This window comes from Mesoplodon mirus (assembly GCF_964341445.2).
Source record: "Mesoplodon mirus genome assembly, chromosome: 8".
Taxonomy (NCBI): domain Eukaryota; kingdom Metazoa; phylum Chordata; class Mammalia; order Artiodactyla; family Ziphiidae; genus Mesoplodon; species Mesoplodon mirus.
In genome coordinates this window covers 40,295,103-40,367,191 of record NC_138984.1, presented here as the reverse complement: position 1 = coordinate 40,367,191, position 72,089 = coordinate 40,295,103, and positions in this window count along the sequence as shown.

Here is a 72,089-nt window from a genome sequence, read left to right as displayed (position 1 = left end):
AGAGAAAAAGGCACACTCACCTAATGTTGAGCAAATTGACACCAAGGAACTTTTATTATGAATTAGATGAGAGCTTTCTCAATTCTTTACTTACATTTGTAAAAACAACAAAAATGAATTAAATGTTCTATTGATTCAGAAGTAGGTTGACATAGTAAAGATGTCCATTCTCCCCATATTCATCTATAGTTGTAATTCCTAACAAATTCCCAACGGAATTTTTGTTGATATGGACAAGCTTAACCTAAAATTTATACTGAAAGGCACAGAAATCAGAACAGCTGAGACAATTTTGCAAAAGAAGAGTAAAGTGGAAGGAATCACTCCACCCCATGTTGACTTACTATATAGCTATGGTAATCAAGACCATGTGGTGTTAGTGGAGGAACAGAGGCAAAAATCAAGGGAACAGAACAGAGAATGGATAAATAGACCCACGTGAACGTGTCTGACAGATTTTTGTCAAATATGCAAAGCAATTTGATAGAGGAAAGATGTTCTTTCAACTAATGGTGCTGAAGGTAATAGACATCCATAGGCCAAGAAAAAAAAAAAAAGAACATCACCCTAAACCTTCCATCTTATACAAGAATTAACTCAAAAGGATCATAGACTTAAATGTAAAATGTAAAAAATGAAAAAACATAAACCTTTTAAACAAAAACATAGGAGAAAATCTTCAGGACCAATAACTAGATTTGACACTTAAAAACACAATCTGTTAAAAGGAAAAAGGTGATAAATTTGACCCCATCAAAATTAAAAATATTTGGTTGGCAGAAGAACCTGTGCAGAATATGAAAAGAGAAACAGCAGAGGATTTTCAGACCACATATCTGGCAAGGGACTTGCAGAGAACCTCAAAACTCAACATTACTATGTTCCATTCCCAGAATTATGGCTTGAGGGGCTCTGCAGACCTATTCTCCAGAGAAACTGTCATAACTGATAAAGTTACTCCCAAAAAAAGTCTCTGGAAGAAACATTTATTCCAGAAAATCTACTAAACTCAGTAAGAACAGCAAGAGTCTGTGGCATGAACCACATCCCACTTCCTAGTTGCCCCTCCCAGCTCAGCATGACAGAATTTCCACTCTGGGTGGGTGCAGCCAAGAACACAGCAATTCCTGGAGAGGGTGTGGAGAAAAGGGAACCCTTCTACACTGTTGGTAGGAATGTAAGTTGGTGCAGCCACTGTGGAAAACAGTATAGGTTCCTCAGAAAACTAAAAATAGAATTACCATATGATCCAGTAATCCCACTACTGGGCATATATCCGGACAAAACTATAATTCAAAAAGATACATGCGGGAACAGATGTATATGTATAACTGATTCACTTTGTTATAAAGCAGAAACTAATACACCATTGTGAAGCAATTATACTCCAATAAAGTTGTAAAAAAAAAAAAGATACATGCACCCCTATGTTCACAGCAGCATTATTTACAATAGTCAAGACATGGAAACAACCTAAATGTCCACCGACAGATGAATGGATAAAGAAGATGTGATATATATACAATGAAATACTACCCAGCCATAAAAAAAGAACAAAATAATGCCATTTGCAGCAACGTGGAAAAAACTAGAGATTATCACATTAAGTGAAGTAAGTCAGAAAGAGAAAGACAAATACCATATGATATCACTTATATGTGGAATCTAAAATATGACACAAATGAACCTACCTATGAAACAGAAACAGAATCATGGACATAGAGAACAGACTGGTGGTTGCCAAGGGGGAAGGGGTTGGGGGAGGGATGGACTGGGAGATTGGGGTTAGCAGACGTAAGTTTTTTTATATAGAATGGATAAAGAACAAGGTCCTACTGCATAGCACAGAGAATTTTATTCAATATCCTATGATAAACCATAATGGCAAAGAATATTTTTAAAAATGAATATATATATATATATATGTATAACTGAATCATTTTGCTGTATAGCAGTAATTAACACAATATTGTAAATCAACTATACCTCAATTTTTTTTTTTTTTTTTTTTTTTTTGCGGTACGCGGGCCTCTCACTGTTGTGGCCTCTCCCATTGTGGAGCACAGGCTCCGGACGCGCAGGCTCAGTCGCCATGGCTCACGGGCCCAGCCGCTCCGCAGCACGCGGGATCCTCCCAGACCGGGGCACGAACCCGTGTCCCCTGCATCGGCAGGCAGACTCCCAACCACTGCGCCACCAGGGAAGCCCTATACCTCAATTAAAAAAAAAAAAATATATATATATATATATATATATATATATATATATAAAAACTTTAAAAAAAAAGCACAGCAATTCCTCACCCTCCAGCTCACAGTCCAGGGCTATGGCATCTTCCCCCGGGAGGGTCAGACCATGCAGCCTGGAGGTCAGAGCTCCTGCCTCCATCCAGACCCCTCTGCAGAGTAGAGACTCCACTGCAGGCTGAGCACTCGATGCTGTCAGAATGCTGAGAAACTGGATCACTCATGCATTGCTGATGAGAATGAAAAATGGTACAGTCACTTTGGAGAAGAGTGTGGTGGTTTCTTACAAAACTAAACGTGTGCTTACCATACAACCCAGCAATTGCACTCTTGGGCATTTATCACAAGAAAGTAAAAGTTTATGTTCACACAAAAACTTGTACATGAATGTTCATAACAGCTTTACTTATAATAGACAAAAGCTGAAAACAACCCAAATGTCTTTCTGTAGGTGAGTGGTTAAACAAATTGTGGTACATCATAAAATGGAATACTACTCAGCAATGAAAAGGAATTGACCAAACTTAGATGGATCTCAAGGAAATTATACGAAGTGTGGCGGGGGGGGAAGCCCATCTCAAAAGGTTACATACTGTATGATTCCACTTGTATAACATTCTTGACCTAAACTGATAGAGATGAAGAACAGATTAGTGGTAGTCAAGGATTAGATGTATGTGGTTATGGCTATGAAAAGGTAGCACAAAGATCCTGATGAGGTAACTGTTCTGTATATGACTGTGGTTGTGGTCACATTAATGTACCCATGTGATAAAATTGCATAGGACAAAATACATACACACACAAATGAGTGCTTGTAAAACTGGTAAAATCTGAATAAAATTGATGGATTGCACCAATGTCAATTTCCTGTTTGTGGTATTGTACTATAGTGTAGGGGAGCAGAATTTGCTACCCCAAAATATGTCTTTGGCATATTAATTATTTTAAGCGTGTTATCTTCTAAGAAACAGTAGCCATGGGAAAACTCTGAAAACCAAGGAGGAGTTACCCCTTTGTAAGAAACATTTACATTTATAAGGGAAATCTCCACTTTTAAGGGTGTCTCCCTGAATGTACCAGGAAGAAGAGAATGGCCAAATTTATAGAAACTGTCATCAATAGAGAAGGCATAGAGTTAAATCTACGTAACAACCTTATCCTTGTTTATTGTGCTTTTCCTAGTAAATTCCCATAACTGAGTCTGCCCACCCTCAGCATCCTCTTTTATCTTCAGCAGAGGATGGATTTTTTTGTTTGTTTTTTTTATGTTTTTTTTTGCGGTATGCGGGCCTCTCACTGTTGTGGCCTCTCCCGTTGCGGAGCACAGGCTCCAGACGCGCAGGCTCAGCGGCCATGGCTCATGGGCCCAGCCGCTCCGCAGCATGTAGGATCTTCCCAGACCGGGGCACGAACCCGCGTTCCCTGCATCGGCAGGCGGACTCTCAACCACTGCACCACCAGGGAAGCCAGAGGATGGTTTGTAAGATGAGGCTTCTGGCCATTTTTGTGAGTTACTCAGTTTTCCTGGGTCTCTCCCGCGTACACGTTATTATACTTTTGTTTGATTTTTCTACTGTCAATCTGTCTCATGCCAGTTTACCTCTTAGACCAGCCAGAAGAACCTAAAAGGGTAGAGGAAACTGTCTTCCTCCCCAGTAATAGTAATGCAGAAGTTACTATGGGGGAAACTGGGGGAAGGGTATATGGGATTTCTCTGTATTATTTCTTACAACTACATGTGAATCTACACTTATCTCAAAGTAAAACGTTTTTTGATAAAAGTGAATTGAATGTCACACAAAGTTGAATGATTTTTAAGATAAGCTGAGCTGAGATAGTCACATCATCATCACTGCTAACCACTTGAACCAGATAATTTCCTTTATTTCACCTTATTTTGGCCCTTTATGACATAAAAGACACAAAAAAATAGTGTTAGAGGGCTGTTTTCTCCTGCTGTGCTCCCCCACATAGCTAACAGATTGAGAAATTTATTTTGGTTAATCCCAGGAGTGCTGCAGAAAAAAGCTGCCATGCAAAGCACATGTCCGTGGTGTCCTGGGCATGGGATCAAATCCTGGCTTTGTGTCCTGCAAGATCTGTGACCTTGAATATGTTATTTACTTTTTCTCAAAGTCAGGTCTATAAAATGGTGTAAGAATAATAACTTCTTACAGAATTTTGTGAAAATTAAATGTGATAATATATGTAAATAAATGGCTTTATTAAAGGATTAAACAATTATTGTTATTAAACAGAAATAAAGTCATAATTGTACTTCTCAGCTCACCTAATCAAGTTCCTGAGCTATATAAGAAATCCGAGGCCAGGAAAGGTGACTGTCAAAGACTAGACAGAAAGTAGCCTATCAGGTGAGCAGCAGGGCATGGTTTTTGGAAGGCCAGTCCCATTTTTTATAAGAGAAAGATTTTAAGCATTTGAAGGAAATCACCTCTTATTCTACTACATTTTATTTATTTATTTATTTATTTATTTATTTATTTATTTTGCGGTACGCGGGCCTCTCACTGCTGTGGCCTCTCCCGTTGCGGAGCACAGGCTCCAGACATGCAGGCTCAGAGGCCATGGCTCACGGGCCCAGCCACTCTGCGGCATGTAGGATCTTCCCGGACCAGGGTACGAACCCATGTCCCCTGCATCAGCAGGCGGACTCTCAACCACTGCGCCACCAGGGAAGCCCATCTACTACTTTTTAATCTCCCACTGCACCCAGGTGATACTATACAGAGTAGGGTTGTTTCATAAATGAGGACAGATTCAATTACCAAAGAAAATTGCTTAGGCAAATTCAAACAATATGCATTTATTTCAGATACAACTTTTTGTCATATTGCTAGTCCCAGTTTGAAAACCAACACCACTTTCTTCCCTCTATCTCAGCAGAAATACAGCAAAATTCAGTATTTGTAGACATTTCTTTGTTTCTAAATTTTCTCAAGTGGTGAAACAGTCTAGCACCTCAGCCAATTTTTATTTCATTAAAATCCAAATTGTGTCAGTATAGTCATAGTCTTTACCTGTGGAAAGTGAGCTTTTTGGTCTTTACCCTTAATGGAAACTGACTCAATGTTAACACTAGCAGGTTTTTCTTGGGAAACATCTGGACATTTTACTTTCTCGTTCATTCTAAGTAAAAGCTTTAGTACACCTGAAACTAATACAGTGTTCTATGTCAATTATATCTCAACTAAAAAAGCAAAAATCGCCATGGGTGTAAGCTATGTTTGATGACTGATCGGTGGACATTCTTCAGTCTTAGGGACCAAAAGGAGAAGAGAGTATCCGAGCAATGCGTCATGTCAAGAGCCACAGATCTTTAGAAAAATGCTGATGGTGATGCCAAAGGGAAGGCCAGTCAAAGGTAGATCAGAGATGAACAGATTTACTTGGTGGAGAAGATGTGCCCTCAACCTGTGGCCAGAAGATCTTTTGTTGGGGGTGGGGTGGTGAGGAGAGAAGGTATACAGTTCTCATAAGAAATCCGAAACCATAAGTGTAACATTGTGTGTGTCTCATGCATCCATACTATTTCCAAGTGTGCAAAAATTCTGTTGAAATTAATAAAAAGAAAAATTTATTAAAAAAACAACATAGGGATTAAGGGTTCATCTATTTAAAAAAAAAAAAAACTTAGAATTTTGTTCTGTAGCAGTTTTAGTTCTCCGAGTCTACCTGTGTTAAGGCTTTTTGCACAGTTTTATAGACCTGAATTTTCAAGTTCTTACCTGAGCCAGTAATAAGAAGTATATTTAACAGGATCCCTTTTTCTGAGCTCCTGAACCAGGAATATATTCCTCTGTACTTACTCATGTTCTGATAACCTTCTATAACTTTATATGTCGTATTCTTTGACAAGTTTCATAAAGTAGACCAGCTCCCTACAGGGTTGACTTACTATAATATCAGCTTTCCTGAACTTGATTGTGTCGCCATAGTTCCCCAGGGCTTTAAATTTCTCAAAGCACATTAGCCCATATAATTTTATCCTCTGACTCTTTATAGAGGGTTTTGTCATGTAGGGGTTTTTTTGTTGTTGCTTTTGGGGGCGATTTGGTGGGGGGAGTTTGGGGGGTTGGTTCTGTTTAAAGGTTAGGATGAAAACAGGCAAAGAGACTGCCTGTGTTTTCAGAGATGGACCTCGGACCAAGGTGCCGGAATCCTTCTGACTCTGGCTCAGCTCCTTCCCTGACTGGTACAGCACACACAACCACTTGCCCTAGGCTTTCCAGAAGGCTGAATCAGTCACTTCAGAACAGATTCCACATGGACAGTCTTCCAAGGTCAAATGTCACATCTCAGGAGACCATGTGCTCACTGCTTCTGGGGATGTTCAAACATAAACTGAATGACCAATTAAAGTGGATTCAATCAAATGGTGGGTTAGACAAGAAGACTCTGAAGCTCATTTCTAACTGAAATTCTGTGATTATAACAAAATACTTTCTTCAGTCTAAAGTACAATTGTTTTTTACTAAATCACTTTCTCCTCTTTCTTTTTCCTGACAGACTACGATTGTTTAAAATATGTTGTGTAAAAAAGTATTATAGAGGGACTTCCCTGGCTATCCAGTGGTTAAGACTTCATGCTTCCACTGCTGGGGGCACAGGTTCAAGCCCCAGTTGGGGAACTAAGATCCCGCATGCTGCATGGCATGGCCAAACCAAAAAAAAAATTATTATGGAGTATAAGTTTTTACCTCGTTTTTTGAGTCAATACCTTACTACACTAATAAATTCTTAGTTGTTTTTCCTGCTACCAGTTTTTCCTCTCCCCAATTCATCCTCTGTATATGTGCTGCCAACTAGAAGGTCCTGCATTATGGAAATGTACCTTATCTATGCTGTCCAGTATGGCAGCCACATGTAGCTATTAAGCTTTTAAGCACATGGAATGTGGCTACAGTAATCAAGTAACTCAAATGTTAATTTTATTAATTTTAATTAATTTTAAGTAACCACATGTGGCTAGTGGCCACAATATTTTACAACACAGCCTATGTGACTATCAAAGTAATAATTCTAAAAACAACTCTGCTCCCTTGCTTAGAAACCCATAAATTTGTCCACACCCGTAGAATGTACAGCACAAAGAGTGAAGCCTAATGTAAACTATGGACTCTGGGTGATAATATTGTGTCAGTGTATTTTCATCAGTTGTAACAAACACACCACTCTGGTGGGGATGTTGATGATGCGGAGGCTGTGCATGTGTGGGGCAGGGAGTCTATGGGAGCTCTCTGTACCTCCTGCTCAATTTTGCTGTGAACCTAAAACTGCTGTAAAAAATAAAGTCTATTTTTTCTTTAATTCTCCTGGGTCCCATTTGTCCGCATCAATATTTCTGAAGTTTCTCCAGCAAAATACTACTAACAGTAGAGTCTGGAGAGCCACTTCTAAGGAGTCTGGGGGTTTAACTTAAGACTAGACAAGTTGAAAATTAATTCAAAGTGTCCTTTTTATCTTTAAAATATGTAGGATTTTTGCCATCCTCTACAGGATACAGTCAAATTTCTATTAACATATAAAGGTTTAAAATGTCTTGCCATCAGCTAAAACAACAAAAGCTCCCTACCTCCTTCATTGATTAATGGGTGAGAAGCTAGTGCATTAATGAAATCACCAATGAAATTAACTACTAACAATTTGAGAAAATCTGGCTGAATGAAAGATTACTACCGCTGCTGCTGCACATTTCAGATTTGAGATCCAATCAATTTCTCTTCTGGGTATGAGTGTCATAATATTTGAGAACTGGGATTCACATAAGTATGTGGATACAAATGGCAACAGTTTTTTGTAATTGTTTTATGAGCTGTGTCAGAATAATCATTGCCAGAATGTTGCCAAAAGTGTGGTGGGTGAAAAATAATCTTAAGTACTTGGTGGATATTTTTACAACTGTATCAGTTTGCTGATAAATAGAATCTCTGGTGTCATATGATCGATGATACAACATCTTTTATTTTCAAAGGAAAGATTTGTTAAATCACTTTTCTAGTGTATAAAGATGGTGGATGCTATTCTTTATTTCATTATAAATATTGTCATTTTCATCACATAAAAAATATAAGCTAAATATTTAAACTCACTTGGATAATTACTCTTTCAACACATTTGTCATAATACATTTGTCACCTGAAAAATAAATATTACACACAGAAGAGTAAATAATAAGGTACTGGTCTTAATTTCTTTAATTGAATTAAACCACCTTATGAGACCCCATCTCACTGATGGGGGGAGCGAAATGTACATTTAAGTTTCCCAATTAAAGCCAATTCACATATTCTTACTTCAGACTTATTTCTTTCTTCTTATTTCTCTCAAGTAAATATTGAGTCAATTCAAGGTATACCTTCCTATAAAAGCATTTCTCCCTCCTCCTCCTTTTTCCTACAATGGCTCTGCTTTCAAGAGAAGACTTTCAAAGCTTCATAGCAATAAGGAAGGGGCCTTAGTTTATCTAACCTTAAAGGGACCATCAAGCAAGCCTTCATTTGCTTGGGGATTACGATTTTCATTACATAACTTCTAGCTATGATGTCTCTATTTAGCTTGTGATTTTTCCTTCAAATTGTGTGTTTTTTTTAAAAAAAATGTCATTGCAATGATAATGGCTACAAGAAACACTGTGTTTTAGACTCATTTGCATCTCCTCAATGACAAGCATCATATTTTAAATAAACATCTAAGTATATCTTTCTCTCTTACTGTCTCTTTTCATTTGGTTTCTCCATGCATTTTCCTCACTGTGGTGGGAGTGGTGCTCTCAACTTCTTTGCTGCCAGTGCCAGTGCAAACGGTCTCAGGGACAAAACATGCCTCCTTGGTCTCATGTTGTTCTAAACTTTCTTCATTACCCTGAACATTGTCACTGATTTCAAACATCCTATTTTTGTCCACTGATCCATCTTCCTAGTTGTCTTTATAATTTTAAGTTGTTACACATTTAAAATGTAAATTGACAGTAAGAAAAAATTGTCTAAAACTTCCCACAATTTCAATATTTCTTAGTTATCAGAGAACACACTGCAGGAAGTGGAACTAATATTTCTTCGACTGTAGTGATAGATGAACTTTGATCAGATTTGTGAACCAATTATGTTTGTGTATGTGCACAACAGAGCTTTAAGAAAAATAATAACACTGATGCATGAACTGTTATTTAAACATGTTTCTCAAAAACACTAACTCTGGCTGAGTCTCCTGGGACTCAAGAAGGAAGCTCATGTTGTCCTGCTAGCCTGTCTCACAGACCAGAACCAGGCATGTCGACCTGTGACATTAACATACGTGGTGGACACTGTGATGCCCCCCCTCCAGGGACTCTTGGACCCAGCTGCTGGGCGTGCTGTCAGCAGGCAGTTTTCAGCTGTCACCTCTTTCAGAGTCAGCTTCCACTGCAGAGAGCCACACCCTTCCCAGGGAGAGCCACATCCAATGACTGATCCTGGCAGGCCTGGTCGTTCCAATCCAATACAGGACAACGCTGAGAGCATTTTAGTTCCAGGTCTCTCCGTGAGGTCTGCAGAGGTCATCGTGGGGCTGCTTTGCAGCTCCACTTCTCACTCAGCTCAATCCTGCATCCTTTCCTTTCCTTCACAGTAAACACCCTGCACACCAACCTGTCTCAGCATCTGCTCCCTTGAGAACTCAACCTGCTGTAACATAGTCTTATCTTCCTGAAATATGAGAGTCTTGTTTCTTACAGTGCTGATGCCACCATCACACAAAATAGCCCAGTTTTCCAGTCACTCACTATACATAAAATGTTATAACATCTGACCCAGTGGTTCTCAATGACTTGGAGAGATTTTGTTGTAATGCTAGTATTCGGACCAATTAACTCTGGGGGTGGACTCTAGGAATCAGTATTTTTTCAAAAGCTCTCCATGGGATTCCAAAGTGCAACCAATCCTGGTTGAGAACATTCTAGGCTTTCAGGAAAAATACACAATTACAATTAAGCAAGGTGGAAGAAAAGGATTCTGCTGCATATGCTTGTGCTTACATGTGCTAACACACCTTTAGTGGAGCTTTAACAGCTCCACCAAAGTGGCCAGCCATCCTGCACACACACACATCACCTCTGCTTTTGCTCATGTTGTGGCTACTGTCCCAGTTCTTTGCTTCTTCAATTTTATGTGTTTTCTCCATTTCCTCACCTTCCATTCTCTCTTGAACCTACTTTAGTCAGGCTTTTATCTCAACCCTCCAACCAAAGCTGCTCTTATCATGGTTATGGTGACATCCACATTACCAGGTTCAGGGGTTAATTCTGTCTTCGTATTACCAAACCCATCAGGAGCCTTTGACTCAAGCCATCTCTCGCTCCTCATAACTCTGTCTTCACTTGGAGTCCTAGAGAGCACACCATCTCGAGATTCCCTTCCTACCCTAATGGTCCCTCCTTCTCAGTCTTCTTTGCTGATTCCTCTTCATCTTCCAGCCCCTACACATCATTTTGCTGAAGAGTTCATTGCTCCACTTTGCCATCTGTAATTGCTCATTAGGGAATTATCCCAGTTTTATGGCTTTAAATATCATGTATATGCTTGAAGTTCCCAAACATAAGTGTTTGATGCCGACTGTTCCCCTGAATTCCAAGCTTATTTATCCCAACTACCTATATCGAATTGTCACATCACACTTATCATGTCCAAAACCAAAGTCGTTTCTTCCCCAAACCTACTTCTTCAGCTTTCCCAATCTCAGTAAACAGCAACCTAGATGTTTTCACCAAAATCTTTGAAGTGATTCTTAACTGTTCTCTTTTTATTTCGTTTCACAAGTTGTTAGTTCTACCTTTAAAATATATCCAGGTAAGATCACTTCCCATTACCACTCTGCTTCCACCCTAACTAAGCAACCGTCATCTCTCAAAATAAATTCCAATGTCTTAGGGGTTTATAGGCACGCTCTCCTTGTCCCAGGCCACCGGTCCAGGTGCGTTCTTCAGCTCTTCTGCATGAATAGCCATGTCATAGAATGCAGGGCACCCTTGTGCTTTGTAATGTCAATCTCTCCCACCAGACTATCAGCAGTTCTTAGTTGTTTCTCTATCCCCATTCAGAGTGCAGTGGCTGAGCACAAATTTAAGGTTTCAGTAAATGGTCAGTGAAGGAATAATGAATGAATGATCCAGTAATGCTACAATATTGACTGTAATGAATAAAGAGATATATTGATCTGCATGACAGAAAATTCAAGAAGTTATTATTAGCTACATTCACTGTGCATGCCAACTGGAAAGAATTTCACACTTGCTCTGATGCATTCATTTTTCTCTTTGTCTCAGTCAGTAGAATTGAACTGTCTTTCTTCTTTTGCAGAGGCTGATTAAACCAAAGGGCATGTGTGGTGACCTCAAAGCATACTAAGTTAGTTGATGCCAGTAATCCAGTATGTACAAAGAAAGCCTGTTGAAACAAGACAAGAGCTAACTAAGCCAACAAAATCAGTCCTAAAATTTTGAAGACCCCTAATAATCTATATATTTTCATTTATCTCGAAATTGTTTATTAAAAGATTAGGTGGCTGTTACATATTCCTGGAAAACTCAAGTTAGCAGAATATAACCTTTTTATTAAAGTTTTGACCAGTTTTAATTTAGATCTACTTGATATTAGTTCAGAGAGGCTTACACCTGTCCAAAATTTAAATTAATGTGCATTTCCCTAATGAGGCTGACTTCATGATTTGCATTCACATTAATTCTCGACAGGGTTGCTTAAAATTGTTTTGAATTGGAGTTTCATAATCAGAATTTAACATTTAAATCATCTTCAGGAGACTGTGCATATGGTTAAACAGACTGCCAGAATAAATTATGAACTAACAAAATAGTCATCTATTACTTTAAGGCATTTGGTAAGTCATACTGTAGTTATCCTTTTACATCTTCTTACAAAAATATTCTCTTAGGTTTCTTAACAACAGTTCACCCCCCTCTTTTGACCTGAGACAATTTTTCACAGTGATGTCACCTTCCTCCTCAGAGCTTCAAACCTTAGTGGTGTCCTATGGACATTGACATGAGGAAGAAATTATGCCTTTGCTTATGTTCTTTCCAACCTGAGTTCTGCTCTCTTTTCCCCAAGTATAGCTTAGCCTCCAATAATGGTTTTCTCAACTTACAATATCACCTTCCCAACATTCTATTTAGAAACCGGCAAAATACACAAGATTAAGTGCATACACATTTGCTTTTGAAATTTGAGCATAATTTTATGGGTTACCTGGCCTTCTAACGTTTCCATCTTCCATTCCTCTCCAATTTTATTGTATCCTAGCTTGATCACCTTGCCTCCGTGCAAGGTTTCACAGCCTCAGCACCATTGACACTTGGGGTCAGAAGATTCTTTGTTGGGGAGGCTGGCCTGTGCCCTGTAGGATGTTTAACAGAATTCCTGGCCTCTACTCACCACAGGCAGGAAGTGAGTCCCCCCACCCTGTTGGTAACAATCAAAACTGTTTTCAGACATTATCAAATGTTTTCTAAGGAGGTAGAGGGAGGGACAAATTGCCCCCAGTTAAGAACCACTGCTCTATGATAATTGAAGCTAAAGATCTTTCCAAATGACATAGCTGCTAAGGATCACTGGGATTCAAATCCACATCATCTTAATTGACAATGTATTCTTCCCCCTAGAATGAGAAAGCTTGCACTAGTGGGGCATAAAGAGACCCCAATTCAGGGCTTCCCTGGTGGCGCAGTGGTAGAGAGTCCGCCTGCCAATGCAGGGGACATGGGTTCGTGCCCCGGTCCGGGGAGATCCCACATGCCACGGAGCGGCTGGGCCCGTGAGCCACGGCTGCTGAGCCTGCGCATCCGGAGCCTGTGCTCCACAGCGGGAGAGGCCACAACGGTGAGAGGCCCGTGTACTGCAAAAAAAAAAAAAAAAAAGACCCCAATTTAGACAGAGTGTATTCCTGAAAATCATGAGTACAATGACATGTGATGGTTAATTTTATGTATCAACTTGGAGGGTATTTTCCCATGAGATTAACATTTAAATCAGTGAAATCTGATTAAATCAGATTGCCCTCCATAATGTGGGTGGGCCTCATGCAATCAGCTGAATGCCTAAATAGAACAAAAGGCAAGGCTCCCGAAGTGAGAGGAGCAGCAATGTAGAAGACTATTGCTGGCAGTCCAGCCGACTGCCTTGGAACCAAAATGCACCATCAGCTCTCCTGGATCTCAAGACCACCAGCCCACCCTGCAGATTTTGGACTTGCCAAGCTCCATAACTCTGTGAGCCAATTCCTTATCATTAATAAATAAATAAATCCCCAGAGAACCCTCGTACATGACATAATCAAAATAACAATACTGCTTTTCTTCCCCTCCACACACACACTCTCCCCCCAAGTCAACAGAGCCATCCACGTTTCTACCTGCCTTGAGAAGGATAAGCTATGTTTATTTTTTGACTTCTGAATGTTGTCAGTGAATCAAAAGAGAAAGTTTAAAGAAGTAGGACCCAGCACTTCTACGATAACAGAAGAATTATAGAGAAAGTAGAGAGTGAGAAGGGTGGGGCAAAACTTTGTAGAGCACATTGAAAGGAGCAGAGCTAACACTGAAAGTCCAAAGCGTTCTGTGGTGGAATGGCCAGTGCTTGAGAGCCAACCCATGGCCTGGAGGAGACCACGTGAGGGAGGAACTCACATCACCTGGATGGAGAACCACATTAACTGCATCTTGTGACAAAAATGTGTGCATGTATGTGTTCACAATAACTGCCTATACATTGCCTATGAACTATTCTCTTAGACTTTTCAGAAACCATTCAAACTGCCCAATGTAAAAGCAACCTCTCTTTTTCAATGGTCCAGAGCACTTATAAACCTCTTTCCAAAACAGAGGGTTGGGTTCCTGGGCACTCTGAGATAAGGAAGGGAAAGTCGCTGCATTGGTGAAATCATGAACGTTCATGTTGTGCTTCCTCATGCTGAGAACAAATGTCACAAGATGAGAAGTATGGGTCTTTACTGAGTAAATCAGAAGATGCTGCAAAGCAAAATACAATACAGACGGAAGTAAAACTTCCTTCAGTATGTTTTTCTAAGTTTTGAGAAATCAAACTTTCCTGTATCTACCTTGTTTTCAATCATAGATAGCTCTTCTGATTCAGTGCACCTTTTTAAAAAATAGAGCTCTTCTTACATGCAGACAACATACCTATGTTATGATACCTGTGGGTTATTTGTAAAAATAAAAGTATTTCTATCAGTAATCCATCACATGAAAATGGCTAGACACAATTCACCAATTTTGAAGTATGTGTTTGGTATAGCCTGACTTAAAACACAGGTTGATCTACCCTATGACCCAGAAATTTCACTTATAGCTATGCACCCAAGAAAAATGAGTACATGTATCCACCAAAAGACATGTGCAAGAAGGTTTATGGCAACTTTATTACAATAGCTCAAAACTGGGAACAACCCAAATACCCATCACAGGAGACTGGACAAACATATGCATACAGCAGAATACTCTACAGTACTGAAAAAGAATGAACTATATGTTGATACTACAGCAATACTAATGAACCTCAAAAACATGCTGATTGAGGGCTTCCCTGGTGGCGCAGTGTTTGAGAGTCCGCCTGCCGATGCAGGGGACACGAGTTTGTGCCCCGGTCCGGGAAGATCCCACATGCCGCGGAGTGGCTGGGCCCGTGAGCCATGGCCACTGAGCCTGCGCGTCCGGAGCCAGTGCTCTGCAACGGGAGAGGCCACAACAGTGAGAGGCCCGCATACCGAAAAAAAAAAAAAAGTACTGATTGAAAGAAGCCAGACATAAAAATGCATACTGTATGATTCCATTTACCTGAATTTCAACAGGGACAACTAATAGATGATATGTCATAATAGAGGAGGACTCTGGGTGGGGAAAGAACTGACTCAAAAAGGCCTAAGGGATGCAGTGAAGTGATGGAAACATCATTATATCTCAATCCTGGGTAGTGGTTCTCAAGTGTTTACATATGAAAACTTCATTAAGCTATACACTTAATAATAGTAAATTTTACTGAATGTATGTTATATCCCAAATTTTGAAAGTTCTATATATGGAGAAGGAGCTATGTACAAAATTCACCGTGCGGGGCCTCAGGGGTGGGTAACTAAAAGATGAAAGATGCTATGCTCTGGTACAGAGCATCTAAAACTAAGGTACTTGCTGGTTTAAAGAGTCATGTGCCACATGTTCATATGCTGTGATCATCTCATTCAGGTTACTGGCAGAATTCAGTTCCTTGTGGTTGTGGGTCCCTATTTCTCTGTTGGCTGTCAACTAGGGACCACCATCAGCTATTTTTTAAATAAATTTACTTATTTGTTTGTTTTTAATTTTGGCTGTGTTAGGTCTTTGTTGCTGTGCGTGGGCTTTCTCTAATTGTGGCGAACGAGGGCTACTCTTCGTTGCGGTGCACAGGCTTCTCATTGTCCTGGCTTCTCTTGTTGCGGAGCACAGGCTCTAGGCATGTGGGCTCCGTAGTTGTGGCTTGCGAGCTCTAGAGCGCAGGCTCAGTAGTTGTGGCGCACAGGCTTAGTTGCTCCGCAGCATGTGGGATCTTCCTGGGCCAGGGCTCGAACCTGTGTCCCCTGCATTGGCAGGCAGATGCTTAACCACTGCTCCAACAGGGAAACCCCCACCATCAGCTCTTAAAGACCCGTATCTATTCCCTGCTGATGGCCCCTTGCATCTCAGAGCCAGAAATGACATGTGAAATCCTTCTCACACTTATCACCTCTCTGAGTTCTCTTCCTGCATGTCTCTTTTGCCTCCAACTGGAGGGAGTTCTCTGCTTTTAAGGGCTCATGTGATTAGACTGGGCCCACATGGGTGATGCAGGATAACTCTCTGTCCTAATTAAATTTGCAAAGTCTATTTTGCCATGTGGCATAGCATCTTCACAGCTTCTAGGAATTAAGATGTGGACTCTTTAGGGTCCATTATTCTGCCTACTGCACATGGACAGCTCTGGTGCACATGGCTGTATGGTAGCAGGCATTTATTCATTTATCAGTGCTTAATGGCCTTCTTGAACACAAAAAAGAACAACTAACACATTTGCAGCTTGATCATGATGGTTTTTTAGTTTGAAGTTGTTAGGGCATTCTTGGAAATAAAACATCATTCCATTTTGCTACATTACTTTTACCAATTTTAGTCTTAGGTTGACCTTAAAGAAGGCTGTCCCTAAAGAATTACTGCTTCACACAAACCTAAATAATTCCGTCCTATTAAAGACTCAGGTTCTGGGCAAAGATAAACCTGTATGGCGAAGCATGAATTGTGCTCCAGTAGCTATCCTCTCTCATCTTTCCTAGCATGGCCTGGCCTGGAGAAGGGAAGCAAAGAGAAAAGAAAACTGGCTTACTTTGACTCAATGATATACAGAAGGCAACATATGCATCCTGACCAACTTAATTGTCAGAATTCTGAGTGTGATTATAAAGTGGCACGAGGATCCACCTTTGCTGTGACATGGGTAGACCTTGCCTTGGCCACATTTCTTTTCTGCTTTGGTCTTTACTTTACATAGAACTTCATAGTTTGCAAATCTTTTGTCACACATATACTCTCACTTGAGGCTCCAAATGATCCTGCTAGGTACACCAAGCAAGTGTGATCACCCTGTATTTCATGTGTGATAGCTGAGGCTCGGAAGAATGAAATGACTCCAAGTTTACAGAGCTAGAGAGTGGCAGCCCCAACTATGCATTCAGCAGTCTTTCCACCATCACCATGGCAATAACAGCAGCACCAGTTGCCAGAGCTCTCTTGCTTTAATCTCTACCACTGATCAAAACCCAGCCTCTGACAAAGGATCTGAATAGACATTTTTCCAAAGAAGACATACAGATGGCCAACAGGCACATGAAAAGATACTCGGCAACACCAACGATCAGGGAAATGCAAATCAAAACCACAATGAGCTACCACCTCCCACCTATCAGAATGGCTATTATACAAAAGATAACAAATAACAAGTGTTGGCAGGGATGTGGAGAAAAGGGAACCCTTGTGCACTATTGGTGGGAGTGTAAATTGATGCAGCCACTATGGGAAACACTATGGAGATTCCTCAAAAAATAGAACTACGATACAATCCAGCAATTCCACTCCTGGGTATTTATCCAAAGAAAATGAAAACACTAATTAGAAAAGATATATGCACCACCATGTTCATTGCAGCATTATTTACAATAGCCAAGACATGGAAGCAACCTAAGTGTCCATCAACAGATGAATGGATAAAGAAGATACAGTATATATACACAAGAGAATACTACTCAGCCATAACAAAGAATGAAATCTTGCCATTTGTGACAACATGGATGGATCTAGAGAGTGTTACAATAAGTGAGATAAGTCAGATAGCAAAAGACAAATACTGTACGATTTCACTTATATGTGGAATCTAAAGAACAAGACAAATGAACAAACATAACAGAAGAGAAATAGAGTCATAGATACAGAGAACAAACAGGTGGTTGCCAGAAGGTGGGGTGGGAAGAGGAGAAAGATGGGTGAGGGAGACTGAAGTACGAACTTCCAGTTGCAAAATAAATGAGCCATGAGTATGAAATGTACAGAGTGGGCAATATAGTTAATAATTAAGTAATATCTTTATATGGTGACAGATCACCAGACTTATCATGGTGATCATTTTGAAATGTATAGAAATATTGAATCACTGTTATATAACAGGAACTAACATGTTATTTGTTATAGGTCAATTACATTTCAAAAACAAACTCACAGAAAAAGAGATTATGTTTGTGGTTACCAGAGCAGGGGAGTGGAGGGAGGTAGATTGGATGAAATTGTTGGTCAAAAGGTATAAAATTCCAGTTACAAGATAGATAAGTTCTAGGAATGTAATGTACAAATGTAATTAACAGTGCTGTATGTTATGTATGAAAGCTGTTAAGAAAATAAATCCTAAGTCTCTCATCATAAGGAAAATTTTTTTCTCCATTTCTTTAATTTTATATCTATATGAGATGATGGATGTTCACTAAACCTATTGTGATAATCATTTTATGATGTATGTAAGTAAAATTATTATGCTGTGCACCTTAAATTGACATGCTATAAGTCACTTATATTTCAATAAAACTGAAAGAAAACAAACCTCAACCCCTGAGCCTCATTCACAATAAAGTGTGAGTGACTGGCTCTTCCCAGGAGTGTCTGTACTTTAATACAAAAGGAAGCAAATTCATAGGATAAACTTTCAGATATTAGCAATCAAGTCAGGGAGAAATGGGTTGGGATGGGAGGGGGCACAAGAGGAATAAGGTCTTCCCAACACTCTATAATGACATCCAAAAGGTTCTTCCAAAAGTATCTAAACATTAAATTCAGTGCCAGACTCTTACAAAAGTTAAAAGATAAAGTTAAAGCTGTTTCAGACAAATCTCATTTTATTCCAGAAATGAAGTCAACACATAAATGAGGGAAGGTGGGAAGTTTAAAAAGAATTAAAGCATGGAAGTTATGAAGAGAGAATGATAGGTGCCAAAAGAGGAAAATTATATCGATATCTAAAATTTTCAAGTGTTAATGTTAAATCAGATGTATAATATTCCATCAAAAAATGAACAAATTGAAACTCTGGCCTTCTCTCCCAAATGATTGAATAATAGCAATTTTTATGCTTTATTCTTTCTTGTTCATCAGAATAAATTGCCCTGTATTGCACTCAGAAGGACCTCTGAAACCCCTATTAGAGAAATGTAATCAGCTTTGAAAGATGACATATAATCATCTTTGGAACCACAGTATTCACTGAAAATAGCATGTAAGTTCCTACCCATCTTTTTCTTTTTCCCTACAGTGCCTTCCCATTTATTTATTGTCCTCCTGTTATCTCCTGATCTGTTTTATATTACAACTTCTCAAATGTCATTTAATGACATATAGAAAATTATCCACTTAATGTTTCCCTTTGTGAAACCTCAGGCTACCAGAAAAATTAAAGTAACTGAGTCTCATAAAATTAGACGAAAACCTTCTTTGAAGCAGTGCTGGTATTTTGCTTTCTTTCTTGTTTAAAATCAGAAAGTAACAACATCTTTTTTAGGTGAAAGGGACCTTGACAATTTATCTAGTTCGTTACATGAATCTAGGAGATACTGCATAAAAACCATCAAACAACAGTGCATACCCCTCTTCTTGCTTACTTATTTTCAAACTTTAGTGAAGATAACTTCATAGAATAGTTGGTCTCTTTACAAATGAAAAAATAATGGCAATCATGGTTAAGATATATGGGTGGGCATCTAGTTATAAAATATGGGTTTTTTTCCTCTTTCAATACATACAGATGTCCTGTTTCATGTGTTAAGCACATCTACCCATAAACCATTACTATGAATTGCTCTGTTTGTTTAAGAGGAAATAACATGTGTAAAGAATTGAGATTAACCCTCTTGAAAAAATTAGGCAGGAACTATACCAAGCACGGAAAGTACAGATCAGCGGTTATGGTCACACCCAACAACCACATAGAAAGACGGTTCAAGATACTAGAGTGGGTTTAATTAGAATTCTCAAGAGAAGAGCTGCCTGTGTAGTCTCAACTCCTCTCTCTAAGGAGATAAAACCTCTGAATGACCCAATTAATGGTGCCAAGATGATAATAAGGCTCAGTGAAGTAAAATAGGACACTAAGGTGAGATCTCCTTCTACCAAACTTCATTGACCTGGAGGAGGAATAAGGATGTGCTAGAGGATGAGGTGGGGGTGAGGAAGGGGAGGAAACAAAGCAGGAATTTTATCTCTATTTTATGTAAGCCAGACTCCCCATTTTGTCCTTGGTCTTGGCCAGCCTCTCGAGATGGAGCTCTCAAGAAGGAATAAAGTGAAAGTAGGGCATTGTCTCCTACTCATTACGGAGGACGACAGCTGATTACATGGGGAATATTTGATAGAGTTTGATTTGGAGCCAGTGATTTGACACTTCATAGAGGTGTATCACTTGGCTTAAGATTGATAGCAGGGCTCAAGTAGCAGTACCACCTTATCACAAAACACTTTTGAGAATTATTATTCTCCTCTCCATTGTAATGAAAGAACCTAAATAGGTCAGGTTCTTTTTATTTATAATTGGAGTATGCTAGTCTAGAAAAGAAAGTAGTTAAAAGTTATTGATACTGACACTTATACAACCTTACTTCAATTATCTGATTATGTTTTTTAAATCCTTAGATAATTATATGCTAGATATTTTCAAACAATAGGTAGGCAACTAATGACTGTGGTTTAAAATGAAATTGATACTCCAACTCCAAGATTCCTCTGGTCCTTGTAGTATCAATTGCAAATCTATTGTTCATGAAATCTCAGCAGTGATGACAGAATAGAAATGACTTTATAATTTATTAAGTATCATATGAAAATATATTAATGATTTTATTATTAACAAAACAAACAGTGGCCTATAATGAGTCTCTGAGCTCTGCTCCAGGGTCCTCCCTTCAACTTCCTTTCATCTGGTGGGAAGAAGTAGCTTCATTCCCTGCCATAGAGCTGCAGGGATCATATACGGTAGAAGCATAAACAAAAGTCCAAATTGCTATTAGCTTTCGAAATGGTCAGAAGCACTCTCATTTGTTTTTCATCTTGAGCAAAAGGAAGACAGTGAAATAAAAGGATCATCATTATCAACTAAAAGAAAACTACTCCAAATGTGTAAAAATGGTAAAACCAAAAACTTAGCTTAAATTAATTTTAAATTTGGTTATGTCTGAAGAAAGCTAAGTACTATTTCTGAGTCATCATTTCTCTTCTATAATAGTTATGCTTTCTGTCCCCTCATAATTTTTCAAATAAGTTTCATGATTTTGACAACAAAAAGGTTGACATTCTAGTTGGCTAATAAAACAGTATGAGAGCAGGAGAGTCTGTGTGGGGGGGAGGGTTTTGACAATAAATGGAAATACATCCCAGGAATCTGCCTATTACTGTTGAGCAGAAGCAAGTTTTCATCTTACTGGAGAGGTTGTCTCAACCAGATCTGTTAGAAGGCAAGTTTTTTGTTTAGGTCCATGGGCTTACAGATTCTGTTCAGATTGTTGTTTTTTTTTATCATCAAAGAGAAGCAATTAACAACATAGTGCTTGAATCAACAAAGAGTATTTTAGGTTTCATTTGCCTCACAAATTCTCTTTCATTAAGACCGATTTCCTTTTTAAAGCAAAACTCACATATCTAACTTACTTTTATTCTTCAAAGAAGGAATTTATATTATTCTGCTTCCACAACTCTATAATTCATATTCTTTCAAACTACACTTTCTAAGCCATATTTCTAGGCTCACAAAATATAGAGAATCTAAAGGGTTCACATACATGCTGATCTTCTCACTATCACCCTTTCCTATCTTCAAATTCTCACTTCTGACCTATGCTAAATATGTATCCTCACACAGGTACACATTTTCACATGCCCTCATGATGATAAACACAAATGTAGTAGATAACCAAAACCCAAAGCAGAATTTCCAACATACAAATTCATTCGTTGCCTATTTTGTTCCTATTTCTATCAAGAGAATTGCTAGTTCACTTAAATAATGCCTGCTATTAGTTCACGAAATCAGACTTGCTTACACAAAAAGAGAATTTATTAGAAATATCTACAGTAGTTCACATAATTGATGGGCATGCTGAACAATCAGATCCCAGGGAGTACCAGGAGTCACCAGAGCACCCTCTCTTAAAACAAATTTGTTCAAACCAATTTCAGCGTTCTCTGTAACTAAGGTTTCATATTAATTGAAAAATATCTGATTAGTATACCTAGAATCATATATAGCCCCTCCCATTTTTCAAAACAGAAAGAGGCTATTACTGAAAAAAGAAAAATGAATTGACAGTGATGGGATCATGATGGGACTTTGATGGCAATTTTCGGGATAACAGAAAAGTTCTATGTCTTGATTGTGGTGGTGGCTATATGAGTGTATAAATTTGTCAAAACTCAACAAACTGTATGCTTAAAGTTGTATTTTATTGTAGAATGAATAATATTTCAATAAACTTTACTTTTTAGAAAGATGACACAAAATAAAAATAAATAAAATTATTGTTAGCTAAAAGATTCTGACCCTAATTTTAAAATCAATGAGGGGTTTCCCTGGTGGCGCAGTGGTTAGGAATCTGCCTGCCAATGCAGGGGGCACGGGTTCGAGCCCTGGTCCAGGAAGATCCCACATGCTGCGGAGTAACTAAGCCCATGCGCCACAACTACTAAGCCTGCACTCTAGAGTCCACGAGCCACAGCTACTGATGCCTGCACGCCTAGAGCCCGTGCTCGGCAGCAAGAGAAGCCACAGCCATGAGAAGCCCACGCACCGCAACGGAGAGTAGCCCCAGTTCGCTGCAACTAGAGAAAGCCACGCGTAGCAACAAAGACCCACGGCAGCCAAAAATAAATAAATAAATAAATAATTTAATTTAATTAAAAAATAATAATAATAAATAAAATAAAACCAATGAAAACAAAGGAGGAATTTAAAAATAAGTCATTATGCCAAACAGACTATAAAAGTTAAATATAGAGATTGGTTTTAACAAATATATCTGCGCACCATTAATAAAGGGAGAGCAAAGTGGCAACACTATTTGCTCAGGGCACAATCTGACCAGTTTAAGGTTGATATCATGTGCACAGATGTCATATTCTCCTAGATGATTCTGTTTGGTAGTTTGCTTTGTACCCCTTGAGCTAACAGTCTAAGTTCTTTCAGGAGAATGATATAGCAACAAATTTCATTGTTCTGTATATTCATATCAGTCAGATAAAAGTTGCTGCAATCAGTATAGCAGTTTCATTCGAGAATGGATTTTTTAACACTATCAACACATCTCATACCTTAATTGTTATGCCTTACACAGACATCTGAAAAATGTGCTGATAATGAAGCAATATGAAAAAGATTTATTTTCTAGGATGCCCTCTTAAATAACTAACACATTGGGAAAATCCAAACAAGAGTAAGTGTTTTTGTGGACATTGAAATAGCACATGCCCAGATTTATTTTACCACCAACAAACATAATTATTTCCAAGGCAGAATATCAGTACATTGGTCCTACATGTCATCCAAGAATCATAAATAATGTGACGATTTACTTGAATCTGAGGGCAGTACCCTGTGCTTATGTAACCACTACCAGGTTGTCTTTTAAGACCTATAACTCTAAACAGATGAAAAATATCAAGGATGCTTAAATGTGTGTTTCTGTGTGTGTTTGTGTGTGTCTGTGTGTGTCTGTGTGTGTGTATGTGCTGTGAAGGGAGAGGGTTTTTGCTGAGCCTACTCTACTTTCAAGCCCTTTGACTATCTTTCTAAATAACCTGCTTTGCGTAGGGATAATAGCGATTATGAAGAAGAGTTTTTCTTCAAGGGGAACCAGGAGGCAAAGATGGGTGAAATGAAGAGGGTTATTTCCTCTGCTGCTCAGCACAGTCCCTAGACTTAAGCAATTTTGAGGGTCCCTAAAGGCAGAAGCATACAGAGGAAGCTGTAGCAAACATCTTTCATGCCAGGATGCCCTACAGAAATAAACAAGACTCCAACAGGCATGCAGTGTCCCACAGCTCCCCTGGAAAGCAAATTTGTTTATAAGTCATGTGACACACCTCTGAGGACTTCCAAAAGTCACAGGCGAAAGGAATTTTTATAAGGGATTAAAGGGCCAGACCCATCAGTGGGCATACTGAGCTAGCAAAAACTGAGCACTAATGTCAACTGCACGTCATTTCTCAGGGTAAGTGATGAAATCTGGTGAAATTTGGATTCCTCAAGCCAGTTCTGATCTCTTTACTGCCTGTGTCATGACCTCTCTCTAAAATGTAAAAAAAAAAAAAATTCTAGATAATCAGCAGCCTCTTTGCCAACACCAATTATATGAAGAAATAAAATAATTTCCCTGATCCTTGCCAGTCTTTTTGTCCTAACTATTGCCTCCTGCTGAAAGAAATGGTAGGCAATACCAATAACGATATTTATTGAGTCAGCATGTGTTAGGTGATTTAATGCATTATCACTTTTATCATTCAAAACAGACATTTGAAGTACTCTTATTATTCCTATACCACAAATGAGGAAACTAAGTTTTTGAGGGATTAAGTAGCTTGCTCAGGGTCACATGACAAGTAAGCACTGGAGCCAAAAAGTGAAGAGAATGGCAAGGAGTTTTCCTCTAACCCACTCCTATATCAATTGCTGGCTGTCAAAACGGATTTCTTGCCAACAATCTTGAGCCCCTTAGAGGCCCAAGTCTCCTCAAGAGAAAAGATGTACAGCTATAGCCCTTTGTTTCCTTTTTCACCCAATGGAATTAATAAAAGCTACTCAAGCAGCAACAACAACCAATTCCACACATTACTACTAATTCTTGCCAATTGTCCAATGTACAGATGACAGAGGCCACTGAGCAGTAGAAATAACAGTAACAATAGAGTTGAAGCAATTTAAATCAGTCTTATGCCCCATGCCAGCTAATGCCAAAAACCTTACATTAAAAAAAAAAAAAATTCGGGCTTTCGTGGTGGCGCAGTGGTTGAGAATCTGCCTGCCAGTGCAGGGGACACGGGTTCGAGCCCTGGTCTCAGAAGATCCTACAGGCCGCGGAGCAACTAAGCCCGTGAGCCACAACTACTGAGCCTGCGCGTCTGGAGCCTGTGCTCCGCAACGGGAGAGGCCATGACAGTGAGAGGCCCGCGCACGGCGATGAAGAGTGGCCCCCGCTCTCCACAACTGGAGAAAGCCCTCGCACAGAAACGAAGACCCAACACAGCCAAAAATAAATTAATTAAAAAAAAATTCAAAAGAGTTTAAGACAAAAAAGAGGAGAAGGGAAGGTAGAGGTATTCTTCTCCATAAAACACCATTCGTACCTTGAGGAGTTCCACTTAGGACACAGAGGAAATGGCAGCCTTGTGTTTTTCAGGAGACGATGCCCTTCCTACGTATTACCCGGCAGGGGGAGCCTTAACAGAATGAAAAAAATGTCATCACATGGTAGTTGAACAGACTTTTATTTCTCTCTCTCTCTCTCTCTCACACACACACACATGCACGCACGCACACGCACACATGCACGTCCTGTAATTTTGGGTGCCATAGCATATATTCAGTATAGAATAGAATAAAACTTAGAAGACTAAAAGTGCTAGTGTTGACCCTGCCCTGTTACTCCAAGTAAGTTAATTAACACTCTGTGGGCTTCAGCTTCCTGCTCTCTTAAAAGAGGCAATTGGACCAGAGAATATTTTAAAATCTTCACAGCTCTAACCACCTCTATGGTTCAAAGAGCTATCCTATACACTCTTTGCCAAGGAAACTGTAACATTTTTCTTAAAAGAACTCTGAATCTAACCTACAAAAAAAAAAAGTCAGAAGCATATTTCAATCTGTGAATGCTCTAAATTAATGTTTAAGATTTTTTTTTTTTTTAAAGAAAGTGCTTCTTTTCCTTCAGGCTAAAGAAACTCCTTGTCCTCATCTGTTGGCTGGCCCTCTTCAGGGCACAACGTATCCCTAACTTCTAACCTTGACGTGGCACTTCTTTCCCTTTTCCTATTGTAAGGGCTCTCTAAAGTCTTGTTTGCAGAATAATGACGAAAACACTGCTGTCTGCAAGACTGCTTGTCACCTCTGAATATACTCCATCAACATGCTGCCACTTCATCTTGTTTAGACTCATCGACTGCTTTGTAGAAGGACACCAATGTCCACATCTATCTCCTTGAGACAGGCAGAGAGTTGAATTCTTCTTCCTGTCTCAAAAAAGAGCTGACAAGCTTTTAGTAGTGTTTATCTTCACTGAAGGGTAATAACCTTGAAAATGAAAGTTAAAAGAGACTGATACAATTAGGTACATAGTCTTCTCCATTCCATATTACAGTTGGTTTTCTTTTATAGTTGAACATGTCAAAGGTTTCTATTGTCCACACTGCTTTTTTAAATTAAATTTAAAGTTAATTTTTATTGACAGAATGCAAGTGCATCATGTTGTGACTCTTGCAAAAATGTAATCCCTCTGTGAAGCCTAAAATGGGTTAAAAATATAATTCCTTTGATATTTCCATCCTATCAACTACTCTTCCCATATTATCTATGTCATTTTTTCTTTTCCTTTGCATTTTTTCACCCCATGTTATGTCATATTCAGAGTCTTGAGATTTCTTAAAATAATTTTCCCTGATTACAGGCAAAATCTTAGAATTCTAATTATTTACATTGTGTTGACTCAGGGACAATAACAGGTGGATTTGACACTTTCATTAATAACTTGCTGCTATAGACTAAATATTTGTGTCCCCCCCCAATCCATATGTTGAAATTCTAACCCCCAATGTGATGGTATTAGGAGGCGGGGCCTTTGGGAGATGATTAGGTCATGAGGGTGGAGCCCTCATAAATAGGATTAGTATCTTGATAAAAGAGACCCTAGAGAGTTCCATTGCCCCTTCCACCATGTGAGGATACTGACAGAAGATGGCCACCTACAAACCAGAAATGGGCCCTCCCCAAAATCTGCCTGTGCCTTGAATTGGACTTTCCAACCTCCAGAACTCTGAGAAATAAATGTCTGTTTCTTATGAGGCACCCAGTCTATGGTATTCTGCTATAGCAGCCCAAATGGACTCAGACACATGTGCATGATGGTCCCCTTGTGATCTAGATTGTACCCACTACTAGGGTTCGTTCACACAGACATGGATATGTCTGACAAGCTGGTAGCCGGGCCCTCCAGAGACCCTTTTGCATGAGGCAGTCGAAGTCCCTTAGGAAGGGGCTCATCCCTAACAGAATAGGAAGGCAGGCACAAAGCTTTGGCCATCAGAGAAAAGCAGCATTTCTGAGTCCAGTATTATGCCTGTTGCTCTGCTTTGTCTCAGGGCTGACCCCCAAGGTGTCCTGTCTGAGGCGTAGGGAGAGAAGTGTCCATGAGCAAAAACAAAGTGTAACTCAAAACGGAATAATAACATTTTTTCCCGTCATGCCGCAAAGTAAGGTGCAGCTGTGGCCGTTGCAGTCTCCTGATTCAGCTACAATGGAGCTGGTGGTTCCTGGTGAATGACTGGCAGCAGATTTTCCTGGGAGGGGCGGCAGCCAGCAGGCATACCCTGGTCCAAGCATACCTGAATCCCTCCCTGGGGACTCACAGACACACTGAAGGGTCATTCTAGGGGAACTGAAGTTCTGCAAAAGCAGGACAGACATGCTCTACAGCAGCTCTGCTACTCTCCCCTCCCTGCCACTGCCACGGGCCATTCTCACATGCTTGTTTCTATGGGTGAGTTTGACCAGTCTAGGATCTGTGGTAGGCAGGACTGAATCATCAAGTCCTGGAGGATACTAGTAAGAGGGGTCTTGGAGGCCAAGTTCACATCAGCCTCTCCTGTCTCTCTGCAGCTGCTTGGCACTGGCAGGGCTCTGAGCACCTGCCCAGTCGGTGAGTCAGCATCCACCCACAGCTGAATGCTGTTGCTTTTTCTCAGTGGGAGCAAGTGCGGGCTAAACATCTTTGTGGGCTTAATCTGGCCTGCAGGATGTATTTAGCCACCCCTGCTCCAGCCCTAAATTACTTCATAGTGATACAAGGATGTCTAAAAGTACAGTATCAGGTTTTGGCTCAGAACTTGACATTACACCCTAAATGTGTTATCTTAAAATACACACCATCTCATGTTCTTTTCCATACCATTTATGAAGAGCCAATGATCTTGTACATGGAGGTCTTTCTTTGGCATGAATTGTTTTTATTTTTTTCTATCTCCCACCTCCACAAAATAATTATTAAGTCTAGTAGATATGCCAGGCAGTACCTTTGAACAACCTAAATTATAACTTTCCCTAAAATAGCACAATCTAAAACATAAAGATATTGAAACTCCATAACAAGGTTTTAAGATGCTTAGAACTATAGCACAGGGCCGGACATTGAGTAACATCTCAATAAATAATTATTGAGTTGCATTTTGATGAATTGAATAAAATATCTGTTTGTTTGTTGGTTTGTTTGTTAAGAGCAGGGTAGTATCGTACACTCAAAGAGAAGGAGGTTGGAAGGAGCTTCTTTGAAGAAGTCACAGGTTCAAATCCTAACCCCCTTACATAGTATATAACCTTGGGAAAAATCATAAAACAGAGATAATATACTATATCTCTCTAGGATGTTGTAGTGATAAATGAGATAAGTATGTAAGTCATCTAATATGTTTGGTTCAATGGAAGTTAACTATTTTTTTTTAGTCTTAAAGAATAGCTTTATGGCTATATCAGTGAGGATCGAAAGGTCAGCATCTGCACTTCTCAGCTCTTTTCTAAGAGCAGATAATTGCTACTTTCAGGGGTCTCTATAAAAGCTCTCTCCTATTTGGAAACAATGACAGCTGTAGTGTAAAGATCAAGTTCTTGATGGTGCCTAAGCCTTGGATGCTATAGAAACCCTCAGAAATATCACACAGTTCCATTTTACTATCAAAGAAAACTTTAGGCAGATAGCATTTGACTTGAAATGCCTGGAAGGAAGGCAGCAGGGAGACTACCCCATATTCCAAGGTCAAGTTTGGCCCACTGAACAAGTCATAAGCTCTATCCACCTTTAGCAGCTCATTATGGAGACAGCACTGGCCTGACTTAGGGATCTAAAACTATGAGATGTAGGACTGGTTTACCCCCTTCCTAGCTGTGTGGCCTGAGACAAGCTACTTAAGTTCATTGGAACTCAGTTTCCTCATCTGTGATACGAAACAACAATTCCTGTTCTTCCTATACTATTAAGTTATTGATTGTTATCATCCCCTGCTCTTCCCTGGTTCCACCTATATTTCTTGGGCTTAATGAATGTCTCCTCAGCCCTATGTCAGGCACTGAAGGTACTCTCTTGTATTATCTCGTGTACTAGTTACACCAACCTAATGAAGTGATTCCCATTTTACAGATGAGAAAACTGAAACTCTGAGAGGTTAATCAACTTGCATACCTAATTAGTGGCAGAGCAGGAATCCAACTTCAAAGACCACATGCTGAGCCATCATTCTAAGCTGCCTATCAGAAACTAAGGTGGGTTTGCAGTGTCTGGCACTCGTTCAACAGGCATGTATTAAGGACTAGTTCCTGCCTCAAGGAGTTTATATCCAAAAATATAGTTCAAAGATACACAGGGTTGGGCTTCCCTGGTGACGCAGTGGTTGAGAGTCCGCCTGCCAATGCAGGGGATATGGGTTTGTGCCCCGGTCCGGGAAGATCCCACATGCCGCGGAGCAGCTGGGCCCGTGAGCCATGGCCGCTGAGCCTGTGCATCCGGAGCCTGTGCTCCACAACGGGAGAGGCCACAACAGTGAGAGGCCCATGTACCGCAAAAAAAAAAAAAAAAAAAAAAGATACACAGGGTCAAATTGCCATTTGCATCCACCCCAGAAGAGTTAACTGATCCCTGGGTCTGCAGCCAGTAGGGTAATTTCCTGACAGGATATGGAACCAAAAGAGACATACCCATAACCCAAGTCACCCACAGTCAGGTGGGGCTACAGATAGTCAGTCTGTTTCTCCAAAAGGTACAACTTCTTCTCTGGTCTGTAGGCACCTTCCCTTCTATTTCCATTAAAATAACATTAAAAGAAAAAGATATGTATTTACTTTACTTTTTTTTAGTCAAAAGTAAAATTGTATTTTGCTTGGTCTAGGCAAATTTAATGCTACACTGCAAAAAATAAAACCTTTCTTAAGTTACAAAAATGATATTAAATCTTTTTTGGGCTGTCCTACTGATAGGCATAGCACTACAGTATTTAATTGTTTCCACAGTTGTTAGAGCCTAGAATTTTAAAACTTCAAAGTAATTGTTTAATGCCATTTTACGTAAAAGGACTAAACTGAAAGCTGGGTCTCCTCACTCCCAGTCCTATGCTCTTACCACTATAAGAATGTCCTTCTTTAACTCTGCTGGATTTAATTCCCTGCCTGAAGGAGAAGAATCTTATCCTTCTGTCTTCCTCTCTGCCAAATTCCTATTGATTGGTTGGTGACAAGCTAGTAAAAGCTTGATGAGAATGCCATCTAGGCCTTCAGTGTCAAGATCAAGGGAAGCTTATAAAGAGATGCTTTTCATCTTTTCCTAAAGTCAGTGCCTTAGGTAATCACTTCTTGTCCAAAAGCAATGAGTCCCCCAGATGAGGTGTCGTGACTCAAGGAACTCTGGCCCCAGCTTTGTCAGCTCATTAAGGATACTGCCTACCACAAAGTGACTTTTGAACACACTAAATAGGAGGAATCAAGTGGTTTCTGCAATGACAGAGTCAGCTGGACCAGAGCCTGAGCCTTGAAATAAATCAGATATTGCAGAAGTAAACAACAAAAGAAGCTGAAGACAGGCTGAATACAGACATGGTTCTTTTATCTGTCATCCAGCAAGCCGCAAATAGAAATAGTGTTTCTGTAGTGCCATCTTACTGCATTGTGGGTTACTAGCCCACCTCGCTTGCTCGTCTGTGAGCTCTTAGAGAGCAAGGACTCTGCCATGCATATTTTTATTCCAGAGTTTACAGTACATTTATATGGTGGATGTTTGATGTATGAAGAAATAAATAAGAAAGGAACAAAAACTCTCTGTCTCATACCTTAAAGAAATTTATAATGAAAGCTTTTGCTATTCTTCCAGACTATTTAAAACCATGATAGAAAGAAATAATTGTTCAATTATTTTGTAGACAAAAATGAGGAGAACGGGGCCTCCCTGGTGGCGCAGTGGTTGAGAGTCCGCCTGCCGATGCAGGGGATACGGGTTCGTGCCCCGGTCTGGGAGGATCCCATATGCCGCGGAGCGGCTGGGCCCGTGAGCCATGGCCGCTGGGCCTGCGCATCCGGAGCCTGTGCTCCGCAACGGGAGAGGCCACAACAGTGAGAGGCCCGCATACCGCAAAAAGAAAAAAAAAAAAAAAAAAAAAAAAAATGAGGAGAACGAGGAATAAGAGAGATGAATAAAGAAAGGAATAAACATTTGTTTAGGGGCTACCTTGTGCCACACACTGTGGCAGGTAATTTGTATATATTATCACATCTAATCCTTACAATACAACCATGAGTCAGATAGTCATATTTCTCCTTTTTCATACATTGATAAAGAAACCAGGGCTCAGGAGGACTAAGTAACTCATTCAAAGTCATGCAGCTGGTAAATGACAGAGCTGGAATTCAACTCACTAACTGTAAAGCCATATTCTTTTTATTTTATCAAGCTGGTTACTATAGGCAAAAATACCATTCCAGAACCATAATTAATAGAATTCTAGCAACAAGCATTTCTAGTATTCTAGTACAACCAGTACTTACCACCTTTTCTTCTCTTCATGACATACTTTTTCTTTAAGACACTAATTTAGAACTTCTGCTTCCAACAGAGATGGAATCACAGGGAACAAATTTACACTCTTAGCTGTAACAAGCAAAAAAACCCCAAAAACCACACAAAACATATATAAATATATTAAACAACAGTTTCAAAACATTGAGCCTCAGGCAATGAAGCATGGTGACACCTGAATTATGGGAAGTAAATGATGTGAGCCCTACAAGTGCTCTGACTTACTACATTGAGAAAATTTCCAACACATATCATAAAATGGGTGTATCCAGGCACAACCCAATGAATGAACCAAATTGAGGAGATAGAACTGAGAGTCCAAAAGAAGACCCAAGGCAGGTAGAGTCTGCAAGACAGTGTGTCAGAGAGGAGACAGATGCACAAAACGAGAACAGCAGAGATTCGCAGAGAGTCCCTCTGAGTATTTAGCAGAGTATTGATCAGTGTAGGCATGTGAGGAAATTATTCCTGGCAGGGAAAGAACCACTAGAGGATTAAAGAGAAAAGCATCCAAAACTTACACAAGACCAGGACAAGTCTATACTTCTAACCTGAATGGATAAACCTTATAATTTGTGGGGTTTGAGGTAGATTACTCACTGGTTAGTCTTACCTCAATAGTGGGGAATAATTAGACCTAAACTAAATGCTGTACTGATTCCACTAACAAATCTTAAAAACAAGATCCAGAGGGGAAAAACTGTTTTCAAGTAATTTAACTGTATTCTAGAACAAATTTCAACAATATTTACAGGAATACAAAGATATTCAGAACCAACATGGTACAATTCACAGTGTCCACCAACCAGTCATCCAAAGAAACAAGTAAACAGGAAGAAAATATTTCTTTCCAGGGCAAAGGCAGGCATACTTTTTTTTCCACTATAAAATATTCAGGTTCCCTGAATCGAGGTTTTCTCTGTTGTAGAACAACTCACTGTGGGTGTAGTTCTGGAGGCCAGAAATCCAAAATCAAGGCGTCACCAGGGATTTTCTTCCTCCAAAGGCTCTTGAAGGAAGATCTTTCCTTGCCTCTCCCAGCATCTGGTGGTTCCAGGTATATGGAGAGGAGATTGGCTTCAGATGGCGGACCAGAAGGATGTACGCTCACTCTTTCTTGCGAGAATATTGGAATCACAACTAACTGCTGAACAGTCATGGAGAGGAAGACATTGGAACTCACCAAAAAAGATACCCCACATCCAAAGACAAAGGAGAAGCCACAATGAGACGGTACGAGGGATGCAATCACAATAAAATCAAATCCCATAACCGCTGGGTGGGTGACTCATAAACTAGAGAACAATTATACCGCAGAAGCCCACGCACTGCAGTGAAGGTTCTGAGCCCAACATCAGGATTCCCAAACTGGGGGTGAGGTAATGGGAGGAGGAATTCCCAGAGATTCAGAATTTGAAGGCTAGTGGGATTTGATTGCAGGACTTCCACAGGACTGGGAGAAACAGACCCCACTCTTGGAGGGTATACACAGAGTAGTGTGCACATCAGGACCCGGGGGAAGGAGCAGTGACCCCAAAGAGGACTGAACCGGACCTACCTGCTAGTGTTGGAAGGTCTCCTGAAGAGGCAGGGGGTCTGTGGCTCACCATGGGGACAAGGACACTGGCAGCAGACATTCTGGAAAGTACTCCTTGGCATGAGCCCTCCGGGAGTCTGCCATTAGCCCCACCAAAGAGACGGTGACCTCCAGTGCTGGATTGCCTCAGGCCAAGCAACCAACAGGGAGGGAACTCAGCCCCACCCAACATTAGACAAGCAGATTAAAGTGTTACTGAGCTCTGCTCACCAGAGCAACACCCAGCTCGACCCACCATCAGTCCCTCCCAAAAGAAAGCTTGCACAAGGTCCTTAGATAGCCTCATCCAACAGAGGCAGACAGTAGAAACAAGAAGAATTATAATCCTGCCACCTGTGGAAAGAAAACCACATTCACAGAAAGATAGACAAAAAGAAAAGGCAAGGACTATGTACCACATGAAGGAACATGATAAAACCCCAGAAAAACAACTAAATGAAGTGGAGATAGGCAACCTTCCAGAAAAAGAATTCAGAATAATGATAGTGAAGGTGATCCAGGACCTTGGAAAATGAATGGGGGCAAAGAATGAGAGGATGCAAGAAATGTTTAACAAAGACCTACAAGAATTAAAGAAAAAACACCTAGAAGGATTAAAGAACAAACATACAGAGATGAACAATACAATAACTAAAATAAAAAATACACTAGAAGGAATCAATAGCAGAATAACTGAGGCAGAAGAACAGATAAATGACCTGGAGGACAGAATAGTGGAATTCACTGCCATGGAACAGAATAACGAAAAAAAAAAAAGAAAAGAAATGAAGACACCCTAAGAGACTTCTAGGACAACATTAAACACATGAACATTCACATTATAGGGGTACCAGAAGGAGAAGAGAGAAAGGACCTGAGAAAATATTTGAAGAGATTATAGTCAAAAACTTCCCTCACATGGGAAAGGAAATAGCCACCCAAGTCCAGGAAGCGCACAGAGTCCCGGCAGGATAAACCCAAGGAGAAACACGCCAAGACACATAGGTATCAAATTGATAAAAATTAAATACAAAGAAAAAGTATTAAAAGCAACAAGGGAAAAACGACAAATAACATACAAAGGAACTCCCATAAGGTTAACAGGTGATTTCTCAGCAGAAACACTACAAGACAGAAGGGAGTAGCACGATATATTTAAAGTGATGAAATGGAAGAACCTACAACCAAGATTACTCTACCCAGCAAGGCTCTCATTCAGATTCAACAGAGAAATCAAAAACTTTACAGACAAGCAAAAGCTAAGAGAATTCAGCACCACAAAACCAGCTCTACAAAAAATGTTAAAGGAATTTCTCTACATGAGAAACACAAGAGAAGAAAAGAAGCTACAAAAAGAAACTCAAAACAATTAAGAAAATGGTAATAGGAACATACATATTGATATTACCTTAAATGTGAATGGATTAAATGCTCCAACCAAAAGACACAAGCTCACTGAATGTATCCAAAAACAAAACCCATATATATGCTGTCTACAAGAGACCCACTTCAGACCTAGGGACACATACAGACTGAAAGTGAGGGGATGGAAAAAGATATTCCATGCAAATGGAAATCAAAAGAAAGCTGGAGTAACAATACTCATATCAGGTAAAATAGACTTTAAAACAAAGACTAGGGGCTTCCCTCGTGGCACAGTGGTTGAGAATCTGCCTGCTAATTCAGGGGACACGGGTTTGAGCCCTGGTCTGGGAGGATCTCAAATGCCGCGGAGCAACTAGGCCCGTGAGCCACAACTACTGAGCCTGCGCATCTGGAGCCTGTGCTCTGCAACAAGAGAGGCCGCGATAGTGAGAGGTCTGGGCACCGCGATGAAGAGTGGCCCCCACTTGCCACAACTAGAGAAAGCCCTCGCACAGAAACTCAGACCCAACACAGCAAAAATAAAGAAATAATTAAAACAAAGACTATTACAAGAGACAAATAAGGACACTACATAATGATCAAGGGATAAATCCAAGAAGAAGATATAACAATTGTAAATATTTATGCACCCAATGTAAGAGCATCTCAATACAAACAAATACAAACAGCCATAAAAGGGGAAATTGACAGTAGCACAGTAATAGTAGGGGACTTTAACACCCCACTTTCACCAATGGACAGATCATCCAAAATAAAAATAAAAAAGGAAACACAAGCTTTAAATGATACATTAAACAAGATGGACTTAATTGATATTTATAGGACATTCCATCCAAAAAAAACAGAATACACTTTCTTCTCAACTGCTCATGGAACATTCTCCAGGATAGATCATATCTTGGGCCACAAATCAAGCCTTGGTAAATTTAAGAAAATTGAAGTTGTATCAAGTATCTTTTCCTGCCACAACGCTATGAGACTAGGTATCAATTACAGGAAAAAATCTGTAAAAAATACAGACATATGAATGTTAAACAATACACTACTTAATAACCAAGAGATCACTGAAGAAATCAAAGAGGAAATCAAAAAATACCTAGAAAAATGACAATGAAAACACAACAACCCAAAACCTATGGGGTGCAGCAAAAACAGTTCTAAGAGGGAAGTTTATAGCAATACAATCCTACCTTAAGAAACAAGAAATATCTCAAATAAACAGCCTAATGTTACACCTAAAGCAATTAGAGAAAGAAGAACAAAAAACCCCCAAAGTTAGCAGAAGGAAAGAAATCATAAATATCAGATCGGAAATAAGAGAAAAAGAAATGAAGGAAACGATAGGAAAGATCAATAAAACTAAAAGCTGGTTCTTAGAGAAGATAAACAAAACTGATAAACCATTAGCCAGACTCATCAAGAAAAAAAGGGAGAAGACTCAAATCAATAGAATTAGAAATGAAAAAGGAGAAGTAACAACTGACACAGCAGAACTACAAAGGATCATGAAAGATTACTACAAGCAACTCTATGCCAATAAAATGGACAACCTGGAAGAATGGACAAATTCTTAGAAATGCACAACCTTCCGAGATTGAACCAGGAAGAAATAGAAAATATGAACAGACCAATCACAAACACTGAAATTGAAACTGTGATTCAAATCTTCCAACAAACAAAAGCCCAGGACCAGATGGCTTCACAGGTGAATTCTATCAGATGTTTAGAGAAGAGCTAATACCTGTCCTTCTCAAACTCTTCCAAAATATAACAAAGGGAGGAACACTCCCAAACTCTTTCTACCAGGTCACCATCACCATGATACCAAAACCAGACAAAGATGTCACACAAAAAGAAAACTACAGGCCAATATCACTGATGAACATAGATGCAAGAATCCTCAACAAAATACTAGCAAACAGAATCCAACAACACATTAAAAGGATCACCATGATGAATTGCGGTTCATCCCAGGAATGCAAGGAGTCTTCAATATACGCAAATCAATCAATGTGATGAAACATTAACAAATTGAAGGAGAAAAACCATATGATCATCTCAACAGATACAGAGAAAGGTTTCAACAAAATTCAACACCCATTTATGATAAAAACCCTCCAAAAGTAGGCATAGAGGGAACTTACCTCAACATGATAAAGGCCATATATGACAAACCCACAGCCAACATCATCCTCAATGGTGAAAAACTGAAACCATTTCCACTAAGATCAGGAAGAACACAAGGTCACCCACTCTCACCACTCTTATTCAACATAGTTTTGGAAGTTTTAGCCACAGCAATCAGAGAAGAAAAAGAAATAAAAGGAATCCATATCGGAAAAAGAAGAAGTAAGGCTGTCACTGTTTGCAGATGACATGATACTATACATAGAGAATCCTAAAGATGCTACCAGAAAACTACTAGAGCTAATCAATGAATTTGGTAAAGTAGCAGGATACAAAATTAATGCACAGAAATCTCTTGCACACCTATACACTAGTGATGAAAAATCTGAAAGTGAAATTAAGAAAACACTTCCATTTACCATTGCAACAAAAAGAATGAAATACCTAGGAATAAACCTATCTAAGGAGACAAAAGACCTGTATGCAGAAAATTATAAGACACTGATGAAAGAAATTAAAGATGATACAAACAGATGGAGAGATATACCATGTTCTTGGATTGGAAGAATCAACATTGTGAAAATGACTCTACTACCCAAAGCAATCTACAGATTCAATGCAATCCCTTTCAAACTACCACTGGCATTTTTCACAGAACTAGAACACAAAATTTCACAATTTGTATGGAAACACAAAAGACCCCGAATAGCCAAAGCAATCTTGAGAAAGAAAAATGGAGCTGGAGGAATCAGGCTCCCTGACTTCACACTATACTACAAAGCCACAGTGATCAAGGCAGTATGGTACTGGCACAAAAACAGAAATATAGATCAATGGAACAGGATAGAAAGTCCAGAGATAAACCCACACACATATGGTCACCTTATCTTTGATAAAGGAGGCAAGAATATACAGTGGAGAAAAGAGAGCCTCTTCAATAAGTGGTGCTGGGATAACTGGACAGCTACATTTAAAAGAATGAAATTAGAACACTCCCTAACACCATACACAAAAATAAGCTCAAAATGAATTTAAGACCTAAATGTAAGGCCAGACACTATCACACTATCACACTCTTAGAGGAAAACATAGGCAGAACACTCTATGACATAAATCACAGCAAGATCCTTTTTGACCCACCTCCTATAGAAATGGAAATAAAAGCAAAAATAAACAAATGGGACGTAATGAAACTTAAAATCTTTTGCACAGCAAAGGAAACTATAAATAAGATGAAAAGACAACCCTCAGAATGGGAGAAAATATCTGCAAATGAAGCAACTAACAAAAGATTCATCTCCAAAATTTACAAGCAGCTCATGCAGCTCCATGTCAAAGAAACAAACAACCCAATCCAAAAATGGGCAGAAGACCTAAATAGACATGTCTCCAAAGAAGATATGCAGATTGCCAACAAACACATGAAAGAATGTTCAACATCATTAATCATTAGAGAAATGAAAATCAAAACTACAGTGAGATATAATCTCACACCGGTCAGAATGGCCATCATCAAAAAATCTACAAACAGCAAATGCTGGAGAGGGTGGGGAGAAAAGGGACCCTATTGCACTGCTCGTGGGAATGTGAATTGGTACAGCCACTGTGGAGAACAGTATGGAGGTTCCTTAAAAAACTACAGATAGAACTACCATATGAACCAGCGAAAATCATAATTCAAAAAGAGTCATGTACCAAAATGTTCATTGAAGCTCTATTTACAATAGCCAGGACATGGATGCAACCTAAGTGTCCATCGACAGATGAATGGATAAAGAAGATGTGGCACATATATACTATTGAATATTAGCCATAAAAGGAAACGAAATTGAGTCATTTGTAGTGAGGTGAATGGACCTAGAGTCTGTCATACAGAGTGAAGTAAGTCAGAAAGAGAAAAACAAATGCCGTACGCTAACACATATATATGGAATCTAAAAAACAACAAAAAAAATGGTCATGAAGAACCAAGGGGCAGGACAGGAATAAAGATGCAGACCTACTAGAGAATGGACTTGAGGATACAGGGAGGTGGAAGGGTAAGCTGGGACAAAGTGAGAGAGTGACATAGACATATATTCACTACCAAATGTAAAATAGATAACTAGTGGGAAGCAGCCACATAGCACAGGGAGATCAGCTCGGTGGTTTGTGACCACCTAGAGGCGTGGGATAGGGAGGGTGAGAGGGAGGGAGATGCAAGAGTGAAGAGATATGGGGATATATGTATATGTATGGGTGATTCACTCTGTTATAAAGCAGAAACTAACACACCATTGTAAAGCACTTATGCTCCAATAAAGATGTTAAAAAAAAAAAGATTTTTAAAGGGCCCCTCAAACTTATCTCCCAAATGCAGAGTTATGACCAGGATTCACAGTCAGTTCACGGTCGTGGTAATGGGAAAAGCAGGCTGAATTGTTCTTTTAGTCTCTTCCTCCACTCTTAGGCACCCAGTGACAAAGACAAAAGAAAACAAAAGCTCTCCTCTTTCCTCCTTCAGTCAAAAAACAAGTCTTTGTACACATCAGCTTGTAGTCAAGTTGTTTTCGAGTATAGTCCAAGTAGACTGCTTAATTGTCTGGACTTCCTGCTCTACAAAGAGCCAGGTCTTTCAAAATTCTAATTCTTACAAAGCTGTGGTACTGCCCACTACCATTCTATGATAGTCCCCAAGGTCCTCTCCCCCAGGCCCTGTATGCATGGTTTGCCTAGTTCCTGGGACTTTGAATACGATGGATTTTACTGTCATGATTAGATTACATAGTTGACCTTAAGGTAGGGAGATTATCTGTGTGGGCCTGACCTTATCACATGAGCCCTTTGAAAGCAGAGAGTTTCTCCAGCTCATCACAGAAGAGAAAGTAAGAGGTTGGGAACTGGAAAAGGATTCCATGCACCCTTGCCGACTGGCAGATGGAGGATATCATGAGGCAAGGAATGTGGGTGGCTTGTAGGAACTGAGAGAAGCCTTTGGCTGAAAAAGCCAGCAGGGAAATGGTGACCCCAGTCCTACAACTGTAAGGACCTGAATTCTGCCAATAATCTGAAGGAGTTTGGAAGTGGATTCTTCCCTGGAGCCCACAGATAAGAGCTCAACCTGACTGATGCATCGATTTTAGCTTTAAGACTCCTAGCAGAAACCCCAGCTGCACCGTGCCTTCTGACCTATATAGCTCTGTGGGCTAATAAATGGGTGTTATTATATGTCAATTATATCTCAGTTAAAAAAAAACTATTTAAGAGGACAATTTGGCAATATCTATCGAAATCACAAATTCATATCTCCTTTGACCCAGGGATTCTACAACTAGGATTTTACCCTGTGGATATACTTGCATTATACCATTGTTTATAGAAGCAAAAGTTAGAAACCACCCCAATGTTTGTTAATAAAAGATGATTACATAACCTATTGTACACACATTCAATGGTATATTATGCAATTAGGAAAAAAATAATGAGGAAGATTTGTATCTGCAGATAGGGAAAGATCTCCAAGATAAACTTTTCAACAAGATGTAAAGCAATATGTGTGGTATGACTGCACTTGTGTAAATAAGAAAAGGGAAATGTATATAAGCTGGGATATACATGGATATACATAAAACATTTTTATATGTATATACACAAAACAACTATTAACTGTGGTTAATTTGGGGGAGAGAAACTTGGAGTGTTAAGAGGGGGAAACCATCTCCTTTTTTATTTCATACTTTTTAAAACTGCATATACATAATTTTAAATATAGATGGTTTCTAAAGAAAGAAGGGATCCTCCTTTCCTTCTCCTGCAGCCTGGAAGAAGGCAACTTGAGGAGTGAGTGCTACTAGGCAGCTCACACTGTGGCTTTTGTCTCCTTGGTAGAAGCGCCCTAGGCACCCACAGTGCTCTAGAGACCTCACTGTTACCCCAGAGTGACTTTGTCAGAACCACCTGGCTTGCAGTGAAAACACCTGCAAGGCCAACCCTCTCATTTTCTAAGCCAGGGTGAGGGTGTAGGGATAAAATGGTGTTTATTTTCCAATCTCATCACCTGCGATTTTGTTTTTAAAAAATCTATTTGCCTCAAAGTCACTTCAAATACACCAGTAACTATGTAATTTGATGGTCACAATATTCATTTCTCATTGTTATAAATGTATTAAAAACTGTAAATGTTGCCTCTCCCTTGGTCATAAAACCCCTGTTCTTTTTAATTAACAATCTTAACTCGAGCATGTCCATTTAAAATAATATGCTTCCAACAAAAATATGAAAATCTAACAGGTATTATTTCCTATGATAGCCTTTCTTATATGAAAGTCAGCATATAACATATATTTGCAAAAAAGTACTTACAAATATCCAATTATGTACAAATATACAACTATTCAATTACAAAAATATACAGTTATGAAGGAATCTTACACTTCAGTGTGTTACAATAAATGCATCATACAAAAACTATTTCAGGTTTCTCATTTTAAAGGAATTTAAAACTAGTTGCCAATAAGAAGAACAGAATAGTCATATTGGACACACACTGTGCAAGTATATAAGTATGAACCATGGTTAGAAAATAAGTCATTTATGAGCATATTAAGTTGGTCTTTATCACTACCTTAATCTTCATTTTGGGTTCTTACACAGCATCCCAGAGTTAGGGAGGAGAAGTAATCCTCAAACTATTTCTCCCTTGAAGTATGCTCAAATAGAAACAAGTCCTTTGACAAGGGCTGAACCCAGTACCCTTGTGTGTTTCATATACAGTTTCCCCGGGAAGTTTTGGGATGTGTGTGCAAAATTACTGTGATGTAATTGAAGGAACAAAATATTGCTGGTTTCTACCTTGATCCATCTGGGATGGCCTTGAGACCTCGTGGTGCAATTGATGTGTGAGATCATTTTCTTCCTTTAACGAATAAGGCTGTGTGACATTTGCCACCGTGGCGTCATTTTTTATGCTTTTAAAAATATATATATAATGAGCTTGATTTTCTTTATGTCCCTGACAGAGATAGCAAACTATTATCATTTTATGAGGCTGAAGAGCAGTAGTCCTCAACGTGTGGTTCCTGCATCAGCAGAATTAAATCACCTGGGAGCTTGTTAGAACTGCTGGTTCTTGGACCTTGCCCCAGACCCATTGAGTCAGAAACCCTGGGTGTGAGGCCCAACAATTTGTATTTAACAATCCCTAAAGCTTGAGAACAAGGTCTGTATGGGAATTCCTACTGTGAGGGGCCAAGAACTCTAAAATATCTTGCCCTGCTTTTGTGATACCTCTGACCCTGTAGTAAAAGAATACTTACTCTCAATTCATCTATACACTCCAGAGCAATTATTTTGAAAAATCCAACTACTTGCACCGGAATCCAGTGGAGGATGTGTTAAAATGCAGCTTCCTGGACCTCTATGAAGGCAGGGCCTGATAATCTGCATTTTAAATGCACCTTCCAAACAGCATGTAAAAACTGAACTGAGGTTCTAACTCCACTGCTGCAGTATTTCTTGAGACAGATTCTTTTTTTTTTTTCCCCCAGTACGCGGGCCTCTCACCGTCGTGGCCTCTCCCGTTGCAGAGCACAGGCTCCGGACGCGAAGGCTCAGCGGCCATGGCTCACGGGCCCAGCCGCTCCGCGGCACGTGGGATCCTCCCGGACCAGGGCACAAACCCGTGTCCCCTGCATCGGCAGGTGGACTCTCAACCACTGTGCCACCAGGGAAGCCTTGAGACGGCCCGAGACAGATTCTTATTTAGTTCTTGTTCTACTTTCTTACATTTTCATTTTGGCATTTTCTTACTGCCCCTGCTGCCTACCTCTCTGGTATCATCACTATATCTATCTTTGGAAAAGGGCAGGTGACGTTGAGTGACAGGGGAAGGTGATACAAATAACAAATTTTGTAAAATATGTTATCTACTTGAAATGCTTCCCCCAACCTGATATGAATGACTGGAAGTTGACTAAAATGAAAGAAAATGCTAAATCTTCATGTTACACCTTCCTGTCAAGAACAATTATTTATGGTCATTATGAACACATACAGGGAGCCTAAACCAGCAGAAGGCTGCTGAGGAGGGCTGTGCGTTGGCCTCCAACCTGCTCTCCCTGCTCCTGAGGCTTCATTGCCCTGAGAGCTGCCTCTTGACCCAAGAGCCAAACCAGTGGACTCTTCATCAGCTTTTACCTTTTGAATTCTCTGAAGACTCAACTTTTTCTTTTTTTGACAGCACCACAAGGCAAGGATCTTAGTTCCCCACCAGGGTTGAACCTGGGTCCATGGCAGTGAAAGCGCGGAGTCCTAACCACTGGAGCGCCAGGGATTTTGAACACACGCTTCATCTTGAGATTCTTATGTTCCTCACTGTTGTTGGACGTCATTTCTGCTGGCTCTTTTCCTGCCTTTCTTGGAGGCTCCTTCTTTGTCCGCTGCTTTTCCTTAGTTTCTTCCCTCCACTCGCTCTTTCACCACCACTCCCTTTTCTTGTGACCTTGTTTCCTCTCTCTTAATATTATTGAATATTTACTATGGGTCAGACACTCTTCTAGGCACTTTATATAAAATAACTCAGTTAATTTTTACACTTCACATTCGCGGGAACTGAAACTGGGAAGTTAGGTTAATTTGCCCAAAGTCGCCTGGCTAGTTAGTGATGGAGCTGTTATTTAAACCCCAGCATCCTGGCTCCAGAGCCTAGGCTCTTAACCACTCCATCATATACCTTCTTTTCTTAATCTACAAGCCCATTTAGGTGAGCTAATCTTTTTTTTATTTTATTTTACTTCAACTTTCACCTAAGAGATTATTTACTTGATATCTCCTAACTGTGGTCTCTGTGGCTTACCGGACTACTTCACTGGAATTTCGCCGCAGGGCATTAAACTGTTAATATCCCCACAACTGAACTCATTGCTTCTCTTTTCTCTATTCTCCATCTTAGTTAACGATGTCTCTGTTCTGCTGTCACCAATGCAAAAAACCCAGGATCTCTCCTGTGGTTCTTCTTCCCCGATCGAACTGGTGATCAAGTCCGGTTTATTTCACTTCCTTACCATTTAAATTTTATTTCTGTTCCCTCCTCTTCTTCTCTCCTGCTACCACATGGACACTTTGAGATTACAGTAATATTATGCTCATTCTCTTGGCCAAAGGATTCGATTTTACCTTGTGAAATTATGAGTCTCTTAACAGACAATATTCATGTTTTTGAATCATCTACTATGAAGTATGGAGCCATACAGGAAGGCTACTTATAAAAAAAATCCATAGGAATTTATGACATGATATTCTGAACTAACTTCTCTTTTGTCATTATCATATTCTCCTCCACATTTTATTTTATTTTATTTTATTTTATTTATTTATTTATTGCGGTACGCGGTCCTCTCACTGCTGCGGCCTCTCCCGTTGCGGAGCACAGGCTCCAGACGCGCACACTCAGCGGCCATGGCTCACGGGCCTAGCCACTCCGTGGCATGTGGGATCTTCCCGGACTGGGGCACGAACCCGTGTCCCCTAGCATCGGCAGGCGGACTCTCAACCACTGCGCCACCAGGGAAGCCCTCCTCCACATATTTTTTATTTGACTTTTCCTACTCGTTTTAAATTTTATTTTATGCCACTGTACCCACAATAAACTACTTGCAGTTCCCCCAAATTTGCATCTATCTATTGAATATCTATCTATCTATCCATCTATCTACCCATCTATCTGTCTTCATGCTGGAATGTCCTTTCCCATTTTGCATTTTCAAGCATTAGTACAGGATCATTTTATTCTAGAAATTGTTTATGACAACTAACTTATGCCACTTCCGTATGACACATATATTTTTTAATTTTAACACCTATTGCTCTTATTTACTTAGATACATCGGTCCCTCCTGAAGTGTAATCTCTGAAGAAGACTATATCTTCTTGTCTTTCTATTCTCACTGGCCCGATACAGGCTGCACATTCAGAAGTGGCTCATGAAGTAATTCTAGAAATAATAATAGTCATCCTTACTGAGCAATTACCATCTGACAATGGCAAGCCAAACTTCAATGACATCTCAGTGAAAACTACATATACCACTACTTCTCTATTTTAGAGGTTTCTGTAATTTTGTAATTCTTTTTAATCATTTTAAAGCCCTGTTTCTCCAGCAATAGTAAACCCCTTAAAAACAAGAATGTATTACATGCTGGTTCCAAGAAGGGGGGAAATTGGGATAAACCACATCCTACTCTCAAAGGAACCAATGAAGACAGTGAGTAATGGCATCTAATAGGCAGAGGTGAAGGAGCCCAGGGTGTTGATGTAGATCTGGCCCTGTGAAGGGTTATCAGCAATGAGCTCTTCATAAAATGACAAATTCTCTGTATTTTCACATAGCCACGTCAGACATTTCTTGGCTCATTTGTGGGAAGGAGACACAAGAGAGCAGGAAATTGCTTTGATGCTCCTAGTTTAAGTTTCTTAGGGCTGCTGTTACAAGGTACCCCAAACGTGACGACTTAACCAACAAAATTTTATTCTCTCACAGTTCTGGAGGCTAGTGATCTGAAATCAAGGTGTCCGCAGCACTGGTTCCTTCTGCGGGCTCTGAGGGAGAAACTGCCTCTCTCCTATCTTCTGGTGGTTGCTGGCAATCCTTGGCATTCCTTGGCTTGTAGCTACATCACTCCAATCTCTGCCTCCTTTTCACATTTCTTCTTCTCTGTGTGTGTCTAAGTTTCCTTCTTTTTATAAGGATACCCTAGTCTAGTACGACCTCGACTTAACTTGATTCCATTGCTAAGACCCTATTTCCTAGTAAGGTCACATTCACTGGTTCCAGGGGTTAGGACTTGAGTATATCTTTTGGGGGGACATAATTCAACCCACAACATTCCCTAAAATCCCCTCGGCATATAGGTCTTTCCACTGCTTTGTGGGTGGTGGTGTTAAGGGTAGTGAAGAGCTGAGGCTGGCCTGGGAATCCTGGGGTTCTGCACCACAAATCCTCCACCACTTCACTCACCCATTCAGGTGGATGAGGCCAAGAAGAATTCTTTATTTATTTCTACTTTTTAAGGGTCTGAAATTGTATTTGAAATAAACACATATTTGAGATTAATTAAAATGATTCTAAAGTGCCTATTTGCTATAAAGCACTAGAGTCAAGCGTTTAATGATATTTTTTAGATTTTTAAGTCATTTTGTTGGGAATTCCCTGGAGATCCAGTGGTTAGGACTCTGTGTTTTCACTGCTGAGGAATTGGGTTCTATCCCTGGTTGGGAAACTAAGATCCTGCAAGCCACAAGGCGTAGCCAAACATAAGAAAAAAAATGTCATTTTGTTGCAGAAATTTTTGAACACACACAAAAGCTGAGAACATTGAATAATGAACCCCTGTGTATCCATTGTCCAGCTCAACCACTATCAGCATTTTGGTATCTTGCTTCATCTGTTCCCTACTCTGAGTTTTTTTTTCTTTTTTTCCTAGAAAATTTTTAAGCAAAACTTAGATGTCATGTCATTTCACTTATAGAGAACTTCAGAATGTATCTCCCATAAAGAATGTTAGTCGGCTTATGTAAAAGAAGGCCTTTGTGTCCAACAAAATCTTACTCTTAGAGGATAGATTCTTCTCCCATGTAGATTAGTTTAATTAGATTATTTTTCACACTTAGCATCTGATATCAACCATTCCCCCAACCTGACCCCACTTCTCCTGAGGCTGTTCACTTGTTTATTTAAATCAATCACTGTTTTAGTTATATATTGCTTTGTGACAAATTACCCCAAAGCTTAGCAACTTAAAACAATAAACATTTATCATCTCAAGTTACTGTAGGTCAGGAGTTCAGGAGCTTAATTTTAGTTGGGTGATTCCGGCTAAGAGTCTCTGATACGATTGAAGTCAAAATGTCAGTGAGAGTTGCATTCATCTGAAGGCTTGACTTGGGCTGGAGGATCTATTTCCAGGATGGCTCATCACATGGCTATTGGCAGGAGGCCTCAGTTCCTATTAGCTGTTGGCCGGAGGCCACATGAAATTCTGCAGAGGGCTGCTTGAGTATCCTCATAAGATGGCAGGTGGCTTCCCTCAGAGTGACTTATTTGAGAGAGAGCAGGGAGGAAATCACAGTGCCTTTTATGAGCTAGTCTTGGTAGTCAGACATCATCAATTCTATCACAATGTATTTATTAGAAGCAAGTCACCAAGTCCAGTCTACACTCAAAAGAGGAAGAATTAAGTGTCACTCCTTCAAGGAAGGAGAATCAGAGAATTTGTGGACATATTTTAAAATCACCATAACCATCAATGAGCAGGACATCATACAAAAATGAAGAGGGAACTAAACCATAGTATATGTCAATGATTAACAACTGACTTAGCCTCTAGGGGAATAAGATGTGATAAGCTACATCAAAACACATTCTGAAAATTTCCCTTTAAGTTCCTTTTCTTAATTTCTGGCTTCTTCTCTTCTCCGTACTACCGCATCCCAAATAACATAAAGATTTTTCTAGCTGTCCACTAGAAACACTGCAGTGTCCTACCCAGACAAGTCTTCCTCCCCCCAAATCCTCTATACTTATAAATTATTGTTTAGCCATTTCCTTCCCATTACATCTAGTCATAAGTTTTATTTCCTTAGTGTAGACTACAGCAGACCTAGACTTTTAAAATCCAGTTACATTTTTAGAGTTGGATTAAATGGATCTCCCAAATCATTTCACCATTAGAAAATTAAACCAACATGCCAAAACCTATATTTCAACAAATAATAAAAATAAAAGAGAAAAGGTAACGGATAAACTGAAGAATTATGAAATAGGAGAGCTGTAAGTGCTCATAGAGATTTTCTAGTTCAGGTCCATGGCTTTCCTTCGGTGCATGAAGCAAGGCCCACTTAAATATTTTGTACCAAACTTACCCAGCTAGTTAATGGGCACAATTTAGACTACCTTTCAAGTTTGTTAACTTCCAGTTTAATATTCTTTCCACTATACCACAGTTCATTTTGGTCTTCATTGTTAGACTTTTTAATGGATTATTTCTGAATTTTATTTTACCTTTACTTAGAGGAAGTCAACTTGCAAAGTGAATCTAGGTTCTGTAACTCACAGTGTGTATTTAGGTCAGTAGGTAGAGTTAGGCATATAGTTTGTTGTCCCAAGCAGGACTTCTTGGGAATAAAAGAGGGTGTTATTAGTAATTGCATTAGGCTGACAGATGTAAATTGGAAAGGCTTTGGGTAACTGTTATAAGTGGCAACCTATTAGTAGGTGTATAATGAGTAGAGAAGCTTCTGGGTTGTTCTCATACTATATTTATACTTTCTAAATATTTTCAACACATACGTTCATTTGACCATAGCACATGATTTAATAATCCAAGAAAAGAGTTTGGGTTTTTTTTTTCCAAAAACTGCCTTCTGGATAGTCCTACAGTTCCTTTGAGAATGGCAGGAAAGAGAGTTCCAAATTCCTGATCAAGAGTAATCAATCAAACAATCAATTAATTAATTTAATAGATACATATTGTTCATTGTGTACCAGGCATTGTTTTAGGAGCCAGAGATATGATAATGAAGAAAATATACAAAAACCTCTATGTTCTTGAGGGCTATATTCTAGTAATGAAAAAAAAGTGATTTTATTGATCTATACAATTAGCAAGATTTGGGTTTTTCATTCCTTGTTTCAGTAATGGGGATAGATGTATTATTGAGGCATCCCTGCTCTTAGGCCAGATTCCTTGGTGACCTATGCCATTTACTACAAATCAGTAGATTGAGATATAGTAAGGGATGCAATGGAAGTCATGGCTCAGACAGTTTTTCTGTGTGTGAAATTATCTGAGAAATATGGGGGTTACTCCTATGACCTTGAACTCTGTAGTCTTATAGTCTGATCCAGTGAGCTGATTTGCTTCAACAAAGTAAACTCATTTGTCTAGCCCAAGGGAAACATTTTGCCAATTTTACAGTTCGATAGTTCCTTTATTATTATTTTTTTTTTTGTGGTACGCGGGCCTCTCACTGTTGTGGCCTCTCCCGTGGCGGAGCACAGGCTCCGGACGCGCAGGCTCAGCGGCCATGGCTCACGGGCCCAGCCGCTCTGCGGCATGTGGGATCTTCCCGGACCGGGGCACGAACCCACGTCCCCTGCATCGGCAGGCGGACTCTCAACCACTGCGCCACCAGGGAAGCCCTACAGTTGGATAATTCCTTTTTTAAAAAATGCATTAGTAGTTATTTCAGCATTAAGATTTCCCATAAATTAAATCTGTGTAATTTTCAGCTGAGCTAGAATTTCACCGGAATGATAGAGTCCTACTAATTACAGTGTTAAGTAAATCCTCATCCTCTCTGTAAGTAACGTAGGTGGTAATTTACTCTTCTGTAGATGTATAAATTAAGCCACCAGGAGGTTAACTAATTTGCTCAAGGTATGTGGCAGGGTTGAAATTGAATCCAAAAACCTTGATTCCTAATTTTTAAAATCAAATGATCTCTTTTCCTATGTTTAGCTATATTTATAAATGAAAATCTATATATAAATAATAGTCTATGTATACAAATAATATCCTATTTCTAGAAATAATTTATCTATTATCTATCTATCATCATCATCTACCTATTATAATATCAATATGAATATAGTATTAACAGTGTAATAGTGTTGGGATTCATCCAGTAAGATCTTTTAAGTGGTTATTTTATTCTAAGGACCCTCAAGAATAGAAAACCTCAGGGATATGGATGAGTTTAAGTCAAAAAACATTTACATTCCCCAACATGTTCAGCTGTTTGGTGGTATGGTAAAGGATGAAAATAATTGAACTTTCCTCACGAAGTTTTATTCTCCTCCTAGGCTTGCACTAAGTAAGAGAGTGGCCTGTGAATAGCTTTTCTGGACTAAACAGAATGTCTGAGAGTTACTTTTGGACATTAGAGGAGGTTCCAGAATTTGGGAGTTAGGTGTATAAGAAAAGTTTTTACTTTCTATATTTTGCAGGAAAATACTATCCTTAACCAAATTATGACAGAGAAAGTCCAGTGGCATATTTACTTCTACCATAATCACCATCATCACCATTATCATCTAAATGTAGTTAAGCACCCATGTGCATTTAAATGTCTATGTTGTTTATAGTGATAGATGAAAGGGAAACAAAACAAAGATCCTGAAATGTTTCTCCAACTCTTGCTAAAGAAAGATGAGAGACCTTTCTAAAATCCTTTTGTACCCTAAAATAATGAATTAAAATAATTTTCTTCCAATTATTCATCCTAACACTTTTTATTTAATAAAAAGACAAGTAAGTTTAAGGACGTCAATGGGTAAAAATTGCATGTAAATCAGGAAAGAGAAAATCTTCAATGATTTTTGTTAAAACCATAGCCCCAGAACAACAGTGTAAAGATCCAACATCTCAAACCAAACAAAAAATCCCAAACACCAAAATAACCAAAATACACACAGGCACTGTTTTTATGCTACATATAAAGGATACATTTAGGGTTCACACTGCTCAATATATTTCTCCAAACATAAATTAATTCTGTTTGTTTGAAAACTTATTAGGCCTTTAGGACAGTCTGGTCATGCAATTGATCCATACTCACAAATTTTATTGATATCTTTGAAAAATCTGCACAGGAAATGACTAAGATTGAATCTTAGAAATTATGTATGTCTAAAGTAGATTTAATTTTGAAGGTGTTAATTTGGAAAGATCAAGGAGATTAAGGGGGATAAATTGAAAATGCCCCCATACAAAAAAAAACATTAATCTAATTTTCTGGGTGAACACTTTTGCTGTGAGTTCAATTTCTCTTTTAGAAGTTTGGCCAAAATGGATTACAAATATCAAACTTTAAGTAAAATGCAGTTTGCTTTCCAAATTTCTCTCTCACAAACACACAGACACACATACGCACACACACACAAATTCAGAACACACCTTTAATTTTCAGGTCTTTATTGATGATTCCAGAGCAGACAACATTATAGAATGGACTAAGAGACCAGTAGAATATGTTTCTTATTATATGAACTACTGTAAGGTAGTTCATTAGCAAAATGTATAAGCAAATAATATACTAAGAGAAAAATGAGTCACATTGTACATCAAGAAAATTCTAAGAGAACACAGGCAAATTCATCTGAAGCCCTTTAAGAGCTTTGTAATTTAATGATGAAATATACAAACAAGCTGTAATTTCCCCTACATTAAAAAAACAAAACCAAACCTCTTTTGACCCAATATCTCCCTTTAGCTACTGCTTCATTTCTTTGCTTCCATTCATAACAAACTTCTTTGAAAATGTCTCCAATTCTTATTCCCTTTCATGCTGGAACTCACTCCAGTCAAAATAGTTCATGTCAGGGTCACCACTGACCCTCTTTTTGTCAAATTAGATGGCATTTTTTTCCCCAGCCTTCAACTTATTTGATGATTTACTACAGTTGATCTCTCTCTCTTTCTTGAAGCAGCTTACTTTCTTCACTCGGCTCCTGAAATAAACCACTATCTTGGTTCTTCTATTATCTTACTGGTTTTTTTCTTTAAAACTCTTCAATGATTTCATTTCCCTCAGAGCAAAAGCCAAGGTCCTTACAATGGCCCACGAGGCACCTTGTTTGTCTTCCAGCCTCTTTGCCTTACAAATTTTGTTTTATAATCATTCTGTCACTTCCTTTATTCCTGCCATTTTGGCTTCTCTGTTTTTTATGAACAGGCCAGGTATGCTCCTACCTCAGAGCTTTTGCACTGGCTCTTCCTCCTCCTAGAATATCTACGTGAATTGCTCCTTTACTTCCTTCAGGTTTTTACTCCTGTGATACTAGGTCTGTGAGCTCTCAACCCTCTTTATGCTCGGTATCATACTTAACTTTTTTTCCATAGTGCTTATCACCACTTGACATATTACATATTTACTTTTAAAGTTGACTATTGGGGCTTCCCTGGTGGCGCAGTGGTTGAGAGTCCGCCTGCCAATGCAGGGGACACGGGTTTGTGCCCGGGTCCGGGAAGATCCCACATGCCGCGGAGCGGCTGGGCCCGTGAGCCATGGCCGCTGAGCCTGCGCTTCCGGAGCCTGTGCTCCGCCACGGGAGAGGCCACAACAGTGAGAGGCCCGTGTACCGCAAAAATAATAATAATAATAAAATAAAAATAAATAAAGTTGACTATTATCTGTCTCTATGACTAGAATATAAGTTCAATGGGCAGAACCATCAGTTTACTCCATGCCATAACCTTAACACTTAGAATGATTGACACAAAATGGCCCTCAATAAAAATGTATTGGAAAATGTATGGACAGAAGAATGAATGATTGACTAAATGAATAAATAAAAACAATTTAGTTCATTAAAATCCCTGGTACCAGATGATAATTAACAATTACTTTTTAAGAAGAGACAATTATAGTAAATGGGGATTGCTTTACTTAACCAACTTTTCTGATACTCTAGCTGATGCAGAATTTCTTTATGCAGAACTAAAAATATGTACTGTGATCTGAATCATAATGATTCACTCAGTGAATTAAGGGGCATAGTTACCCTTTGCTGTTGATTTGCACACTGGTTCCCTCTGAGAAGGAAAACCAGCTGCACTGGAAAAGAAAAATGAATTAAAATTTTTCCACACTAAAACTTACAGCAATTTTAATGAACTGACTGGTATCATCATTGATAGAGACTAAAAGTTCTACTTAAGTACACTGTTTGCAGTTTGGGGAGCTGCTGAGGAGCAAAGTAGTTCCAGGTTTGATTACACTGGCTCAATAGTTAGAATTTCCCAGGTATAGAGATAACAGGTAGGTAAAATAAAGTGCACAAGTAATTTTGAAAATTATTTAGAAAAATAAAAGTAGCCTTTTATCTACTTATTTATTACCACCATTTGCATGCTTTGATCAAATCTGGAAACATATATAAAAAATGTGAAAAGATATAAAAACCCCAAGATTCAGTTTTATGTACTTTTTTCCTCACACTCACTCCTAGTTGCAGTCTTACTGCATTTATTCTCATTCTGTTATACTTCCAGCTAATGTATAACTTAGCTGATGTTCTTTAGAGACCAAAGTCTTTCAGGATATGATTCATTTCCTCCTCTGTATTACCATATATTCCTGTAATATACTTATTGACCTTATTGCCTTTTCTTTTTGCCTTAAAAAAAAAAACCCATCTCCCATCAGACAGTGAGTTCCTCAGCAGGGTCAAGACTAACCCTTTCTTTGTACTCCTGGAAACTAGTACAGTGTCTGGCCCATAGCAGTCTCTCTATAAATATTTGTCAAAATAAATTGATTTCTTCCATTTGCAGTAGTAATGGGAAGACGGTAAACATCTGCTTCTAGAATGAAATACATTAATTAGCTGCTGACTTGAATTGTTCTAAGTAAATTCTTACATAGTTGCTTGTAATTCAGGGGTTCAGTCCTATCATTTTCACCTGTGTACCTTCTGGGATTCAGTTTTGCATGTAAAATGGTCATAATAATAGTTAATAATAGAATTATGATGAGGAATAGATGGGACAATATATTAAAGGATTTTCCATGGTGTCTAGAACATAGTAGATATCTGTTACCTATTTTTATTCTTATTATTATTAGTAGTAATTTTGGTTTCTTTTGGTAACCAGTGCATTATAACAGATGAAACATTCAGTTCATATTAGTTGGAATTATTATTATAGGTTTGGTTTTAGTCTTTTTTTTTTTTACATCTTTATTGGAGTATAATTGCTTTACAATGATGTGTTAGTTTCTGCTTTATAACAAAGTGAATCAGCTATACATATACATAGGTTCCCATATCTCTTCCCTCTTGCATCTCCCTCCCTCCCACCCTCCCTATCCCACCCCTATAGGTGGTCACAAAGCACCGAGCTGAACTCCCTGTGCTATGCGGCTGCTTCCCACTATATATCTACTTTATGTTCGGTAGTGTATATATGTCCATGCCACTCTCTCACTTTATCACAGCTTACCCTTCCCCCTCCCCATACCCTCAAGTCCATTCTCTAGTAGGTCTGTGTCTTTATTCCTATCTTACCCCTAGGTTCTTCATGACATTTTTTTTTCTTAGATTCCATATATATGTGTTAGCATATGGTATTTGTCTTTCTCTTTCTGACTTACTTCACTCTGTACGACAGACTTTAGGTCCATCCACCTCACTACAAATAACTCAATTTTGTTTCCTTTTATGGCTGAGTAATATTCCAGTGTTCATATGTGTCACATCTTCTTTATCCATTCATCGGATGATGGACACTTAGGTTGTTTCCAGCTCCGGGCTATTGTAAATAGAGCTGCAATGAACATTTTGGTACATGACTCTTTTTGAATTATGGTTTTCTCAGGGTATATGCCCAGTAGTGGGATTGCTGCGTCATATGGTAGTTCTATTTGTAGTTTTTTAAGGAACCTCCATACTGTTCTCCATAATCGCTGTACCAGTTCACATTCCCACCAGGAGTGCAAGAGTGTTCCCTTTTCTCCACACCCTCCCCAGCATTTATTGTTTCTAGATTTTTTGATGATGGCCATTCTGACTGTTGTGAGATGATATCTCATTGTAGTTTTAATTTGCATTTCTCTAATGATTAATGATGTTGAGCATTCTTTTATGTGTTTGTTGGCAATCTGCATATCTTCTTTGGAGAAATGTCTATTTAGCTCTTCTGCCCATTTTTGGATTGGGTTGTTTGTTTTTTTGTTATTGAGCTGCATGAGCTGCTTATAAATTTTGGAGATTAATCCTTTGTCAGTTGCTTCATTTGCAAATATTTTCTTCCATTCTGAGGTTGACTTTTGGTCTTGTTTATGGTTTCCTTTGCTGTGCAAAAGCTTTGAAGTTTCATTATGTCCCATTTGTTTATTTCTGTTTTTATTTCCATTTCTCTAGGAGGTGGGTCAAAAAGGATCTTGCTGTGGTTTATGTCATAGAGTGTTCTGCCTATGTTTTCCTCTAAGGGTTTCCTAGTTTCTGGCCTTACATTTAGGTCTTTAATCCATTTTGAGCTTATTTTTGTGTATGGTGTTAGGGAGTGATCTAATCTCATACTTTTACATGTATCTGTCCAGTTTTCCCAACACCACTTATTGAAGAGGCTGTCCTTTCTCCACTGTATATTCATGCCTCCTTTATCAAAGATAAGTTGACCATATGTGCATGGGTTTATCTCTGGGCTTTCTATCCTGTTGCACTGATCTATATTTCTGTTTTTGTGTCATTACCATAGTGTCTTGATCACTGTGGCTTTGTAGTATAGTGTGAAGTCAGGGAGCCTGATTCCTCCAGCTCCGTTTTTCTTTCTCAAGATTGCTTTGGCTATTCGGGGTCTTTTGTGTTTCCACAAATTGTGAAATTTTGTGTTCTAGTTCTGTGAAAAATGCCAGTGGTAGTTTGATAGGGATTGCATTGAATGTGCAGATTGCTTTGGGTAGTAGAGTCATTTTCACAATGTTGATTCTTCCAATCCAAGAACATGGTATATCTCTCCATCTGTTTGTATCATCTTTAATTTCTTTCATCAGTGTCTTATAATTTTCTGCATACAGGTCTTTTGTCTCCTTAGGTAGGTTTATTCCTAGATATTTCAATCTTTTTGTTGCAGTGGTAAATGGGAGTGTTTTCTTGATTTCACTTTCAGATTTTTCATCATTAGTGTATAGGAATGCCAGCGATTTCTGTGCATTAATTTTGTATCCTGCTACTTTACCAAATTCATTGATTAGCTCTAGTAGTTTTCTGGTAGCATCTTTAGGATTCTCTATGTATAGTATCATGTCATCTGCAAACAGTGACAGCTTTACTTCTTTTCTGATTTGGATTCCTTTTATTTCCTTTTCTTCTCTGATTGCTGTGGCTAAAACTTCCAAAGCTATGTTGAATAAGAGTGGTGAGAGTGGGCAACCTTGTCTTGTTCCTGATCTTAGTGGAAATGGTTTCAGTTTTTCACCATTGAGGACGATGTTGGCTGTGGGTTTGTCATATATGGCCTTTATTATGTTGAGGAAAGTTCCCTCTAGTCCTACTTTCTGCAGGGTTTTTATCATAAATGGGTATTGAATTTTGTTGAAAGCTTTCTCTGCATCTATTGAGATGATCATATGGTTTTTCTCCTTCAAGTTTTTAATATGGTGTATCACTTTGATTGATTTGCATATATTGAAGAATCCTTGCATTCCTGGAATAAATCCCACTTTATCATGGTGTATGATCCTTTTAATGTACTGTTGGATTCTGTTTGCTAGTATTTTGTTGAGGATTTTTGCATCTATGTTCATCAGTGATATTGGCCTGTAGTTTTCTTTCTTTGTGACATCCTTGTCTGGTTTTGGTATCAAGGTGATGGTGGCCTCGTAGAATGAGTTTGGGAGTGTTCTTCCCTCTGCTATAGTTTGGAAGAGTTTGAGAAGGATAGGTGTTAGCTCTTCTCTAATTGTTTGATAGAATTCGGCTGTAAAGCCATCTGGTCCTGAGCTTTTGTTTGTTGGAAGATTTTTTATCACAGTTTCAATTTCAGTGCTTGTGCTTGGTTTGTTCATATTTTCTATTTCTTTCTGAGTCAGTCTTGGCAGGTTGTGCATTTCTAAGAATTTGTCCGTTTGTTCCAGGTTGTCCCTTTTATTGGCATAGAATTGCTTGTTGTAATCTCTCGTGATCTTCTGTATTTCTGCAGTGTCAGTTGTTACTTCTTTTTCATTTCTAATTCTATTGATTTGAGTCTTCTCCCTTTTTTTTGTTGATGAGTCTGGCTAATGGTTTATCAATTTTGTTTATCTTCTCAAAGAACTAGCTTTTAGTTTTATTGATCTTTGCTATCGTTTCCTTCATTTCTTTTTTATTTATTTCTGATCTGATTTTTATGATTTCTTTCCTTCTGCTATCTTTGGGTGTTTTTGTTCTTCTTTCTCTAATTGCTTGAGGTGCAAGGTTAGGGTTTTTATTCCAGATGTTTCCTGTTTCTTAAGGTGGGATTGTATTGTTATAAACTTCCCTCTTAGAACTGCTTTTGCTGCATGCCATAGGTTTTGGGTCGTCGTATCTCCATTGTCTTTTGTTTCTAGGTATTTTTTGATTTCCTCTTTGATTTCTTCAGTGATCACTTCGTTGTTAAGTAGTGTATTGCTTAGCCTCCATGTGTTTGTATTTTTTACAGATCTTTTCCTGTAATTGATATCTAGTCTCATAGCGTTGTGGTCGGAAAAGGTACTTATACAATTTCAATTTTCTTAAATTTACCAAGGCTTGATTTGTGACCCAAGATATGATCTATCCTGGAGAATGTTCCATGAGCACTTGAGAAAAATGTATATTCTGTTGTTTTTGAATGGAATGTCCTATAGATATCCATTAAGTCCATCTTGTTAATGTATCATTTAAAGCTTGTGTTGCATTATTTATTTTCATTTTGGATGATCTGTCCATTGGGGAAAGTGGGGTATTAAAGTCCCCTACTATGAATGTGTTACTGTCCATTTCCCCTTTTATGGCTGTCAGTATTTGCCTTATGTATTGAGGTGCTCCTATGTTGGGTGCATAAATATTTACAGTTGTTATATCTTCTTCTTGGATCGATCCCTTGATCATTATGTAGTGTCCTTCTTTGTCTCTTCTAATAGTCTTTATTTTAAAGTCTATTTTGTCTGATACGAGAATTGCTACTCCAGCTTTCTTTTGGTTTCCATTTGCATGGAATATCTTTTTCCATCCCCTCACTTTTAGTCTGTATGTATCTCTAGGTCTGAAGTGGGTCTCTTGTAGACAGCATATATATGGGTCTTCTTTTTGTATCCATTCAGCCAGTCTGTGTCTTTGGTGGGAGTATTTAGTCCATTTACATTTAAGGTAAGTATTGATATGTATGTTCCTATTCCCACTTTCTTAATTGTTTTTGGTTTGTTATTGTAGGTCTTTTCCTTCTCTTGTGTTTCTTGCATACAGAAGATCCTTTAGCATTTGTAAAGCTGGTTTGGTGGTGCTGAATTCTCTCAGTCTTTGCTTGTCTGTAAAGGTTTTAATTTCTCCATCATATCTAAATGAGATCCTTGCTGGGTAGAGTAATCTTGTTTGTAGGCTTTCCTCCTTCATCACTTTAAATATGTCCTGCCAGTCCCTTCTGTCTTGCAGAGTTTCTGCTGAAAGTTTAGCTGTTAACGTTATGGGGATTCCCTTGTGTGTTACTTGTTGTTTTTCCCTTGCTGCTTTTAATATGCTTTCTTTGTATTTAATTTTTGACAGTTTGATTAATATGTGTCTTGGCATGTTTCTCTGTGGATTTATCCTGTATGGGACTCTTTGAGATTCCTGGACTTGATTAACTATTTCCTTTCCTATATTAGGGAAGTTTTCAACTAAAATCTCTTCAAATATTTTCTCAGTCCCTTTCTTTTTCTCTTCTTCTTCTGGAACCCCTATAATTCGAATGTTGGTGCGTTTAATGTTGTCCCAGAGGTCTCTGAGAGTGTCCTTGGTTCTTTTCATTCTTTTTTCTTTATTCTACTCTGCAGTAGTTATTTCCACTATTCTATCTTCCACGTCACTTATCCGTTCTTCTGCCTCAGTTATTCTGCTATTGATCCCATCTAGAGTATTTTTAATTTCATTTATTGTGTTGTTTATCATTGCTTTTTTCATCTTTAGTTCTTCTAGGTCCTTGTTAACTGTTTCTTGCATCTTCTCTATTCTATTTCCAAGATTTTGGATCATCTCTACTATCATTATTCTGAATTCTTTTTCAGGTAGACTGCCTATTTCCTCTTCATTTGTTAGGTCTGGTGGGTTTTTATCTTGCTCCTTCATCTGCTGTGTATTTCTCTGTCTTCTCATTTTGCTTATCTTACTGTGTTTGGGGTCTCCTTTTTGTTGGCTGCAGGTTCGTAGTTCCCATTGTTTTGGGTGTCTGCCCCAAGTGGCTAAATTTGGTTCAGTGGGTTGTATAGGCTTCCTGGTGGAGGGGAGTAGTGCCTGTGTTCTGGTGGATAAGGCTGGATCTAGTCTTTCTGGTGGGCAGGTCCACGTCTGGTGGTGTGTTTTGGGGTGACTGTGGACTTATTATGATTTTAGGCAACCTCTCTGCTAATGGGTGGGGTTGTGTTCCTGTCTTCCTAGTTGTTTGGCATAGGGTGTCCAGCACTGTAGCTTGCTGGTCGTTGAGTGAAGCTGGGTGTTGGTGTTGAGATGGAGATCTCTGGGAGATTTTCGCCATTTGATATTATGTGGAGCTGGGAGGTCCCTTGTGGACCAGTGTCCTGAAGTTGGCTCTCCCACCTCAGAGACACAGCACTGACTCCTGGCTGCAGCAACAAGAGCCTTTCATCCACATGGCTCAGAATAAAAGTGAGAAAAGGTAGAAAAAAAGAAAGAAAGAGGATAAAAGAAAATAAAGTAAGATAAAATAAAATAAAGTTATTAAAATAAAAAATTATTATTAAGAAAAATTATTGTTTAAGTAAAAAAAAAACAAACAAACAAACAAAAAACACGGACGGACAGATAGAACCCTAGGACAAATGGTGAAAGCAAAGCTATACAGACAAAATCTCACAGAGAAGCATACACATACACACTTACAAAAAGAGCAAAAGGGGAAAAAATAATAAATCTTGCTCTCAAAGTCCACCTCCTCAATTTGGGATGATTCGTTGTCTATTCAGGTATTCCACAGATGCAGGGTACATCAAGTTGATTGTGGAGATTTAATTCGCTGCTCCTGTGGCTGCTGGGAGAGATTTCCTTTTCTCTTTGTTCACACAGCTCCCGGGTCTGAGCTTTGGATTTGGCCGCGCCTCTGCGTGTAGGTCGCCGGAGGGCGTCTGTTCTTCGTTCAGACAGGACGGGGTTAAAGGAGCAGCTGCTTCGGGGGCTCTGGCTCACTCAGGCCGGGGGAGGGAGGGGCATGGAGTGCGGGGCAAGCCTGCGGCGGCAGAGGCCGGCGTGATGTTGCACCAGCCTGAGGCGCTCCGTGCGTTCTCCCGGGGAAGTTGTCCCTGGATCCCGGGACCCTGGCAGTGGCGGGCTGCACAGGCTCCCCGGAAGCGGGGCGTGGACAGTGACCTGCGCTCGCACACAGGCCTCTTGGCGGCGGCAGCAGCAGCCCCAGCGTCCCACTCTCGTCTCTGGGGTCCGCGCTTTTAGCCGCGGCTCGCACCTGTCTCTCGAGCTCCTTTAAGTGGCGCTCTTAATCCCCTCTCCTCGCGCACCAGGAAACAAAGAGGGAAGAAAAAGTCTCTTGCCTCTTCGGCAGGTCCAGACTTTTTCACGGACTCCCTCCCAGCCAGCTGTGGCGCACTAGCCCCTTCAGGCTGTGTTCACGCCGCCAACTCCAGTCCTCTCCCTGCGCTCCGACCGAAACCGGTAACCCGAGCCTCAGCTCCCAGCCCCGCCCGTCCCGGCGGGTGAGCAGACAAGCTTCTCGGGCTGGTGAGTGCTTGTTGGCACCGGTCCTCTGTACGGGAATCTCTCCGCTTTGCCCTCCGCTCCCCTGTTGCTGCGCTCTCCTCCGCGGCTCCAAAGCTTCCCCCCTCCGCCACCCGCAGTCTCCGCCCGCGAAGGCCTTCTAGTGTGTGGAAACCTTTCCTCCTTCACAGCTCCCTCCCACTGGTGCAGGTCCCGTCCCTATCCTTTTGTCTCTGTTTTTTCTTTGTTCTTTTGCCCTACCCAGGTACACGGGGAGTTTCTTGCCTTTTGGGAGGCCTGAGGTCTTCTGCCAGCGTTCAGTAGGTGTTCTGTAGGAGTTGTTCCACGTGTAGATGTATTTCTGATGTATCTGTGGGAAGGTGATCTCTGTGTGTTACTCTTCCGCCATCTTCCCCCTCTGGTTTTAGTCTTAAGGCATAATCCAGTTGTAGAATTGATTATGTGTTTGCATAACTCTTCTTTTCATGATTAATGAGGACCTGAAAAAATTTTCAAGCATAGAAGTTTGCCCTTCTCTAAGTTGGACTTAGTGTATGTGTGTATCTGTATGTTCTCCTCTTTTCTCTGGCAAGGGTGTCAGAAGGGAAGCCTCCCTTAAGAAGGGAACCAGCCTCTGAATCACTGAATCAACTCCCTCGTGAGGTGTGGGCAACAGGTTCTCTGGCAATGCTGAGGTTAGCCAAACTTGGGGACTGAGGAAGAGGGCAGGTGATGCCATTGTTTGGTTAAGCAGGTAGCATCAGAAACAGATCGTTAGGAAGCTAGTAAAACAATGTCTGCCTGACTATGCCTGGTGGGTGGATCCCTTGCGGAGGGACAGTAGATTGTGATTCTGGATCTTCAAGTAATAATGAAATGTTCTTGAAAAACCAAGACCTTGGGGACACAGTAGGGGCACCTGATCTGAAAGGGCTGAGCACTAAGCTTTATAATCCAGGAGTCCTATTTCTGGCCTTGGCTAAGTTTAGCATGGAAGACCATCAAAGGAGCATAGTGTCCCTTGGTGTGAGGTAGATGAGTTAATCATTGCAGAATGTGATGCCAGAAGGAAAAATCATTTCTGTAAGTTGAAAGAAGAAGAGTTTCAAAGCATAACTGAGGAGGACTAAAACCATAAATCAGACAAGATGCATAGGATGTAAATGAATGCCTTTTAACTGAATTTTTTATGATACCATCTTGTTATTGTGACAAAATATACATAACATAAATATTACCATTTTAACCATTTATTTTTGGCTGCTCGTGCAGGGCTTGTGGGATCTTAGTTCCCTGACCAGGGATTGAGCCTAGGCCCTCGGCAATGAGAGCATGGACTCCTAACCACTGGACTACCAGGGAATTCCCATTTTAACCATTTTTTTTAAAACCAATCTGTTGATTTTATAAATTCATTTATTTATTTGTTTATTTATTTTTGGCTGCATTGGGTTTTCATTGTTGTGCACGGGCTTTCTCTAATTGCGGCGAGGGGGTTACTCTTCATTGCAGTGCGTGGGCTTCTCATTGCGGTGGCTTCTCTTGTTGCAGAGCAGGGGCTCTAGGCATGCAGGCTTCAGTAGCTGTGGCACACAGGCTCAGTAGTTGTGGCTCACGGGCTCTAGAGTGCAGCCTCAGTAGTTGTGGAGCACGGGTTTAGTTGCTCTGCAACATGTGGGATCTTCCCGGACCAGGGCTCAAACCCATGTCCCCTGCATTGGCAGGTGGATTCTTAACCACTGCCCCACAGGGAAGTCCCATTTTAACCAGTTTTTGATTGAAGTGTAGTTTGTTTACAATATGATTTTAGTTTCAGATATACAACATAAGGATTCAATGTTTTTATAGATTATACTCCACTTAGTTATTACAAAAAAATGACTATATTTCCCTGGTTGTACAATATATCCTTGTTGCTTATTTATTTTATACTTAGTAGATTGTAGATCTCTTGGTAGATGTCTTAATCCTCTACCCCTGTCTTGCCCCCTTCCTATGGGTAACCACTAGTTTGTTCTCTGTGAGTCTGTTTCTGTTTTGTTATAATCATTCATTTTATTTTTAGATTCCATATATAAAGATAACATACAGTATTTGTCTTCCTCTGTCTGACTTATTTCACTAAGAATAATATCCTCAAGGTCCAGCCACATTGTTGAAAATGACAGAATTTCATTCTTCTTTATGGCTGAGTAATATTCCATTGTCTATATGTACCACATTTTCTTTATCTATCCATTGTTGATGGACACTTAGGTTGCTTCCATATCTTGGCTATTGTAAATAATGCTGTTATGAATATTGGTATGCATGTATCTTTGCAAATTAGTGTTTTCATTTTCTTCAGATATATTGCCAGTAGTGAAATGGCTGGGTCATATGGTAGTTCTATTTTTATTTTATTTTATTTATTTATTTATTTATTTTTGCAGTACGCGGGCCTCTCACTGTTGTGGCCTCTCCCGTTGTGGAGCACAGGCTCCGGAAGTGCAGGCTCAGCGGCCATGGCTCACGGGCCTAGCCGCTCCGCAGCATGTGGGATCTTCCCGGACTGGGGCACCAACCCGGGTCCCCTGCATCGGCAGGCAGACTCTCAAACACTGTGCCACCAGGGAAGCCCTCTATTTTTAGTTTTTAAGAGGAACTTCCATGCTGTTTTCCATAATGGCAGCACCAATTTACATTCCTACCAACAGTTTACTAGGGTTCCGTTTTCTCCACATCCCTGCCAATATTTGTTATTTTTAGACCTTTTAATGAGAGCCATTCAGACAGATATGAGGTGATATCTCATTGTGGTTTTGCTTTACAATTCTCTTATTGTTTGCAACGTTGAGCATCTTTTCATGTGCCTGTTGGACATCTGCATATCTTCTTTGGAAAAATGTCTATTCAAGTCTTCTGCCCATTTTTAAATTGAGATATTTAGGTTTATTTAAAAAAATTTTTTTATTATTATTATTGGCTGCATTGGGTCTTCATTGCTGCATGCAAGCTTTCTCTAGTTGTGGCAAGAGGGAGCTACTCTTCATTGTAGTGCGCAGGCTTCTATTGCGGTGGCATCTCTTGTTGCAGAGCACAGGCTCCAGGCACGTGGGCTTCAGTAGTTGCAGCATGTGGGCTCAGTAGTTGCAGCACGAGTGCTCTAGGGCACGTGGGCTTCAGTAGTTGTGGCATGCAGGCTCTAGAGCACAGGCTTATTAGGAGTGGTACACGGGCTTAGTACTCCTCTGCAGCATGTGGGATCTTCCCAGACCAGGAATCAAACCCATGTCTCCTGTATTGGCAGGCAGATTCTTAACCACTGCATCACCAGGGAAGTTCATGGGGTTTTTTTGATATTGAGTTGTATGAGCAGTTTATATATTTTGGGTATTAACCCCTTATCAGTCATATCATTTGCAAATATTTTCTCCCATTCAGTAGGTTGTCTTTTTGTTTCATCAGTGTTTCCTTTGCTGTGCAAAAGTTTTTAAGTTTAATTAGGTCCCATTTCCTTATGTTTCTTTTGTTTCCTTTGCCTTACTAGACAGATCCAAAAAAACATTACACAATTTATGTCAAAGAGTGTTTCATTTTCTTCTAGGAATTTTATGGTTTCCAGGCTTACATTTAGGTCTTTAATCCAGTTTGAGTTTATTTTTGTATGTGGTGTGGGAAAATGTTTTAAGTTCATTCTTTTATATGTAACTGTCCAGTATTCCCAGCACCACTTATTGAAGAGACTGTCTTTTTTCCGTCGCATATTCTTGCCTCCTTTTTCTTAGATCAATTTACCATAGGTGTATGGGTTTATTTCTGGGCTCTCTATTCTCTTCTATTGATCTATGTGTCTGATTTTGTGTCAGTACAAGCTGTTTTGGTTGCTGTAGTTTTGTACTATTGGCTGAAGTCAGGGAGAGTTATACCTCCATTTTGGTTCTTTTTCCTTAAGATTGCTTTGGCAGTTTGGGGTCTTTTGTTGTTCCATATAAATTTTAGGACTATTTTTTTCTACTTCTGTAAAAATTGTCATGGGTGTTTTGATAGGGATTGAATTAAATCTGTGGATCTAATTCTTACAATTCATGAACATGGGATATCTTTCCATTTCTTTGTAACATCTTCAATTTCCTTCATCAGTGTTTTATAGTTTTCAGGGTATAAGTCTTTCACCACTTTGGTTAAGTTTATTCCTAGTGGTTTTTTTTTTTTTTGATATTATTTTAGGTGGGATTGTTTTCTTGCTTTCTCTTTCTGCTAGTTTATTATTAGTGTATAGAAAAGCAACAAGTTTCTGCATATTAATCTTGCATCCTGAAACGTTATTGAATTAATTTATTAGTTCTAATAGTTTTTGATGGAGACTTTAGGGTTTTCTATATATAGCATCATGTCATCTGCAAACAGTGACAGTTTTACTTCTTCCCTTCCAATTTGGATGACTTTTATTTCTTCTTCTTGTCTGTTTGCTTCCAATCAGAATTTCAATACTATGCTAAATAGAAGTGGTTTTGTTCCTCATCTTGTCTTGTTCCTGATTTTAGATGAAAAGCTTCCAGGTTTTCATTGTTGAGTATGAGGTTAGCTGTAGGTTTGTCATAAATGGCCTGTATTATGTTATGGTCCCTCTATACCAACTTTGATGAGAGTTTTTATCATGAATGGATGTCGAATTTTGTCAAATGCTTTTTCTGCATCTATTGAGATGATCATGTGATCTTATCCTATGTTAATGTGGCATATTACATTGATTGATTTGTAGATATTGAACCATCCTTGCAAACCTGGAAGAAATTCCACTTGATCATGGTGTATGATCCTTTTTATATATTGTTGAATTTGGTTTGCTAATATTTTGTTGAGGATTTTTGCATCTGTATTCATCAGATATATTGGCCTGTAATTTTCTTTTTTTTATGTAGTGTCTTTGTCTGATTTTGGTATCAGGGTAATGGTGGCTTCATAGGATGAATTTGGGAGTGTTTCCCTCCTCTTCAATTTTGGAATAGTTTGAGAAGGTTAAGTGTTAGCTTTTATTTATATGTCTGGTAGAATTCCCCTGTGAAGCCATCTGGTCCTGGACTTTTGTATGTGGGGAGGTTTTTTTTTTTTTTACTAACTCAATTTCACTGTTAATGATAGGTCTGTCTGCATTGTCTATTACTTCCTGATTCAGTCTTGGAAGATTGTATGTTTCTAGAAATTTGTCTGTTTCTTCTAGGTTGTACAATTTGTTGCTTATAATTGTTTGTATTATTCTCTTATGACTTTCTGAATCTCTGTGATATTGGTTATTTCTCCTCTTTCATTTCTTATTTTGTTTATTTGAGTCCTTTCTCTTTTTTTCTTGATGACTCTGGCTAAAGGTTAATCAATTTTCTTTATTTTTTCAAAAACCAGCATTAGTTTTATTGATCTTTTCTATTGTTTTTCTGGTCTCTATTTTATTTATTTCCTCTCTGATCTTTATTATTTCCTTCCTTCTTCTGACTTAGTGCTTTGTTTTTTCTTCTTTTTCTAATTCCTTTAGATGATAGGTTACATTGTTTAATTGAGAATTTTCTTGTTTCCTGAAAACAAGGCCATAGGCCTATATCACCATAACCTTCCCTCTTACAACCACTTTTGCTGCATCCCATAAATTTTGGAAAGTTGTATTTCCATTTTCCTTTGTCTCAAGGTATTTTCTGATTTCTGCTTTGATGTCTTCTTTGACCCATTGGTTTCTTAGTAGCATGTTGTTTAGTCTCCACATGTTTCTGTGTTTCCCATTTTTCTTCCTCTAATTGATTTCTAGCTTGATATCATTGTGGTCAGAAAAAAATGCTTGATATAATTTCTATCCTCTTAACTTTGTTGAGACTTGTTTTATGGCCTAGCATGTGATCTGTCCTGGAGAGCATTCCATGTGCACTTGAAAAGAATGTGTATTCTGCTGTTTTTGGATAAAATGTTCTATAGCATCTCATAAGTCCAACTGGTATAATGTGTCATTTAAGACCATTTTTTCCTTATTGATTTTCTGTCTGGATGATCTGTTCATTGATATAAGTGGGTGTTAAAGTCCTCTATATATTTAACAAGATAAATATATTTTTGGTGCTCTTCATTAGTTTGTGAAGATCCATATTTTTAGCTGGTATCATTTTTCTCCTATTGGAAGAAATTTCTTTAACATGTCTTGTAGTGTGGATCTTATGGTGATGAATTCTTTTAACTTTGCATGTCTGAAAAAAGTCTTTATTTGGGGGCTTCCCTGGTGGCGCAGTGGTTGAGAGTCCACCTGCCAATGCAGGGGATGCAGGTTTGTGCCCTGGTCCAGAAAGATCCCACATGCCACGGAGCGGCTGGGCCCATGATCCATGACTGCTGAGCCTGCGTGTCCGGAGCCTGTGCTCCATAATAGGAGAGGCCACAACAGTGAGAGGCCTGCGTACTGCAAAAAAAAAAAGTCTTTATTTGATCTTTGTTTATGAAAGATGCTTTCACTGAATGTAGAATTCTAGATTGACAGCTTTTTTCTTTCAGCATTAAAAAAAATACTGTTCTGTCTTCTAGATTGCATTATTTTGGAAGATAAACATGGTGTCATTTTTATCTTTGTTTTTCTTTACAAAATGTGTCTTTTTTTCTCTCATTCCTTTTAATATTTTTCTCTTTATCACTTGTTTTCAGCAATTTGATTATGATGTGTCTTCGTGTACTGTTCTTCATGTTTCTTATAATTAAATTTTGCTGAGCTTCTCACAATTGTGGGGTTTATTGTTTCATCAGACTTGAAAAATTTCAGCCATTATTTCCTCTGTTTTTTCACACATTGTTCTTTCAGAGCCTCCAATTATATTTATATTAGTCTGCTTGAAGTTTTCTCATAGCTCACTGATTATATTTTTATTTAAAATAAATCTTTGTGTGGGAGGGAAGGATTGGGAGTTTGGGATTAGCAGATGCAAACTATTATATATAGGATGGAAAAACAACAAGGTCCTCCAGTATAGCACAGGGAACTATATTCAATATCCTGTGATAAACCATAATGAAAAAGAATATATATATATGAACCACTTTGCTGTACAGCAGAAATTAACAAAACATTGTAAATCAACTATACTTCAATAAAATTAAAAAACAAATCTGTGTTAATTTTGGATGGTTTCAATTGTTACGTCTTCAAGTTCACTATTATTTTATTCTGTGATATGTAATTTACTCTTCACCACATCCAGTGTATATATATTTTTTATTTATTAAAGTATAGTTGACCAGTATTTTTATTTTAAGTCTTAGGAAGTATAGATTTATGTCTAAATTTTTGATTTGATTGTTTTATATATTCCATATTTCTACTTTACTTTTTCAACACAAGGAACACAGTAATAACAATTCTTTCAATGTCTTTGTTCATTCTAGCATCTGTGTCAGTTCTGGATTGGTGTCAGTTGGTTAATTTTCTACTGATTATAAACTGTACTTTCCTACTGTTTTGTTTGCTTGTTTCTTTCTCTTTTTTTTTGAATAGTACTCCTTCATTATCTCTCCATATACCTTTTGTTTTTTTAATTTATTTAGTTTATTTTTTTATACAGCAAGTTCTTATTACTTATCTATTTTATACATATATGGTGCATATAGGTCAATCCCAATCTCCCAACTCATCTCACCCCCTCCCCCAAGCTTTCCCCCCTTGGTGTCCATACGTTTGTTCTCTACATCTGTGTCTCTATTTCTGCCTTGAAAACCAGTTCATCTGTACCATTTTTCTAGATTCCACATATATGCATTAATATACAATATTTGTTTTTCTCTTTCTGACTTACTTCACTCTGTATGACAGTTTCTAGGTTCATCCACATCTCTACAAATGACCCCGTTTCGTTCCTTTTCATGGCTGAGTAATATTCCATTGTACATATGTACCACATCTGCTTTATCCATTCGTCTGTCGATGGGCATTTAGGTTGCTTCCATGACCTGGCTGTAGTGAATAGTGCTGCAGTGAACATTGGGGTGCATGTCTTCTTTTTGAATTATTGTTTTCTCTGGGTATATGCCCAGTAGTGGGATAGCTGGGTGATATGGTAATTCTATTTTTAGTTTTGTAAGGAACCTCCATAGTGTTCTCCATAGTGGTTGTATCAATTCCCAACAACAGTGAAAGAGGGTTCCTTTTTCTCTACACCCTTTCTAGCATTTGTTGTTTGTAGATTTTCTGATGATGCCCATTCTAACCACCATGAGGTGATACTTAGTTGTAGTTTTGATTTGTATTTCTCCAATAATTAGTGGTGTTGAGCAGCTTTTCATGTGCCTCTTGGCCATCTGTATGTCTTTGAGAAATGTCTATTTAGGTCTTCTGCCCATTTTTGATTGGGTTGTTTGTTTTTTTAATATTGAGCTATTTATATATTTTGGAGATTAATCCTTGGTCTGCTGATTTATTTGCAAATATTTCTCCCATTCTGAGGGTTGTCATTTTGTCTCGTTTGTAGTTTCTTTTGCTGTGCAAAAGCTTTTAAGTTTCATTAGGTCCCATTTGTTTATTTTTGTTTTTATTTCCATTACTCTAGGGGTTGGGTCAAAAAAGATCTTTCTGTGATTTATATCAAAGAGTGTTCTTCCTATGTTTTCCTGTGAGAGTTTTATAGTGCCTGGTCTTACATTTAGGTCTTTAATCCATTTTGAGTTTATTTTTGTGTGTGGTGTTAGGGAGTGTTTTAATTTCATTCTTTTACATGTAGCTGTCCAGTTTTTCCAACCACTTATTGAAAGACTGTCTTTTCTCCATTTTATATCCTTGCCTCCTTTGTCATAGATTAGTTGACCATAGGTGTGTGGGTTTATCTCTGGGCTTTCTATCCTGTTCCATTGATCTATATTTCTGTTTCTGTGTCAGTACCATATTGTCTTGATGACTGTAGCTTTGTAGTGTAGTCTGAAGTCAGGGAGCCTGATTCCTCCAGCTCCATTTTTTTCCCTCAAGATTGCTTTTGTGATTTGGGGTCTTTTGTGTCTCCATACAAATTTTAAGATTTTTTGTTCTAGTTCTGTAAAAAAAGCCATTGGTAATTTGAGAAGGATTGCATTGAATCTGTACATTGCTTTGGGTAGTATAGATATTTTCACAATATTGATTCTTCCAATCCAAGAACATGGCATATCTCTCCATCTGTTTCTGTCAACTTTGATTTCTTTCATCAGTGCCTTATAGTTTTCTGAGTACAGCTCTTTTGCTCCTTAGGTAAGTTTATTACTAGGTATTTTATTTTTTTTGTTGAAATGGTAAATGGGATTGTTTCCTTAATTTCTCTTTCTGATCTTTTGTTTTTAGTGTATATGAATGCAAGAGATTTCTGTGCATTCATTTTGTATCCTGCAACTTTGCCACATTCATTGATTAGCTTTAATAGTTTTCTGGTGGCACCTTTAGGATTCTCTATGTATAGTATCATGTCATCTGCAAACAGTGACAGTTTTACGTCTTCTTTTCCAATTTGTATTCCTTTTATTTCCTTTTCTTCTCTGATCACTGTGGTTAAGTCTTCCAAAACTATGTTGAATAAGAGTGGTGAGAGTGGACATCCTTGTCTTGTTCCCGATCTTAGAGCAAATGCTTTCAGTTTGTCACCATTGAGAATGATGTTTGCTGTGGGTTTGTCGTATATGGCCTTTATTATGTTGAGGTAGTTTCCCTCTATGCCCACTTTCTGGTGAGTTTTTATCATAAATAGGGGTTGAATTTTGTCAAAAGATTTTTTTCTGTATCTATTGAGATGATTGTATGGTGTTTATTCTTCAATTTGTTAATATGGTGTATCATATTGATTGATTTGCGTATATTGAAGAATCCTTGCATCCCTGGGATAAATCCCACTTGAACATGGTGTATGATCCTGTTAATGTGTTGTTGGATTCTGTTTGCTAAGATTTTGTTGAGGATTTTTGCATCTATATTCATCAGTGATATTGGTCAGTAATTTTCTTTTTTTGAAGTATCTTTGTCTGCTTTTAGTATCAGGGTGATGGTGGCCTCGTAGAATGAGTTTGGGAGTGTTCCTTCATCTGCAACTTTTGGGAAGAGTTTGAGAAGGATGGGTGGTAGCTCTTCTCTAAATGTTTGATAGAATTCTCTGTGAAGCTATCTGGTCCTGGACTTCTGTTTGTTGGAAGATTTTTAATCACCGTTTCAATTTCATTACTGTTCATATTTTCTATGTCTTCCCGGTCCAGTCTTGGAAGATTATACCTTTCTAAGAATCTGTCCGTTTCTTCAAGGTTGTCCATGTTATTGGCTTAGAGTCTTTTGTAGTGGTCACTTAGGATGCTTTGTATTTCTGCAGTGTCCATTGTAACTTCTCCTTTTTCATTTCTAATTTTATTGATTTGAGTCCTCTCCCTCTTTTTCTGATGAGTCTGGCTAAAGGTTTATCAAGTTTGTTTATCTTCTCAAAGAACTAGCTTTTAGTTTTATTTATCTTTTCTATTGTTTTCTTTGTTTCTATTTCATTTGTTTCTGCTCTGAGCTTTATGATTTCTTTCCTTTTGCTAACTTTGGGTTTTGTTTGTTCTTCTTTCTCTAGTTCCTTTAGGTGTCAGGTTAGATTGTTTACTTGAGATTTTTCTTGTTTCTTGAGGTAGGATTGTATTGCTATGAACTTCCTTCTTAGAACTGCTTTTGCTGCATCCCATAGGTTTTGGATCATCGTGTTTTCATTGCCATTTGTCTCTAGGTATTTTTTGATTTCCTCTTTGATTTCTTTAGTGATCTCTTGGTTATTTAGTAGTGTATTGTTCAGCATCCATGTGTTTGTGTGTTTTACATTTTTTTCCTTGTAATTGATTTCTAATCTCTGAGCATTGTAGCTGGAAAAGATGCTTGATATGATTTCAATTTTGTTTAATTTACCAAGGCTTGATTTGTGTCCCAACATGTGATCTATCCTGGAGAATGTTCCATGTGCACTTGAGAAGAAAGTGTAATCGGCTATTTTGGATGGAATGTTCTATAAATATCAGTTAAATCTCTCTGGTCTATTGTGTGATTTAAAGCTTGTGTTTCTTTATTAATTTTCTGTCTGGATGATCAGCCCATTGGTGTGAGTGAGGTGTTAAAGTCCCCCACTATTATTGTGTTACTGTCCATTTCCTCTTTTATAGCTGTTAGCAGTTGCCTTTTGTATTGAGATGTTCCTATGTTGGGTGCATATATATTATAATTGTTATATCTTCTGCTTGGATTGATCCCTTGATCATTATGTAGTGTCCTTCCTTGTCTCTTGTACCATTCTTTATTTTAAAGTCTATTTTATCTGATATGACTATTGCTACTCCAGCTTTCTTTTGATTTCCACTTGCATGGAATATCTTTTTCCATCCCCTCACTTTCAGTCTGTATGTGTTCCTCGGTTTGAAGTGGGTCTCTTGTAGACAGCACATATAAGGGTCTTGCTTTTGGATCCATTCAGCAAGCCTGTGTCTTTTGGTTGGAGCATTTAATCCATTCACATTTAAGGTAATTATCAAATGTATGTTCCTATTACCATTTTCTAAATTGTTTTGGGATTCTTTTTATAGGTCCTTTTCTTCTCTTGTGTTTCCCACATAGAGAAGTTCCTTTAGCATTCGTTGTAGAGCTGGTTTTATGGTGCTGAATTCTCTAAGCTTTTGCTTGTCTGTAAAGTTTTTGATTTCTCTGTTGAATCTGAATGAGATCCTTGCTGGTTAGAGTAATCTTTGTTGTAGGTTCTTCCCTTTCATCATTTTAAATATATCGTGCTACTCCCTTCTGTCCTGTAGAGTTTCTGCTGAGAAATCAGCTGTTAACCTTATGGGAGTTCCCTTGTATGTTATTTGTCATTTTTCCTTTGTTGCTTTTAATACTTTTTCTTTGTCTTTAATTTTTGTCAATTTGATTACTATGTGTCTCGGCATGTTTCTCCTTGGG